Source organism: Erpetoichthys calabaricus, chromosome 4 (genome assembly GCF_900747795.2).
Source record: "Erpetoichthys calabaricus chromosome 4, fErpCal1.3, whole genome shotgun sequence".
Lineage (NCBI taxonomy): Eukaryota > Metazoa > Chordata > Cladistia > Polypteriformes > Polypteridae > Erpetoichthys > Erpetoichthys calabaricus.
This window is the reverse complement of record NC_041397.2, coordinates 224,126,873-224,198,961: the sequence shown is the minus strand read 5'-3', so window position 1 is coordinate 224,198,961 and position 72,089 is coordinate 224,126,873. Positions and strand designations below refer to the sequence as shown.

At 38.9% G+C, this 72,089-nt stretch overlaps 3 protein-coding genes across 5 annotated transcripts in view; 1 reads left to right on the top strand and 2 right to left on the bottom strand.

The window, feature by feature from the left end:
- The window catches only part of aqp11 (aquaporin 11), a 15,226-nt gene extending 14,957 nt beyond the window's left edge, over positions 1–269 (top strand). Inside the window, exon 4 of the mRNA XM_028800371.2 lies at positions 1–269. This exon is cut by the window's left edge and continues 441 nt beyond it. The gene's annotated coding sequence lies outside the window, so the exon portion shown is untranslated.
- Positions 270–12,461: 12,192 nt separating this feature from the next.
- clns1a (chloride channel, nucleotide-sensitive, 1A) lies at positions 12,462–50,197 on the bottom strand. Of its 2 annotated transcripts, XM_028800370.2 has the most exons (7): positions 49,916–50,197; positions 45,784–45,920; positions 40,007–40,129; positions 28,766–28,876; positions 22,031–22,204; positions 19,252–19,318; positions 12,462–12,794 (listed from the first exon to the last, which is right to left on the bottom strand). In XM_028800370.2, coding segments are annotated over exons 1-7 (732 nt in total). In that variant the 5' UTR covers positions 50,035–50,197; the 3' UTR covers positions 12,462–12,793. The 2 variants fall into 2 exon arrangements, with proteins under 2 accessions (XP_028656203.1, XP_051782795.1); XM_051926835.1 differs by lacking the exon at positions 12,462–12,794 and having other exon boundaries at positions 19,248–19,318.
- Positions 50,198–64,071: 13,874 nt separating this feature from the next.
- rsf1a (remodeling and spacing factor 1a) overlaps positions 64,072–72,089 on the bottom strand; it is a 106,749-nt gene continuing 98,731 nt past the window's right edge. For both annotated transcript variants that reach the window (XM_028800368.2, XM_028800367.2), the window contains exons 15-16: positions 69,171–69,353; positions 64,072–66,748 (exon numbers count right to left, since the gene is read on the bottom strand). In XM_028800368.2, coding sequence (XP_028656201.1) covers positions 66,228–66,748; positions 69,171–69,353 — 704 coding nt within the window. In that variant the 3' untranslated portion in view covers positions 64,072–66,227. The remainder of the gene's footprint in view (positions 66,749–69,170; positions 69,354–72,089) is intronic.

Genomic DNA, 72,089 nt, shown 5'->3' with positions numbered 1-72,089 from the left:
TTTCTAGGCATGTGTGTTGGAAATCTTGGACTCTGGACTTCTATGTTCTGATGTATGTTTACAAGTGTACCTTAATCCATTTTAATGTAGAAGTGCACTTCAGTTTAGAGTTCATAGTAAAAGTTTGATCCATTATAAATTGTACTTTTGTTTAAACAAGAAGGCAGATTGGATGCCATAATTAAAGCAATTGTCAAATGAGGCGACTTCAGCGTGGAGTTTGCATATTTACCCAAAGTTTGGGTGGGATTTCTCCCACAGTCCCCCCCCCCCCCCCCCCAAACAATTGCTTTGTGTACACACAATGCAGCAGACTACCATCCTAACCAGGATAGGACCCTGCTATTCCCGTACCCTTTCATACAACACCCGTCCATCCAACCTGCTATATCTTAACTACTGCTGGAGCCAATCCCAGACAGCACAGGGTGCAAGGCAGGGGCCAGCCCACCGCAGGACACACACACACACACGGGACAATTTAGGATGGCCATTGCACCTAACCTGCATGTCTTTGGGCTGTGGGAGGAAACCCACGTAGACACGAGGAGAACATGCAAACTTCACACAGGGAGGACCTGGGAAGCGAACCCGGGTCTCCTAACTGCGAGGCAGCAGCGCTACCCACTGCGCCACCCTCATACAACATGGACCAGAATAAACTACAAGAAAACGGATGGATTCCCAAACCTTTTTATCCACAAGCTTATAATAAGGGAGGTCAGAAGCGTCATCCCATTGAATGTGCGTATTATTTGTATACAACATCATCTTCCCTAAAATGGTTTATATTAATGTTTTACCTAAAATATGTTTGAGATATTGTGAGCATACAACTGGATATCTGACATTTGGATTATGTAATGTGAGATTTTTCATGGACATCCATCCATCCATTTTCCAACCCGCTGAATCCGAACACAGGGTCACAGGGGTCTGGTGGAGCCAATCCCAGCCAACACAGGGCACAAGGCAGGAACCAATCCCGGGCAGGGCGCCAACCCACCGCAGGACACACACACACACACACCAAGCACACACAAGGGACAATTTAGAATCACCAATCCACCTAACCTGCATGTCTTTGGACTGTGGGAGGAAACCCACGCAGACACGGGGAGAACATGCAAACTCCACGCAGGGAGGACCCGGGAAGCGAACCCAGGTCCTCAGGTCTCCTAACTGCGAGGCAGCAGCGCTACCCACTGCGCCACCGTGCCGCCTTTTTCATGGACATTTTGATATTATTTTATATCGGTAAAGCTTGATTGCCATTGAAGTCTGTTGTACCTTTTGTGACCTTTATACTGATGGCCGAGAAAAACTCAAATGATTGTAGAGAATAAACAATGAGGAGGGTATGAAACATGCAAAAATTATAATTTATGAGTGGAATATTTCTGTTTTCCTTAGGATTACAAAATAAAACGTCCTTGTTTTAGAATGGCTTGCCATAGAACCACAACGTGTGCCTAGCTACAGATATAAAGTAAGCATTCTTGCATTTTTATTTAAGTTTGTCATAAGTATAAGTACACACCATGAAATGTTTTTTCTTTAACATTTGTGGAAATGTTAAAATTTGATCTTCATTTAATCAGCACCTATAGATAAAGGTGATGTAACAAACATCATGCCACATTTATATTTTGTAGTCCATTGCATAATTTAAATAAACAAATGCAGATTTCACACATGGAAAAAGTAAATAAACCACTACATTGATCATAACCTCAAACACCTAAAATTAGATATCAGGAGCACATGATTAGAACGTCATTAGAGAGGATCTTGGTGAAGCTGACTTTATGTAAACCTCAGACTTGTAGTTTACTGTCTATTGTCGAAGTGCGTCTTATCACTCTGCCTAGACTGAAAATGCTCTCTTAATCCATCAAAAAGGTCATAGATGCCTGTGCGTGTGGGAAAGGATTTAAAAGATCTCAAAAGGAGAACCATTCCACTGTCCAAAAGATCAACTGCAAGTGGAGAAGATCTCAAACAACTGCCAAGTTATCCAGGTCCGGTCAAGGCCAGGCCACCTCAACAAGTTCAGCTCTACAGCAGAACACAAAGTCTGACTTGTAGCGTCAATGGACATCTTGTACACCGAACTGATTATGTGAGCATTAGAGACAAATGAATGAGTGGCGTGACTGATAGAAATGAAAGTTTTTATAATATGCAATTTGAAACAGAAGAGTCATGGACCTTACTGTGTTGGAAGATACAGGTGACAAGTGTGACTACAGAGGTTTAAAAATCTAAACCAAGAGGTTGCTAGTTAAATCAACACACCCAACTAATGCCTTAATCTAAGCAGGCGACATTTCAGCAGGAGTCTGCTCCTCCAAGTAGCCAATCATGCTGGTGAACATGGTGAAAAGGTTCGGTTATTGTTTGACCAAACATTAAAACAGGTAGACATGATCAAACAATTGTGAATTCGCAAGTACTAAAATAACTCTTCACAACAGCATCTCTGAGCACATAACATGTTAGATGCTAAAGTAGATGAACTATAGCAGCAAAAGACCATGTAGCATTCCAGCTCTGTCAGCGAAGAACAGGAAGATGAAGCCATGCTGAGCAAGTGACAACCAAAATGAAATGACTGAAAAATGGAAAAGCATGTGTAATAAATTTGCTGCCATGTGCAAAGTGGCAGGATGGGAATTTGGCCTAAAAAAAAGCTTGAATGCCGGAAACCATCCAGCCTTACAGTATATTAACAGTACAAGCTGGTGGTGTTGGCAATGTATTCTTCACACACATTCTTATTACCAATTGTGCAACATTTGGATGCCATGGTGGTACCCAAGTATTTTTGCAGGCCATGTGCATTCTTTAATGGCCACAGTTTGTTCTTTTTTTCCATTGAATGCTGAAGAATGTGCCATGTCACAAAGCATCACGTCATCTCAAGCTGGTTCCACAAACGCAAGCGTGACTTCAGTTTACAACAATGGCTGTTCAATCTGAAAATCTCTATTCAGTAGAGCATCTTGAGAATGAGCTGGAGGTAAGCATGAATGAGGAACAATGTGATGCTACCAAGTCAGTGGGTGCCACAATTCCTAAAGAATGTATTCAGCTCTTGGTTGAATCCATATGTTAAAAGAGGGTCTTGGAAGCAAAAAGGGGATCCTAGCCAGTACTAGTTAGGTGCCTAATAAGATGAAAAGCTTGCAAAAAATTTTAAATAAACAGTTTAACTACATAAATAAAATAATGTAAGAGAAAAAAATGGATTTAAACAATTTTTCATTCAAATATGATTATCAACTGTGCACAAGATGAGCAAAATTTTCCACTTTGTATAAGCTCATTGTGCATAGTGGCAGAGATGCTTTGCTTCTCTGTTTGTGTTCCTGAAGATACAGTTAGAAATAAGCACTTCACTGAAATCTTAGTGATGGAGGACTGGAATAATTAATACTGAAAATTACTCTTTTAACGATAATTTCAGGTTTACAAGAAACAAGCACTTTTTACTGTCGGCTCAGGTAGACGATTAAGCTCATCATAATGCACTTCAGCACAAAGCAGTTAAAAGTATGGAAATGAGCCACATCTGGACAGGCTTCATATCTGTATTTAAAGCATTGGAAGATCTGCCATCAACCAACAAAGAAGCCCTATGGAGTTCTTTTTAAAGCACAAATTCCCTGGAATAAAAACCATTGAAAATTACATTAAAGTAAGAATAGAATAGAATGTACATGTGTATAGTGACAATAAAAGACAATGAGATTAAAAGCAGCTCCTTCACTTCAGACCATACTGTACGTCAGCAGGCTCTCGATGGACGAGCGGTGGAAGGTCATTAGCAGGTTGGAGTCCAGCTTATGCTTTCTGAGGACCCTCAGGAAGTATAACCGCTGCTGTAATGTTGTCTGTCCAGGAGATGTCAGCAGCGGAGATAAGGACGCCGAGAAACCGGAAGGTATGGACCCTCTCCACACACTCGCTGTTGATGTAAAGGGGGGCTAAGTCGGTGCTGTGCCTCCTGAAGTCGACAATGATCTCCTTGGTTTTTCTGGTGTTCAGAGCCAGATTGTTCTTTGAACACCAGGCTGCCAACTTCAGGACCTCCTCTCTGTAAGCTGCCTCGTCTCCCTTTGAGATGAGTCCGACCACTGTGGTGTCATCAGCAAACTTGACGATGAGGTTGTTGTTGTGGGCTGGACTGCAGTCGTGGGTGTAGAGACAGTACAGAAGGGGGCTCAGAACACAGCCTTGCGGGGTACCGGTGTTTAGTGTGTGAATGGAGGAGTGGTGGGGGCCGAGTCTCATAGTCTGGAGCCGGTTGGTAAGAAAGTCTCTTATCCAGACACATGTGAGAGGGGGGAGGCCAAGAGTGACCAGTTTGGTGATGAGAATGTCAGGAATGATTGTATTAAAAGCTGAGCTGTAATCCACAAACAGCATCCGGACATAGCTCTGCTGCTGCTCCAGATGGCTCAGCACAGAGTGGAGAGCTACAGCAATGGCGTCTTCTGTGGATCTGTTCATGCAATATGCGAATTGGTAGGGATCGAAGTCTTGGGGGAAGATAGTCCTTGATGTGCTGGAGAACCAGTCTCTCGAAGCACTTCATGATTACCGGAGTGAGGGCCACAGGGCGATAATCATTTAGGCTGGTGATGGGAGACTTCTTCGGCACTGGAATGATTGTGGCTGATTTTAGGCAGGATGGAATGACTGCCTGGGCTAGGGAGAGGTTGAAGATTTTGGTAAAGATAAAGGTGAGCTGGTGGGCACACACTCTGAGCACCCTACCAGGCACCCCATCTGGGCCGGCAGCCTTCTTGGGGTTCACTGCCAGGAGCACCCGTCTGACATCGTGCCCCTTTACAGTGAGTGGAGTGGTGCAGGAACCCGGTGAGGTTGGGAGCAGGGCTGGAGCAGGTGAGTGCTGCTGTTGTGATGATTCAAAGCAAGCAAAGAAGCAGTTTAGCTCCTCTAAGCTATGCAACCAGTTGGGTGGCACGGTGGTAATGCTGCTGCCTTGGCAGTAAGGAGGCCAGGGTTCACGTCCTAGGTCCTGCCAGCGTGGAGTTTGCATGGGTTTCCTTTGGGTGCTCCGGTTTCCTCCCACACTACTAAATAATAATACTAAATTGGCCTCCGAGTGTGAGTGTGTTCACCCTGAAGTGGACTGGTGCCTTGCCCGGTCTCTCTAATAACCAATTAGCATGTAAACAGGACTAGTTAAGGGAGTTTACCATTGGGAGACCCTGAAGGAATGACTGCTGAAAATGGGGCTTTGCACTCGTGTGTATAATCAACTAAAAATCAGTCAGTGCAAGCAGCAATAGCCATTAGAAACACTAGTAGTGTCTTGGCTGTATTTGTAAGTCAATCTCATGGTATCAAGGTTTCAATTTCTTTTTTTAATTAATTTTATTGTAATCATTCTATACAAATAGATCAATTTATACAAAAAAGAATTAAAGACAAATCAAATCCCACCCTTGAGAAGGAGAGCATGACCAAAGAAGAATTGCTTAGGGCTTTTTATTAGGGCAAAAATAAACAAAAGAAAGGAAAAAATATATATAGGTAAATAAAAAATGGAGAAGGGAAAGAAATGCAAAAATAATTATTTCTTCTTATTCTAAAACATTATTGATTAGATCCTGCCAGGTTTTGAAAAAATTCTGTACAGATCCTCTAACTGAGAATTAGATTTTTTCCAATTTCAAATAATATAAAACATCGGTTTCCCACTGACTTATCAGAGGAGAGTTAGGATTCTTCCAATTTAACAAAATAAGTCTGCGTGCCAAAAGTCTAGTGAATGCAATCACCATTTGTTTGTCCTTCTCCACTTCAAGTCCATCTGGAAGAACACCGAACACAGCTGTTAGTGGGTTAGGAGGGATTGTGATACTAAGGCTGTCTGAGAGGCACTTAAAAATTTTGGTCCAAAATGATGTTAGTTTAGTGCAGGCCCAGAACATGTGACCCAGTGAGGCAGGAGCTTGGTTGCAGCGTTCGCAGGTTGGATCCTGGCCTGGAAACATTTTGGACAGTTTTAAGCGAGACAGATGAGCTCGATATATAATTTTTAGTTGAATAATTCTATCCTTTGCACATATGGAGTTCGAGTGAATTCTCTGCTTTGCTACCTTCCACTCCTTTTCTGATATATTGATTAAGAGATCTTCTTCCCAATGTCCTCTTGGATCTTTGAAAGGAAAGGACTCTAATAAGATTTTATATAATGCGGAAATGGTGTCTAATTCCTCGAAATTGAGCAGTATTTTTTCCAGCATGGTGGAGGGTACGAGGTGAGGAAAATCGGGCAGGTTCTGTTTAACAAAATTTCTAATTTGAAGATAGTGAAAGAAATGTGTAGCTTAGAGGTTGAATTTGGAACGTAATTGTTCAAAAGATGTAAATATGTTGTCTATATAAAGATCTCTGAGCAATTTAATCCCAAAACTTTTCCAGACATTAAAAACTGGATATGTTTGCGAGGGTTGAAAGAGGTGGTTCTCTTGCAGAGGTGCCGCAGATAAAAGATTTTACATCTTAAAATGCTTTCTAAGTTGGTTCCATATTCTAAGTGAGTAAAGCACAATTGGGTTATTAGTAGATTTGCGATAACTTGCATTTATTGGAGTGCAGAGCAGGGAGTATACAGAAGTACTACAGGATTTTACTTCTATTGCGAGCCAAACCTGTGTATGTTCATTTATTTGTGTCCAGGTTTTTATGGCTTGTATGTTTGCTGCCCAGTAATAAAACTGAAAATTAGGTAGAGCCATGCCACCCTCCGCCTGAGGTCTTTGTAGGGTCGCTCTTCGGATACGTGTTTTGAGTTCCAAATGAATGAGGTTATTATTGAATCTAACTGTTTAAAAAACAATTTATTGATATATAGTGGAATGTTTTGAAATAAAAAAAGAAGTTTAGGAAGGATATTCATCTTAACAACATTAATTATTCCGGCTAGAGTGAGATGAAGGGTTGACCAAGTATGCAAGTCTTGCTTAATTTTTTCCATACAGACAGCAAAATTTTGTTGATAAAGAGCTTTATGTTTACTTGTGATATTTACCCCTAGGTATTTAAACTGATCTGCTATGGTAAAAGGTAGGGTGTCTAATCTAATATTATATGCTTGTGAATTCACTGGAAAGAGTATACTTTTATTCAGATTAATTCTAAGACCAGGTATCTTTTGAAATTCTGTGAGTGCTGTTAAAACTGCAGGCACAGTGTTTTCTGGGTCTGATATATATAAAATCATATCATCTGCAAATAGAGAAATTTTCTGTTCCAGTCCTTCTCTGATAATCCCCTTTATCTGATAAGAATTTCAACAGTGGACCGCCAGTGGTTCATTGGTGATTGCAAACAGCAGTGGTGACAAGGGACATCCTTGTCTGGTACCACGTTCTAGTTTAAAGTAGTCTGAGAAAATGTTAATACAAACTGAAGCTTCTGGATTGGTATACAGTAGTTTGATCCATGCACAAATATTCGGGCCAAACCCAAATTTCTCCAATGCAGTGAAAGGTAGCTCCATTCAATCATATCAAATGCTTTTTCTGCGTCTAATGATAGTAATATCTCTGGGGTGTTTGATTTTGCTGGTGAATATAAAACATTAAACAAGCATCGGAGATTTGAAGATAGGTGTCGGCCTTTAATAAATCCAGTTTGATCTTGTGATGTTACCAAGGGCAGCACTTTCTCCATCCTTCTAGCTAGAATTCTTGAGAGTATCTTAACATCATTATTCAGGAGTGAAATTGGTCTGTCTGATGCACATTGTAACAAGTCCTTATTTTGTTTAGGAAAGACGGTGATTAATGCTTGACGAAATGTTTGAGGTAGTATTTGATTGTCTCTATCTTCTGTAAATGTTGCCAATAAGAGGGGAGCTAGCTGAGTGGAGAATTTCTTATAAAATTCTACGGGGTAACCATCAGGGCCTGCTGATTTCCCACTTTGTAGTGACTTTATAGCATCTAGTAATTCTGTTAGCCTCAGAGGTTTATCCAGTTCCTCAGCACTTAAAGCATCTATTTGTGGTGTCTGTAATGTATCCAGAAATGCATTAGATTGTATGTTGTCTTCTTTGAGCTCCGTAGAATATAAGGGATTTATAATAATCTCTAAATGTGTGCATTATATTTTTATGGTCAATGATTTCTTCTCTATTCGTGTTGGTGATTACTGGTATTGCATTGCAAACTTCTTGTTTGTGAATTTGTTTAGCTAAAAGCTTATTAGCTTTTTCTCCGTGTTCATAGTATTGATGTCTAGACTTATAAATAAGTTGTTCAGTTTCTTTAGTTGTTAAGATGTTGAGTTCTGTATGCAGGGCCTGCCTTTTCCTGTGGAGAGTTTCACTTGGACGCCTGGCTTGTTCTTCATCTATTCTAGTAATTTCGCTTCTTAGCTCTGGCAGTTTCTTGGTTTCTAATTTATTTCTGTGGGAAAGATATGAAATAATCTGTCCTCTTAAGAAGGCCTTTAGAGTTTCCCCAGAGTGTTCCTGCAGAAACCTCTGTGGGTGTGTTTGTCTCTAGGAAGAAGTTGATTTGTTTGGATATAAATTCTGTGCAGTTCTCGTCTGCCAACAGAAGAGGGTTAAGACGCCATCTACGAGGCGAGTGTGAGGGGCTTAATGATTTTAACTCCAAGACTAGAGGGGCATGGTCGGAGATAACAATTGTGTCGTATTTGCATGATTTAATCGTAGGCAGGAAATTATTATCTATAAAAAAATAATCAATTCTTGAGTAGCTATGATGCACTGGTGTGTAGAACGAATATGTTCTTGAGTTTGGGTTGGGTCTGATAAGTTGTGATCATTTAAAAACTGTGTAATTGTCTTTGCAGTATTAGATGTCATCCCCCCTGTCACAGGAGTTCTATCGAAGAGTGGATTTAAAACACAATTAAAAGTCCCCAGCCATTATAATTTTATGAGTGTTCACATTGGGAATGGATGCAAATAGATTTTGCATGAACTCCTTATCATCGACATTGGGTGCATAAACATTTATCAAAATCATTTTACTGTTATATAAGTTGCCCATCACATATCCCTTCAGGGTCCGATACTACATCTGATGCTACAAATGGAACTCTTCTGTGTATGAGAATTCCCATCCCTCTAGTTTTCTTTATAAAGCTAGTATGGAACATTTGGCCAGTCCAGTCTTTTTGTAGTCTGAACACACCACGTAAACCTTGATGAATTTGCTGCAAAGTGCATTTTTGTTCACTATGCGAAATTTTGTGGATGAAGAAATGAAGACAGATGATAGTTTTGAGTCCACCATTTTCTGCAAGTTGTGTTATTATGAAGTTATGCCTGCTTGCGGATATTCATTTATCAAATAATGCACCTAGCAAACTGGTTGCACTGTCATTATGCAAACACTATGACTGCTGGGTAAATTAAAGCAGCATGCAAGTCAAATTTTTTGGAGGAGATTTGCAGTTTTGAGAGAACATTTGACTTCTGGCATTTTAAACGTGTAATTTAAACACATAGTGCTTTAAATGTGCAGAATGTTGCGGGAAAGCTAAGTGAGCTCGAGTCCAACAGGAAATCGTGGATCGTTTCAAAAAGCCCTTAAACTCCCATGAAGTGCCAAAAGAAACACGTGTGTACCAAGAGGTGTCTAAGGGGGGGCTTGTTCATGAAAATAAAAAAAACGTCTGACACCGCAAATATCAAATATCATTTCATCCTACCAGAATATTTAGGATCATGGATTTTTAGTGGCAAATGATTATTATTTAAGTAAAATCAGAGTTCTATTCTTGCAACAAACATAACAAATCTCCTTTACTGATGAGAAATTCAAGACTAATTTTTTAAAAAAACTAGGGGGCTCTGCCCTTGGCTCGCCAACCCCCATGCGGGCGTTGTTATTTTCATGGGAATTGTTACACATGCATAATAGAGCTAACTATTTTACATTTCAGTGAGTAATTAACCATAGTAAAAAATAATAAAATGTAATAAACAAAGAAAATTATGTTTCATGTTGTCCTTACCTTCCCCTTACAACCTGTGTGGATGGGAACTTCCACTCTCCTTAGGTATCAGGATGGCAGACTCACTCAACTCCTGTGCAAGCTGTGCCTTCTCCTGCTTGTACCCAAAGCTGATTGGCTGCAAAGGAAGCTTGAGCATGTTCCAACCAAAAAGGCCTACATTGGAAAAGCAGTGGGGAAGGCTGAACCACTTCTGGTAGTAGCTGATGGCTAGGCTGTCCACCCTACTTGACTGCGGACAATGGTATTTTTACAGAGCTTCAAAGGCCACAAAACCGATTGGGATACAGATTATGATAACATCACATCCTGTACTTCCCAGGAGAATGACTGGTGTGTCTTTGTCAGTGCCTCTGCAAGTTGCTGCTTCAGTAACTTCTCTATCTAGCGGTTGGACAGGTCAGCAGTGTACATCCTACCCATGCTTTGAAGTAGTAGCTCAGCCAGTTGAGAAGTGATAGCTTCCAATGACAAAGACGGTCTACTCCTGCTGCACCCCCTTTCTTATTGAGAGACGTCAACTTCACTGGCTTGATTTTCATTCTAACCCATGTGATCAGTTTGTTCAAAAGGTTGAGGAGCCTTGTCGTACATGGAGTGCCCTGAAGGATGTTTGTAACATCATTGCTGTAACTTCTTAGTGGTAGGATCCTCTTTTCTGATCATAATTTAATCATTTTTAATCTAAACACAGCCTGGACTCAGATTTGTGATTATATTAACAACTTAATTAGAAAGAAAACATTGGAGTACTGACAACTTTTTAATTGTAGTCATGGTGTTCATAGTCATGAAAATGCAGCAAAAGGTAAATAAATGCACTTAATTAGCTCTCTTTGTACTGCTTTATGCACTGCTTGGAAACTTGAGATGCAGTCATTCACGTTCTGAGCCTATGCTGTTAAACACAGTCACAGAAAAGCATGCCTATTTTGGCAGATCTAGACACTAATGAGTTTAACCAACTTTGAACATGATAAAAGTCCATGGCAGGACACATTCATGCTAGTAAATTCTTTATTGAAACAGAAAAGCACACAACTACGTCTTAACAGGGCAGTGTCTGTTTGCAGATAATGCTCATTTCAAATCACGCCCCATCAGAGGGTTCTTTGCATATTCTTTCTTTACATTTAAGGACCAGAAAATGTTATTGTTTTCAAAACTGTTGATTATATTACTCTTTACAAAACTGTTCAAGTTTTACAATAAATGTACTTTGGGAAGAGTTAGGTGGACAAAGGAAAAAAAGTGCTTACTTGCTCAAGTTTTCATGCATCTTGAGTCAACACCTGATGGAATCTCCTTTCGTGTTTATACCATTTTGACACTTTTCTGCTGTGCTCTTTCAGTAAGTAAAGAGACGGGGTCAAACACTGCAGCTAGAGAAAAAATGCATTCTTTTCATGTCAGACTCATTTTATCTAACCTGTACAAATATCAGCATCACAACAGGTATGTCAAATTTATTGTGACAGGCTAGAATATTACTTATTGTTCCCCTGGATCTCAGTTTAGGGGTGCTATGTGGGCACATAGAGAAAAAAAACAAACTGGTCTCAAAAGCAAGTTTGGTATCATAAATGGGCTTACCAGTAGTATATCAAAACAGGGGGGATATCAATGAGGAAGAACAGGCATGGTATCTCATACTGGAGACAAATGAAGCAGAATAGTTACTGTACATTTCTGGAGTATGCTTCACATGAATTAGAGCTAAAATCTGAATGAGGGCTGCTTGTTAACATGATCAATTTGCCATTCTTCCTGTAAAGCTTATAGTTGTGAAACATAAAAGCACTGCAATGGTTAGTGCTATTGCTTTATGCTATTGTTCGATTCCATGTTAGGTCACAATCGGTCTGAATTTGGCACATTCTTCCGCATTCCTATTAATTGTGTCCCAGGTACTACAGACTTTTTACATTTGGGAAATGCTGCTACAATTCAAGAGTCAAATACAAGAAGCCCTACTGTCTGGGGATAATTATGGCGATTGCAAGCCTTTTTAGACAATGTTCTCAGGATTATAAAAATTCTGTCATTTGGTTACCATGTTTACCACTACATTTTCAACTGGTTGAGCTAATAAAACCATTTCAGACCAAAATTTATAGTTTATTTAGCTATTTTCATTGTAAACATGCTATCTGACATTTTTTCCACTGTAGTGCAATTAAATATCTAATTGCTTAACCTACATCTGAGCTTAAATTAAAAACTTTCTGAAGATATTTCAATGCTAAACTGATACAATGTCTCATGTTTTCAGTTGCAGTATGTCCATAATCCACATATACTTTTGCACAATTATCACTTTGTAAAAAGTAAATATAGCACATTACAGCAACTGTGTTAAACATCACACCAAAAAAAATTTTTTTTTATAAAAGCACTGTATCTTTCTGTCACTATAACCATTACTCTGCCTTTCATCACCCGTCCCCAGGAAGGTAGCAAGGATTGATATTCACAATATCCATCTCTGCAGGCGTTTTCTTGTTAAATACAAAAACTATTTTATTTACGAAGTCTTTCCATCAGTAAGTAGGGAATACTATTTGTTTTTTCCAAGGATCAACATAAAATACAAATAATTATAATCAACTTAAGGCTTTGACAGTTAAATACAAAAAGTGTAAAAAGTTCATAGTGGGCAAAGAGAGTGCTCTTCATATCTGACCCTCACCAATTCCAGGCTTTAAAATAACATTTCATCTTCTGCTTGCTTGAACAGTGACTCGTACAAGTGCCAAAATGATCTGTAACAGAGTAACAAATTACAAATTAACTACATCATCAATAAGGCTCAGAATTATCAAAATTTAAGTAAACATTTTGAAACAAACTTTAAATAATGACTTTTAAAAAGGTCTCAGAAAATTCAGGATTTATATATAGTGTCTGACAAGTTTGGAATTACAGTGAAAAATAATTCACGTTTTACCTTTGTAGCCCCAAGATGTCTTTGAATATGGAAGAAAGACTCCAGATAATACTCCCCCTTTCTCCTTTAGGTCTTTTAAGCTAAACTTAAAAAAAGGATGCTGCTCGGTGATAAGCCTGATTAGTGAAAGATAATTCCCACTGGACAAGTTATACACAAAACAATCCTGGGGTGGCGTTACTGTAATGCACTTAAAACATGTTCACCAGCACAAGGCATCTACATGCTAGAACTAAAAATGACAATTTCAGAAAGTTTGCCCAAACAGTCTAAAAAAAACAAGCTTTATATTAACAGCTGCTTCAGAAGAGAGAAGGGGTAGGCTGGATAGCATTAAATATCATGTGTACAATCAACTGTGAGGAAGGCACCAATCTAATTCGTTGCTTTAATGTATTATTTAATTTACATTTTGAGGTTTGTTGCCATGGTGTGACATAATTGTCAGGAATGCAGTAGTATTTGATTTTTGACATTTCCATTTTGTTCAGATATTATTTATTTTTACTTCTTGTTTTATTCTTTATTGTTCTGTTTTTTTTTTTTTTTGTTTTTTTTTAAATTGGCAACCGGCATCTTGGGACCACTTACACAGCACAATACTGACATAACTGCACTTCAAAAAGTGACTGTGTACAAAGGGAACAGTCTGAACAGTTGACCAATCAAAGGAAAGACATTGTGACAGACTAGTGTCCAAACATGGAAAAATGGTAAAAATTACGGATTGGATTTCCAGGTTTGATTTATGTTTCATTTTGTATCTTTGACTCTGGTTTCATTCTAGTAATGCAAGGAAAAAACAATAATGAATCCTATATATGGACTCTGCCAAACGACCCCAACTATTACCTTGCAGACACCATTGAAATGTCAAAAAAAAAAAAACCTTATTACCCGAGACTTCCACTTGCCCACTGTATTGTCAAAAATATTGATATTTTGGTACTGTACTTGCAAATACATTTTCAATACAATTCTGAAATTCTAACAGTGCACCAATACTCTTTCTGTAAATTCTATCTACATCAGATGAGATTTCCTGCTCACTCTCTCTTTTGACAGGAAGATGAGTCCAATTGGCTACTTTACAGACAAAGATATACACACACACACACATGCACACACACACGCACACCCCACACTGCCAGCTGTATACAAGGGACAAACATCTAAAACACTTGCAACACATATACAAGAACATCCCAATGAACGACTCAACCCATGGTCTCTGATATATGCACATACCAACACAGCTGGACACATGTTTAACTGGGATGCAGTGCAAGTAAAATTTAGGACGAACATTAAATGTGCCAGAGAGCTATCTATCAAATGAAAACCCCATTAACAGATATGTGGACACAAACTGAGCATTTGCAGGCTTAACAAGAACATCCAAATAGATTATATAAAATTATTATATATATTTTATATATATTTTTCAGACCCCCTTCAATTTTTCACTCTTTGTTATATTGCAGCCATTTGCTAAAATCATTTAAATTAATTTTTTTCCTCATTAATGTACACACAGCACCCCATATTGACAGACAAAAAAAAAGAATTTTTGAAATTGTTGCAGATTTATTAAAAAAGAAAAACTGAAATATCACATGGTCCTAAGTATTCAGACCCTTTGCTGTGACACTCATATATTTAACTCAGGTGCTTTCCATTTCTTCTGATCATCCTTGAGATCACTTTCATTTGAGTCCAGCTGTGTTTGATTATACTGATTGGACTTGATTAGGAAAGCCACACACCTGTCTATATAAGACCTTACAGCTCACAATGCATGTCAGAGCAAATGAGAATCATGAGGTCAAAGGAACTGCCGGAAGAGCTCACAGACAGAATTGTGGCAAGGCACAGATCTGGCCAAGGTTACAAAAAAATTTCTGCTGCACTTAAGGTTCCCAAGAGCACAGTGGCCTCCATAATCCTTAAATGGAAGACGTTTGGGACGACCAGAACCCTTCCTAGAGCTGGCCATCCAGCCAAGCTGAGCTACCGGGGGAGAAGAGCCTTGGTGAGAGAGGTAAAGAAGAACCCAAAGATCACTTTGGCTGAGCTCCAGAGGTGCAGTCAGGAGATGGGAGGAAGTTGTAGAAAAGTCAACCATCACTGCAGCCCTCCACCAGTCAGGGCTTTATGGCAGAGTGGCCTGTCGGAAGCCTCTCCTCAGTGCAAGACACATGACAGCCCGCATGGAGTTTGCTAAAAGACACCTGAAGGACTCTGAGATGATGAGAAATAAGATTCTCTGGTCTGATGAGACCAAGATAGAACTTTTTGGCCTTAATTCTAAGCGGTATGTGTGGAGACAACCAGGCACTGCTCATCACTTGTCCAATACAGTCCCCACAGTGAAGCATGGCGGTGGCAGCATCATGCTGTGGGGGTGTTTTTCAGCTGCAGGGACAGGACGACTGGTTGCAATCGAGGGAAAGATGAATGCGGCCAAATACAGGAATATCCTGGACAAAAACCTTCTCCAGAGTGCTAAGGACCTCAGAATGGGCCGAAGGTTTACCTTCCAACAAGACAATGACCCTAAGCACACAGCTAAAATAACGAAGGAGTGGCTTCACAACAACTCTGTGACTGTTCTTGAATGGCCCAGCCAGAGCCCTGACTTAAACCCAATTGAGCATCTCTGGAGAGACCTAAAAATGGCTGTCCACCAACGTTTACCATCCAACCTGACAGAACTGGAGAGGATCTGCAAGGAGGAATGGCAGAGGATCCTCAAATCCAGGTGTGAAAAACTTGTTGCATCTTTCCCAAGAAGACTCATGGCTGTGTTAGCTCAAAAGGGTGCTTCTACTAAATACTGAGCAAAGGGTCTGAATACTTAGGACCATGTGATATTTCAGTTTTTCTTTTTTAATAAATCTGCAACAATTTTAAAAATTCTTTTTTTTTGTCTGTCAATATGGGGTGCTGTGTGTACATTAATGAGGAAAAGAGTGAAAAATTGAAGGGGGTCTGAATACTTTCCGTACCCATTGTGTGTGTGTATGTATATATATATATATATATATATATATATATATATGAATGGAAGAGAAGGTCTGTGATACAGTTTGCATATTTGCAGCTGGAGATCCACGAAGGGAGAAAAAACGAATCACGTATCATAAAATAGTTTTTACTTTATGATCAATGCCCTCCGAACCCCATCTTACTAATCCACCCCCCTTATTTTCTATATATTGCCTTTGATTCTTGTGTGTCTAATAATTTTTCCTTTGATGATGACACCCAGTAGGTCGTCAAAAGCTCATTTTCTCCCATTGTGGACTTCTAGCTACAAATATGCAAACCATATCACAGACCTTAACTTCTTTACATACTGTATACATACATACATAAACACACATATTCATAATATATATTTCATAGGTCAAATTCCAATATAGCGTATACCGAAGTAACAACATTTTCAGATTAATACTTTTTGTAGGCCCGGAGACACATTCATATTAAACTAATTTCATTTGAATAAAATGTACATTTCGGGTTATAACATGTTTTTTCGACCAAAAATGATCACCAAAGATAATAATGAGATGCAAAAAATACTTAATGCTGAACCTACACTTTCTGTGCAGAGTCATAGGAAACCTGCAATAGGCTGTTGCAAAATTTCCAACCTCTGGCAGTCTCAGCGCAACATCATACAGGTATAGCCAAATTTAGTCAGTACTACACCTAGCCTCCGCCTGGGTAGTTGTGTCATGGGGATACCATACTGTTCCGAGTTTCATAGCGCTTCTCATAGTTTTCTTTGAGAAGAACAAAAAAGTCAGAAACAGCATCAGTTTACACTGAAAACAAAATTAACAATCCTAAAAAAAGTTGATTTCGGAATGATGAAAAATGACATGGCAAAAGCATTCGGAATCACACCTTCATCTTCATCTAATGTCTTGTTTTCATTCTGTATTTTCATACCTGTATTTCTATTAAAAAGAAGTTACATCTAACGTCTTGTTTTCAAATAAAATATATTTTGCAGTTTAAGAGGTGCTGTTTTTTTATACAGGTATTGTCAAACTTGGGTCACAGAGCTGCATGAGAGACAAGAAGGGGAGTTCAGGTTTTCAAGGAAAATACAGGTACTTAATTACTGTATAGAGAAGGCAGGTACATCCTCAAGACTTCATACAAATTAGGAGCTGCAACACGAGCAATTGTCCTGCTTTAGTTACCATCTTCAGACTAGAAAAACAACCAGTAGCTTGGAATCACCACTCTAGAAGACGTGATTTGGAGAACAGAGATCGGGAGAGTGTGAGGAAGAGCATTTAGACTGATGTTAAATGTTCTAAACATTATTCAACAAGCCTGTTATGTAATAAGCCTGATCCTATAGAGAACAATCAATTACTTTGCCCTTGGTTTACTATTTACCAGATGCAGCAGGGCAGCTATAGAGCTGTCCTTGCGCCGCTACCATTAGAGATGGTTACCCTGGTCACAATAAAATGTATTTTCCAAATTATTAATTATAACAAAATTTCTGTTAAAACATTTTTATGGTCCCATGAGTTTCGTTATAATGGGATTCCACTTGTATATTTTCCTTCCTTAATATTGCTGACCAAGTGGTGGATAAACTCAAACAAGAAGTATGACAGTTATCTGTTGATTCATTCATTGGCATTGCGCGGTTAGCAGGGAGGGACAACAAGCCTTATTTTACAAATTCTGACAAAAACTGGCATGCTTTGTTTTGCAAGAAGCTTACAAGGAAGACAAATTAGTCATATTTTTGCAGGACATTGATTTGGACTGGAAATTATACAATTAATGTGTGTACTGACGGGGCAGTAGCTATGAACTGGCGAGTACATTGGCTACAGGGCCTGTCAAAAGGGTATAAACGGACACTGGCAGATGCCTTTTTGATTCAAATAAATACATATAAATTAAGATATGCTTGTACAGATATTTTTTGTTCTATATACAACCCCAACTCATAATAAGTTGGGACAGTAAGCAAAATACAAATAAAAGCAGAACGCAGGGATTAATAAATAGTAAAGGATCTTTTATCTGAAAATAATTTAACAGCTCATTTTTTGATGTTACAACTAATGAATTTTACTGTTTGTAAAAATTAGCACTTATTTAATTTTGATACTTGTAACATATTCCCCAAAAAAACTTGGGCCAGTAAAGATTTTGCCAATTTGTAACATTGCCTTTTCTTCTCACAATAATAAATAAATGTTTAGGTGAGAGAAAATAATTTCAGGTGTAACAACCTGGTAGCAGTCTGGATGGTCCTTTTCTACTTTGTTCCAAAGGACACAACATGCATTTCTTCTAACAAAGACCTGAAACATCAATCAGTCCAGGCACAATACATGGTTCCACTGTGTGATGGTCTACCCCAGATGTCTCATAGCCCAGAGAATTCAACAGAGACCTTTAAAATATGGCTTCCTTTTGGCACAGTACGGATGTACAAAAATTTGTGCATATATCTGAACTGTGTTACGTAATAAAGGTTTGCCAAAGTACTCCTGAGATTGTATTAATTATCAATGAATGACTGTTCTTGTTGCAGTGCCTCCAAGGGATCTGAGAACACAGGCTATCTATCAGCTTAGGTTTGTACCCTTGCCCTTTACGCATCATAATTTCTACAGGTTCTTTGAACCTTTAAATTGTATTATGCTCCATTGAAGGTGAAATACCCAAATAATGTCTGAACCGTCTTTGAAAAACATTGTTTTTAAAACTACTGAATAATTTTCTCATGCATTTGTTGGGAAAATAGGAACAAAAATTTGCCAAGGATCACCAAAGGACTAGGCTTTTTCTGGAGAACAAAGTATGATTACAATCACCAGTTAAACATCATCTGTTTCTACTCACATCATCATCATTTTTTTTTTTTTTTTTTTTAAACTCATTACTGGCCCTAAATTGACCCATTCCAACTTTTTTGGAATGTGTTGTAGGCTCCCAATGGAAAGAATAGATATTTATTTACAAGAAAATAAAGTTAACCTGACTAAACATTAATATCTTGTCTTTATAAGATTAGTGATGAATTACAAGTCAAAGTGAATTTTTAAATCACTGCTTTCTGATTTTATTTTCATTTTCCATACTGTCCCAACATATTCTAAGTTAGGGTTGTAATTGAAATAAGAAAAAATCTAGACTGTGCAGTAGTTCATAATACTGATAGAAATATTTTATATAAATGACCCCATGATTGCAGTTTATTGATCACGAGGAATGTACCTTACCAGTGATCAACATCTGCATCTTCAAACTGTCCGGCCTCTGCTGTACCTGTATCCACCTCCATGCCATCTAGGTGGGGGGAAAAAGCAAAAAAGAAAAATTATTTAGAAAAAAAAAAAAATTATTCACCCAGTTTACCTAACAAGATCGTTAAAAAAAAAACAACACACAGATTGAAAACAGTGATCCCTCGCTATATCGCGCTTCGCCTTTCGCGGCTTCACTCCATTGCGGATTTTATATGTAAGCATATTTAAATATATATCGCGGATTTTTTGCTGGTTCGCGGATTTCTGCGGACAATGGGTCTTTTAATTTCTGGTACATGCTTCCTCAGTTGGTTTGCCCAGTTGATTTCATACAAGGGACGCTATTGGCAGATGGCTGAGAAGCTACCCAACTTACTTTTCTCTGTCTCTCTTGCGCTGACTTTCTCTGATCCTGATGTAGGGGGATTGAGCAGGAGGGATGTTCGCACACCTAGACGATACGGACGCTCGTCTAAAAATGCTGAAAGATTATCTTCACGTTGCTACCTTCTGTTCAGGTGCTTCCTGAAGCGACATGCTGCACGGTGCTTCACATACTTAAAAGCTCGAATGCCACGTATTGATTTTTGCTTGCTTGTTTTTCTCTCTCTCTCTCTTTCTGTGCTCTTGACGGAGGGGGTGTGAGCTGCCGCCTTCAACAGCTTTGTGCCACGGTGCTTCGCATACTTAAAAGCCAAACAGCCCTATTGATTTGTTTGCTCCTTTGAAGAGGAAGATATGTTTGCATTCTTTTAATTGTTAGACTGAACTGTCATCTCTGTCTTGTCATGGAGCACAGTTCAAACTTTTGAAAAGAGACAAATGTTTGTTTGCAGTGTTTGAATAACGTTCCTGTCTCTCTACAACCTCCTGTGTTTCTGTGCAAATCTGTGACCCAAGCATGACAATATAAAAATAACCATATAAACATATGGTTTCTACTTCGCGGATTTTCTTATTTCGCAGGTGGCTCTGGAACGCAACCCCTGCGATGGAGGAGGGATTACTGTACTGGCTCATAGGGCTGGGTAATGTATTGAAGTTTCAATGCAGATTTTAAGACAGATGCAAAAACCAATGCAGATGTTCAGCATTTGATTATTTACAACTTCTGAATGTTAAATAAAATCTGGAAAATCTCCAGCGTTTTAAATGCTTCTACGTCAACCCCACCCATGTTGCTTGTGGTGATGAATATGAGAAAAAATATTCAGCATGAATCAGAAGAGAAATATTTTAGATTTCCAAATGGTTTGGCATTAATAGGGACAGTAGTTCAAGCATTACAGCACGTAAAGATAAAGCAGATAACAGCATAAGCAGAGGCCATCCAGCACTTGCAACATACATTCCTGCCTCTCCGGCAACAGAAGTCCTCACTAAGCATGTTGCATAAGATGTTTTGATGTTCTGTTGTACACAAATTCCACACAGACAATAGTCACGTTGGAAATCAAACCCTACTGAACCATTCATTTATAGTACAAATATTTTAATGATACATCTTACTGCAGTCTAAGGTAAAGGCTGCCTCAGGTGGGGGTTCAATTCTTGTTTTGTTAGATGTTGTTTTTCTATACTAGGCATTGGAATTTGCTCCCGTTGTGCTGATTTTTTACCTTGATGCTACAAACTTTGTCTCTGTTTCCTACTACTTTTTGTACAGAAGGTGAAATTGTCTTAGGTTTGGATTTAATTACAATCATTCTTTTACACTGCATTTGTTTACACTGAAAAGTAATTTTAAAATGTAAACAACATACCAAATTGCTTAATCATGAGCAAATGTGTCTTAAGGGACACTTATACTCCTGGTGTCTGCTTCAGGGTACCTGTGCATTTAAAGGATCTAAAATTCTACTCTAGCTGGCAAGGAGGGTGCAGTGATTAGTGTTGTTGCTTCACAACTCCAGAGTGGCCTGGATGTTGTCTATATGGAATTTGTACATTCTCCCCAGGTCTGTAGTTGTGGACATTACAATTTTTGTCCTACATAAAACAGAATGTATTAGATTGATTGGGAAGTATAAATTGTACCCATATAAATAGAGTGTTGGTGGGTGCAAGAGTGTGCCTTGCAATGGGCTGTTACCCATCCGGGCCTGATTACAGCCATACACCTGCAACTTAACTGAATCAAGCAGATACAACAATGGATCTTCTGTTCCAACTATGAACAGGTTCTTGGAATGCAACAGACCAAAAACAAAGACACACATGACTTAGGAGTGTAGCAGCAAATAACAAAATGATATATGGTAGTAGGTGGACCCATAGTGTGTCACAATGCTGTTTTTGAGAGAACAGTGTCATGCATGCTTACATAAGGGATACCTGAACGGCTCAGTCAAAGTAAGTGATACCACTCCGGGATAGGAAGGGATGCTAACGCTAACAATTTCTCTCTTCTCACCCAAAGCTCTGAGACACACATGGCAGAGGAAGCAGGAAGCCACACAGACAGGCAATCTAAGCTTTGCCCCTTCCAGGAACGGAGATTTCTTAACCAGCAACCAGAAGAAGGTTGTCATTTGGACCAAACACTTCCCATGTGACAGAACTCGGGGGAAACTCATTATGCTCTGGAAGAGCAGTGCTTGGCAGCATAGACCACCTCTTTAATTTTGGCATATTTCCTTTTAATTTATTAAACATGCATGACAAAGCTGGTGCCCCACACATTATTGTGGCATCTGTTCCATCCTTGTACTACTACAATAGATTAGAGTAGAACAGCAGACAAGCATCTTACCATCAAATTCAGGTGAAGTAGTTTCTGTCCTCACACCTGCCATGTGGTATTGCTGGGCAACCGACTCTGCCAACATACCCTCCAATCTCTCCAGGGTTGCCTGACCCTCTGAGGTTAAATGTGAAAGGCCTTCCTCGTAAGTGTAGAAAGTAGGAATGTCACCATGGCTTTGTTCTAGTGATTACAAAACAAAAAAGACCCACCTGTTTAGTGCAACAACTGGCACATACACACAAAAACACTACAAATTTGATAATGAAGAATACAGAGATCAGACATGACACATAGAACATACAGACACATTCCACATGTCCTACATCCAGATAGACAGATGGGGATTAATAAAGTATCTATCTAAGGGGAAATTCACATACTCCAGCAGCAGCATACTGATCAAAACAATATTAATTAAAGAGTGATAAAAATGCAGTGCAAGGTGGAGAGTGCGAGGCAGGTATAACAGACAATAACTTTGTATAATGTTAACGTTTACCCCCCCCACATGGTGGCGCTGTATGCGTCCTTAACGTTTGCATAAAGTAGGTCAATAATCCTATTTCCCTGGATGTTACAATCAACATACTAGGAGAAGGCAGGTAATGTTTTGTCCAGCATCACATTGTTAAAATCTCCAGAGTGCGGTGCTGTGTTTGTAGTTTAGCAACATCAGAGTGGATGATGTCACATGCTATCTCCACGTCCGCGCAAGGAGGGATGTAAACAACAATGACGTGTCCAAACTATCTGGGCAAGTAATAGGGACGCAGACTTACGGCCAACAGTTCGATGTTCCTGCAGCAAGTAGAGACTTTGACGTTTGCATGTCCAGGGTTGCACCACCTTGTATTCACATAGAGAGCGAGTCCTCCTCCTTTCCGCAGGTATTTGCGTGTCTGTCCGCTCTAACTGTGCTATACCCGGGCTGGCTCCACGTTAGCACCTGGGATGCTAGTTGTTAGCCACATTTCACAAAAACACAGCATTCTCTGTAGGTCCTGACATTTTCCACTAGCGCAGCCAATTCATCGATCATATTTGGTAGTGAATTCACATTTCCCAGGATCACAGAAGGCACCGAAGGGTTGTATTGCCACTTCCTCGCTAGCCGCTTAGCCTTTAGCTTAGCGCCGGCTCTGCTGCCACGATACGATCTTCTTAACTCGTCAGGTAAATAGGGAACCACACCGGCACGAGCCTTTGTTCTCAGCGCTAGAAGTTGACTACCTGAATAGAGGAGTCTCGGCGTGTAAAAATCCATGTCCAAATAGTAAAAAGTGTCCAGGAAACGAGTCCACATAAAAGAAAGTGGTAGGAGTGATCAGAGAGATAGAGAAAAAGGTAGAAAGATAAAGAAGATAAAGTCCTATATGGAGCTGCTGGAAAGGCTGCCACTCACAGCGGCACCTAACTACTATTACTAACTCATGTATAGCCTGCAGATATAAATACACTTATTCAACTACTCATTTAATCTGCAATATAAAACAAATCATGCTGTCACTTATAACAGCGATTTGTATTCCAGTTACACATTTATCTAATAATGGGCATACATTATGAAAAAAGTTAATAAATGTTGTTTAGCAGTATTGTTGCAAGCAAGATAAATCAGTCCTGTGCTTGTTAAAATGCTATGAAACAGTTAGTACAATCAGAACAATGTGGCAAGAGTGTAGATTCCCAGTTTGCAGTAATAGTTAAAGGCAATAAAAAGTGATAGACTTCAAACATGTCAACTGCAGTTGCGCTCCTAAAAGTAAGGAGTACAATTCTTAGGCGTAAACAAACTGTCAAAAATTCATCACTGGACACACAAGGCATTCTCAATCGAAGAAGAAACAATCTATTTTTGTTACTACACATGTGCCACAAAGGTGGAATGATGGAGTTATTCGTGACAGTGATCCTACTCCATATATACGGGCTAAGGCTTTGGTTTTCGGTTCAATTTGCTGCCTCAGTGTAGCGTGTTTGTGATCTAATTGGAGGTCTCGGGGACTAGAGTTTTCCCTAGCTGCATTTAGTGAACATCCGTGGGCAATCATCCCTGGCTGTGATGCTAATCCATCACGGAAATGTGCCTTTGGACCCTCTATTTACTTAACCTGCGAGTCTCCAGGAGGTCTGGCATAACCCCCCCAGAGATAAGGGGGAACGTGACCGTTTCACTTGAGACTGAAGTTATTCGCTTCCAGCCAGTTTCTTTTTTACACAACCTGTGCAAAGTAGTTACTTATTCAACGTTAAGAGCCAGTCAAAATATTCTGCAGCATAAAATGATATTAATGTGCATCACTAAAATGGGCCCTTTATTTGAAAAAAAAAGAAAAATTAGTTTTCCACATTTTATACCTGACCGGATACAAAGGCGTTACGTCAAACTTGACCAAATTAATTTACAAAGTTTTCTCACAAGACAGGTACCTTTGTTAAATGGCAGCTCAGTTTTGCCCAGCTCAATGACTAGCATGGCACACTGTCATATCTAATGAATATTATGTACTCTGATGTTTAATAGGCACAGCAAAGCGTTAGGTGATGTTGGGCAGCCCTCATTTTCGTGGCTTTGTGACAAGACAGATGCGTTTGTTAAATCTGAGTTGGGTACATGAGTCAAATTGACAGGCAATGTTGGTACATTCTCATATCTACTGAATGCAATTAGATGTTTAATGGGCACTGCAGAGGGTTAGATGGCATTGGGCTACAGTAGTTCTGTGAAAACACAGATGCCTTTGTTAAGTTACAGTTGAGTTTTGCATAGACCAATGTGACTACCCATCTCAAACTGACTGGCAAATTTGTCACATTGCCATTTTTAATGACTAGGATTAACTCTGATGTTTAAAAGGTGCTGTAGAGGGTTGTGCAGCATTTTGCCATGCATATTTTCAAAGCTTTGTGACAAGATTCCTTTATGTTGTGAGTGAGTTCATGGGTTAAATTGGCTGGCAAACTTGCCCTGTCCAATAAATAGGTTTCACTGTGATACTCAATTGCCATTGTAGAAGGTTAAATGGCATTGGATCACCCTAATTTTAATAACTTTGTGAGAAGATGACCGCTTTTTTAAAATTTCAGTAGAGTTTTTCATGTCCCAACAAGGTTACATACTGACTGGCAAAGTTGGCACACTGTAATCTGATGAATGAGATTTCTGTTATATTTAATGGGCACAGAGAAAAATAAAGGAACTCACTGAAAAGCAGTGCCGTCACGAGGGGGCTACTTCAGTAGTTTATTGTGTAAAGTCCTTTATGTCTGTTCTGAATACATTCAAATCCTCCGGGGGGCTTGTGGTGGTGGTGCCATAATTCCATGCCTCCCACGCCAACTCCAAATCTATGACCATGAGTGCCGAAATCCAAAAGCTGGGAGCCTTCCGCAACATCTCGCTTTCCTATACACATATAACAAACATCTGGACACCCGACTAAGACGTTATGTAAAGTTTAAAATGCGCTGCCATTAATTTGTTAATTTCGTGCTGTCACTTTGTATTGTTAATTGTATATTGTCATGGTTTGATTAATTTTATTGTGTTGATTTTATTTTGTATTTTGCGTTTTGCCCTTTGGAGCCACTGTAAGGGGGCGAAGTATGGAGTACGACTGCTGCCAAAAAGAACTCCAACATTCTACATTTGTGGCATATGTGTAGTAACAAAAAACGAGTGTTTAGTTCTCAACAGAGAATGGCTTGTGTGTCCAAAGGCGTATTTTTAATAGTTTGCTCTCGCCTAAGAACTCGTAATTTTCAGAAGCATAAGTGTACTTTTTTTTTAGGAGCAAGCATGACTTTCTGAAATGCGAGCATAATTTTCAGAAGCAAAAGCATAATTGACACGTGTGAAATGTAAATTTGACATAAATTATTACTAGGTATTTTTGACAGTGACCTTACTCCACAGATTATGGCTTTATCCGCACCTTGGACAGACCCAATCCACATAAAGCGGGTCACAAGCAATACAGTAATCGTGACCCTCTGCAAGTTAAATTTACTGAAGAGATTTTGCAAGAAATTAATTTGTTTCTGACTTTGAGATTTTTTTGTATTGAAACCAGGTTGTTTTAAAACAAAGGAATTTTTTTGCATCTTTTAATACTACCTCTACAAAAAAAAAAACAAAACAAAAAAAAAAAACTCATGCACCTGGAATAGTCATAAAATAGTGTCCAATAAACAATTCTATTTGCAAATTAAAATGCATCCTTAAAAGATTCTGTACACATTATTTGCATAACTGTCTGTGCAAATAAAAATAGTAATTAAAAGGAACACTCCACCCACTTACTCACTAGAATTGATTGAGAAAAGTTTAGAGTTCTATAGTCCTGTCTTTAATTCAAAAAGGCAATCCCATGAGACTTTATGAATATGATGTGCACTGATTTTTCCATAAGTGTATACAGTACACCCCAGAAATTCTTGGGGGTTACGTTCCTAGATCACCCACGAATTGTGAAAAACCACGAATTTTGGATGTGGTTAAAAAAAATGTCTGTTTTTATAGTTTAAACCCTAAATATGCCCCCAAAACATTTTAATTTCATTTCAAACTCACCTTAATATTTTACCTAAAAAAAGAATGTAAAGGTAAACCCGTATACTGTACACTACTGCTATGTCTTCTGCAGTGCTAGAATGTAAAATACCGACGTCACCGCTATATGTACTGTAATTCATGCAAGCGTGTTTTCATTGCCAGAAGCCTTAGAAGCTGCAGGGTGTTTTGGCAGCATCTTGGAGCCTTTAACCCTTAAACTGCCACATACTTGGGGGTTAATGCATCCCTAGACGCTAAATACTTTGTTTGCTGCACTTTTTAAATAAATGTCACAATTCACAAAGAAAAAGTGAAATTTTAATGGAACACATTTTTTTTCATGCAAAGAGCATCACAATTACTGCAACACTGATCATTTTACACACTGCCAATGAACTGTAAAAACTATTAAAAAAAACTACTGGAACAATATGTACAAGGTGCAACTGATTCCAATTGATGAAATTCATAAATCACCAAGCCAACTGGGCTTGAACTGCCTGCACGCAAGCACACAGAGGTAAACGCTGATGCCTGCAGGCTAGTCTAGTGCAGTGGCTGAATCCCTGAGACAGTGAGGCTGCAGTGCTGCAGGGGCCGGCAGTGGTCATGAGCTGGCTGCTCAACGAATGTACGGCACTGACTGATCAGCTCCGGCGTGCTGGTAAATTGCACTGGAAACCGACTATAGCCGGTTGCAGCGGTTTAAGGGTTAAGAAGAACAAAACGGAAAACACGAGAACACTCAGCTGGAGATGTGTCACAGGGCAGCAGTCAATAAGCAGCAAGGAGAAATGAATAATGCTGTAGCAGTCCAGTGCCGCTAACATTCACTTTCATTTATTTATTTTTATGGTGGAGATTCCAGGGACGCACCCAGCATTGGCCCGACCCGCACGCACTCGCAAACAGAGACAAAAACAAAGCAAACTGGTAATCAAACAGCAAATAAAGAATGTAATGAAAACAACGATACCACCCCTGTTCCCCTTACGCCGATTATACATTAAATACAACAAAGCACCAACAAAACACACACAGTAAAGTCCATGAAAAACGGCAACAGATGAAATTTAATGATGAACATAGATAGTACAGAGCTCCGCACGTTGAATGGGAATGTAAAGATAGTCCTACCGGTAGTTCCTGAAATGGTGAAGACGGGTTCAGGAGTGCTCCTTTCTTCACAGGATAGCCATAAATCCACTTACAGTCCTCATGTACACGGGGAGACGGCAGACAATCCAGACCCCAACAACGAAATGATCCAGGACAAAACGAATAAGTACAGATAACCCAACAGAAGGCAGACAGACAGGAACTTGAAACACAAATTACAAAAACTTTTTTTTTTCTTTTGGTCTCTGGCCCCCTTTTTAAAAGCCACGCTGACATCCTTTGTCCCCAACAGCCCCTGCACCCTCAGCAGAAGACCAATCAGAGCCACTGCAGGGACTGCTGGGAGTTGCAGTTTCAAATTCTAGTAGAGTGCAACGCTCTCATATTGGCTACTTTCACCACCCCAAGCCACGTTTTCCTCTATGGTTGCTTCCTATTCTCTCTACAGTGCAGTATTTCAGAATTTCCCCTTGGGATTAATAAAGTATCTATCGACACGAAAAAAGCCATAAAAAAAATTGTGGAGGATATCTGTGGTTTCCGTTAACAATTATTAGTTAGGTTCTAAGGAAAAATCCACGAACGACTAAGGCTGCGAACTCTGAACTGCGACTTCACGGGGGTCTACTGTATTTAACAATTTAGCTAAAATGCATGTATTTTGCATGTTTTGAGCATACAACTGAATAATTGGCATGTGGATAATTCAGCTTAAGTAATGTGGAATTTTCTTTTGTCCACGGGTGCTTTTTACATCAATTGATATTGTACAGCATTGGTCACTACTGGCTTGTATTACATCAAACTTTTTTATCTCCTAACTCCATGAAAACAAGAGATTTTAAATTTTTCTCGTCTTTCACTACAACTACATGGGTAAGTAACATACTAAAAAAACTTTTGGGTGGAGTATTCCTTTAAATAGAAAAGCAATAAAATATCAAAAATACACAGCTACAAACAGACTAGGCTTCATGGCTCTTATCAAACAACATCAACATACCAAAGTTTTGTCAACAAAGCATCCAATACATAGGCACTATAAAACAATTTTCAAATGAGGTCACCTGCTTCTTCAACATCATACTCGTCTCCCTCAAAATCGTCATCAGAGTCTTCATCATCTGGATCAGGATGCAGAGCCTGGCAGTCACACATGGCAGAGAACAATGGTTCTACTGTATTAATAAAAAAATAAAATAAAATAAAAAAAAATTACTATATATAAATAAATACAGCTATCCAAATAAAAGTTTAGTTTAGCTTTGTTTCTTTGCCTACTTTTACAATTTAAAATATACTTTTCTCAAAATAAAACCTCTATAGTATATTATGCATTAACAACTTAGAATTTACCTTACCTATGATACAACATTGTTAGATTTATGCTGATACAGCATTTTAAGACGTTATCAAATTAAGTATTTTTTTATATAAAAAGCAAGCACATCAGCATGAGTATCAAGAAAATAAATGTTCCCCAAAGTCAAAGGTGCAAAGCTGGCCAAAATCCCTTTTTTATTGCTTGGTTTAATTAGCAGTTAAACAGGTTAAACTATGCACTTGACCTATTGGCTCCTGGATAGAGCCTAAAGCAACACCAATATTTCCCTTTCACATCCTGGCTGTACTATGTACTACTTTGGGTTTAAGTCTGTCCAGCTTTTACTCCATCAGTCTGAACCAGCTCACCACCAAAGTGGACCACATGAACAAAAGCGAACCCTGACAAATGTGCAGAGGGAATATGCATGGAGCATGAAATGAGCACAACTAGTAAAGCATTACAGGTCTATGCCTTTTATAGTGTTACAAACAAAAGTTGCAAAACAAACCATATGACAAAAATACCACATACAAAGGATAAATGATAAAGCACTATCCAGTGGCTGGGCAATTTGCAGCCTAGGTGCAGTATAAAGGAGTGCTACCATTACCTGGTGGTCTGGTATTTCTAGAAGCATGAGAGAGGAGGACCCAAGGGAGGATGACAGAAGTTGGATGAAGGAAATACACATCTTAAGGGAGTTAAGTAAGAGACTGTAGGCAGCAAAGCAATCTTGGAGGCTAGAGTCCAGAGCTCTGAGGATTAATGTACTGTACAGGGGAGAATATCCCAAACGTCTACCATGAGGTTAGCAGATCCACGACAGATTACGGCCCTCTATCATCCCAAATGCATGTGGGAAGAGGATAAGACAGTTATTATGACCTGTCCCATTTCTTTTCTGTCTTTATTTGTTGTTTTTTTGTGGCTTTCCACATGGTACTTAACACTGGGGAAGTCTCCATTGGTGTGCTAAGATTACCATATTTTTTTGCACCATAAGATGCACCTGACCATTAGACGCACCTAGGTTTAGAGGAGGAAAACAAGAAGAAAAATATTATGAACCAAATGGTGTACTAATATGTTTAATAAAATATAGCAGAATAATATTTCAACCATGTAAATTCAACAGCGGTATTAAACATCATCACTGTCATTAACAAATAAGGAGAGACTTTAAGGTTCAAGCACTCTTCTAGTTTTATGGAAACCCCAAGAACTCCTCATCGCTAGTGTCAGAATTTATGCTCACAATCACTTTGCAGGAGCACGTACCTATCATCACGCGGCATAACCTGTCCAAAGCCACCAGGGGACAAAGCACATTTGGACCAATGCTCCCTGAAGTTATATCGCCAGTCTAGTCCCATCTATATTTGTAATGCCACAAAGCCCTTCATCTCGTGTTTTGTTGTGGGTTTCCAGTTTGAAAAACGAGAATGTGGTGCAAGCACAGCCCTCGATTCAAAAAATTGCTCTGCATACCTGTTTGTCTCGTCTGACAGTAGCTGAAAGGCAGCTTCAGGAAAGAACAGCCTGAAGTAGTCCAGCAGCTGGTAATCTGTCGAGTCCAACAGCAAGCCATACTGTCTTGTGAAGTCCGGTAGCCAGTTTGGCTCTCACGGATCAATGTCTAGGTATTCCTCCCACACGAACCTTGCAATAGGTGCACGAATGCGCTCAGCTGGGGCGGCATCGGCTGGTGTCCCGATCAGCTGATGCCAGTTCCTCACTCTCTTGTTCGATCTCCTGATCACTCTCAACAAAAGTCCGACTCAGTGATAATGCGCAAAACATTTGTTTTCTGCACTCGCTTCGCTCCCTCATGAGATGTCGATGCCATCTTGCCATTGTTTACATTTCGCAACTCACGCACAAGTAAGGATTAGATGCCGAGTCAATAAGTAACATTCCTCCAAGCACAGAGGGAATGCCTGTAACGTAACAGTGAGTTTTGTCGCCCTCTACCCCTGGATGTCGACTTTTGTCAGGTAATACACATCATGGTCTGTGACGCAATATTCGCTCCATAAGACGCACAGACATTTCCAACCTTCTTTTGGGGAAAAAAAAGTGCGTCTTATGGTGCAAAAAAAATACGGTAAATGACTTACCTGTTCTGTTATGAAGAAAAAAAAAAAATACATGTTAGTCTGAGGGCTGAAAAGACTCACCATGTATGGTGCCTGCCTGCCTGTCTGGTCTTAGTGATTGTTGCAATACTTGCCCCTCAAAAGCATCCAAATCAACATATATCCAGCTTAATCGTCACTTGCAACTGTTAACACTAGAATTACCAAAGCTTTTGAAAAAACTTGTAAACCCAGCCCACCTTAAATCCGCTCGCAAAGCATTTTACTGTATTTTTATTAACTTATTACATATTCACTCTACTCATAACAAAGAAAAAACGACAGTGCATACCAAAGCAAACGTGCTTACATAAATTACAGCATATATAGAGGCAACATTGACATTTTACATTCTAGCACTGCAGGAGACATAGCAGTACAGTACTGTACAGTATACGGGTTTACCTTTACATGTTTTTTTATTTTTTTAAAGTAATTTGTTAAACTGAGTTTGAAATTAAATTAAAGTGTTTTGGGGGCATATTTAGGGTTTAAACTATAAAAATAGGCATTTATAGGCTTTTTTTTTTTTTTTTAAACCACATCCAAAATTCGTGGTTTTTCACAATTCGTGGGTGCTCTAGAAACGTAACCCCATGAATTTCAGGGGTGTACTGTATATTATTTACCTAATACAATTACAGACACCTTACTCCCAGATAATCAGACTTCAGCTCTGAGAACTTTGCATCTGACATGAATTCAGCTGCCTTAGTAGGGGATGAGTAAGCAGGCTTGTGGTAACTGACACATTTGCAAAACAATGCTGATGAGAATGTGTGGAGGAATTTAAAGTGGCCAGGCATTACATATATTTTCGTAGGCTTCAGGGATTCTGGTGTTAACGTGGGACTATAAATTGCAGAGTATGATTACTGTTTAATACGTTTATGCATGGACTCACCATTTGTGTATCATGTGTATCTTATGCTATGCATTTTATTTTGCAAGTTGTGTTCACTGCTCTATACATTGCACAGTATAATGACCCTTTAACTAGCTGCACACATTTTTTCTCCACATATTCTCAGAGCGCTCCTTTATTCCATCCTAGGACTTAGCTACTATGCACTACTTGGGGTCTTTCAAGTCTGTTCAGCTGTTACTCCATCTATCCAATTTAGTTCACCATCAAAGCTCAGCATCTCTATTTATTTGAGTGTCCAAAACATACAGCCTCAGATAAAATGACAATTACAAAGTTGATCATTGACCTTTTGACTAATACCTTGAAACCAAGTTTCAAGATTATTTATTGTCATTTCATCCGTATACAGTAGTACAGCATACAGTGAAATGAAACAATGTTCCTCCAGGACCATAGTGCTATATAAAACACAGGACAACAAATAATCCACGACACATAACATAAAAACACATAATATATAACAAAATGCATGCGAGTCAAATATGCAAACATGTGCAACACTGCAGAACAGAACACATATCAGATATCAGACCAGTCCATGAGTGTTCAGGAGCCTGACTGCTTGGGGGAAGAAATTGTTATATATTCTGGTGGTGAGGACCCGAATGCTTCGGTACGTTTTTCCCCAATGGCAGGAGTGTAAACAAAGAATGTGAAGGGTTTGGTGGATCATTCACAATGCTGGTGGCTTTGCAGATGCAGCGTGTGGTGTAAATGTCCACGATGGAGGGAACAGAGACACCAATGATCTTCTCAGCTTTCTGCACTATGTTGTAGGGCTTTGCGATCCCTGACCGTGCAATTTCCAAACCAGACAGTGATGCAGTTGCTCAGGATGCACTCTGTGGTTCCTCTGTAGAATGTTGTTAGATTAGCTGGTGGAAGATGGGCTTTCCTCAGCCTACGCAGGAAGTAGAGCCGCTGCTGGGCTTTCTTGGCTAAAGAGCTGGTGTTGTGGAACCAGGTGAGGTTCTCTGCCAAGTGGACACCCAGGAATTTGGTGCTACTGACGACCTCCACAGTTGAGCCGTCAATGTTCAGTGGCAGATGGTCACTCTTAGTCTTCCTAAAGTCAACAATCATCTCCTTTGTTTTGTCTTCATTCAGAGACAGATTATTGGCTTTACACCAGTCCATTAACTGCTACACCTCCTCTCTGTATGCCGACTCATTCTTGTTGCTGATGAGACCCACCACAGTTGTGTCATCAGCAAATTTTATGATGTGATTAGAGCTGTGTGTTGCTGCGCTGTCATGAGTCAGCAGTGTGAACAGTAATGGACTGAGCACACAGCCTTGAGGGATGAGCACACAGCCTTGAGGGACTCCAGTGCTCAGTGTGGTGGTTCTGGAGATGTTGTTTCTCATAACTTCACTGTAATTTAAATCCTGATACTCTGTATATCCAATTCATTATAATAACTATTCATGGTGGTTCTAAAATCTGTACTAACCCCTACTCTCTCTTCTGTTTCCTTTTCCGGTGTCCTTTTGGTGGTGGCACCATCTACCCAAAGCACCATGATGTTCCAACAATGATGGATGGATTAAAAGTGAGAAGTCTGTATGACCATCAGCATCAAGTGACTCCGTGAGAACCCTAACTACAAAGAGGACTATTTCATTTATGTTGGGTAGAATGCCCAGAGGGGACTGGGCGGTCTCGCGGCCTGGAACCCCTACAGATTTTATTTTTTTCTCCAGTTTTCTGGAGTTTTTTTTATATAAATAAATGTCGTTGTTGTTATTGTTGTTGCTTCCAATCGTGACTGACAGAGGTCTCTCAGTCAGGAAGTCCAGAATCCAGTTACAGAGGGAGGTGTTCAGTCCCAGCAGGCTCAGCTTTTCCGTCAGCTGCTGAGGAATGATCGTGTTGAATGCTGAGCTGAAGTCAATAAACAGCATTCGAACGTATGTGTCCTTATTATCCAGATGAGCAAGAGCCAAATGGAGAGTGGTGGCTATTGCATCATCTATTGAACAGTTCCGGCGGTAAGCAAACTGCAGGGGGTCCAGTGAGGGGGGCAGCAGGATTTTGATGTGCATCATGACAAGCTTCTCTAACCACTTCATAATAATGGGTGTGAGTGCAACAGGATGGTAGTCATTGAGGTTGGACACTTGTGACTTTTTTGGCATGGGAACTATGGTGGTGGTTTTGAAGCAGGTTGGGACGATGGCGGTGCTCAGGGAGATATTGAAGATGTCAGTAAAAACGTCTTCCAGCTGGTCTGCACATTCCCTTAGTACTCTGCCAGGAATATTGTCTGGTCCTGCAGCCTTCCATGGGTTGACTCTTCATAGAGTATTTCTCACATTGGCCATAGTCAGATTTAATGCCTGGTCGCTAGGAGGAGAGGTGTTCTTCCTCATCACCACGTTGTTCTGTGCTTCAAACCGTGCATTGAAGAAATTCAGCACATCTGGAAGGGAGCCGTCACTGTCACAGGTAGGTGGTGTTGTCCTGCAATTAGTGATGGCCTGGATGCTTTTCCACATGCTCCGTGCATCTTTGTCGTGTAGGAAAAGTCCATGGATTCTCTGGGCGTGTGCACGCTTTGCTGCTCCGATGGTGCGGGATAGTTTGGCCCTCGCTCTTCTCAGGGTGATTTCATCACCTTCCCTGAAGGCAGAGTCCTGGGTCCTCGGTAACATATGCATTTCCTCTGTATTCCACGGTTTCTGGTTGGGGCGTGCAGTGATGTCATCGATGCACTTCTTGATGTAGCTGGTCACTGGTGATGCGTACTCCTCCAAGTTGATACAGTCACTGTTGGTTGCAGCCTCTCTAAACATATCCCAGTCACTGCACTCAAAACAGTCTTGAAGAGCAGAGATGGCTTCTGCTGGCCAGGTTCTCACCTGCTTCAGAACCGGTTTGGTGCATCCGACGAGTGGTCTGTATGCTGGAATTAACATGACAGAGATGTAATCTGAGTTTCTGAAGTGGGGGCGGGGCTCCACCTGGTACGCGGCAGGGATGTTTGTATAAATAAGATCCAGCGTGTTCGTCCCTCTCGTTGCAAAGTCCACAAATTGATGGAATTTAGGGAGCACTGACTTGAGATTCGCATGATTGAACCCTCCAGCGACAATAACCAGTCTATCCGGGTGTGCGTTCTGTATTGTCTGTGATGGCACTGTACAGCTCCCATAGTGTTTCCTTAGCATTAGCGCTGGGGGGTATGAAAACTCCGATTATGTGGATGGTGGTGAATTCCCGAGGCAAATAAAAAGGTCTACATTTAACAATCAAAAGCTCCTCTAGCAGTGAGCAGTAGCTAGAAACAAGCACAGAGTTACTGCACCATTCCGTGTTGATATAAACACACAGTCCACCACCGCGAGTCTTACCACACAGAATAGCATTTCTGTCGGCTCGAAATGCGGCTAGCCCATCTAGCTGAATGGCAGCATCCGCAACTCTGTCGCTTACCCACGTCTCCATGAAAACAAAGACAATAGTCTCTAAACTCACACTGGGTAATTCGCTGGAGTCGGACGCAGTCCAATTTATTGTCCGGGGAGCAGACATTAGAAAGTAATATGGATGGGAGTGCTGGCTGGCTAGGGTTAGCTTTTAGCCTAGCACGGACTCCTGTTCGCTTTCCGCGTTTCTGCTTCCTCGTGCACCACTTCTGTGTGCCTCTCCCTCGGCCATTGGCATCAGGCGACACCGGGGGCTGAAGGTCCAGTTTTTCGGAGCAGACTGAGGTCGCAAAGTTTGTCCCGCCGATCATTCTTTACGTTTTTATATGAATATCGGTAGCAGAGAACCGTCTCACGCTGATATACACGGACACTAGTTGTTCTGATGTCCATGTACTACTGAAGAGCGGAAAAACAAAATAACAAATACTACATAAAAACACTAATTTTGTTCGGGAGAGGCCGCTGCGAGCTGTTGCCGTGCCGCCTCCAAGTCAGTCCCAAGTTACGAGTATCCTATAAGAGAGCATTGTGTTTGTAATTAACAATCCACACCAAGCACAGAAATCCAGTAATACTATTCACTGCTTGAATAAACATCAAGCAAGCCATTCCTCCTAACCATGCCCCTCAAGATACAGTATCTCCATCATATGCCACAAGAGTACTCTAGTCCTGCTAGGCAACTTCAAAGTCTAAGGATAGAACCCTTTTGAGCACTACACTTCAGCCCAGACATCCAGCATAACTGTCCATTGCCTTATGAATTTTTACGTTTGCTGGCATCTATACTGCTCAAAAATATTAAGGGAACACGTAAATCACACATTAGATCCTGATTAACAAAATATTCAAGTGGAAAATCTTTACTAGGTAATAAGTTGTATTTCCTAGAGAAATAAGTGGTGTATCAACAGTCAATGGAAACCAAAATCACCAACATCAAACCAAAAATTAAAGTAAAAAATTTAAATCACAGTCTGATCCAAATTGCATGAATTTTATCACAGCAAATTATAATGTGATAATGTGTGTATGGCTCCCATGTGCCTATACACATTTCTGACAATGTCTGGGCATGCTCCTAATGAGATGGCAGATGGTGTCCTGGGGGGGAGATAGATCACAGCATCAGTGAGCTCCAAGACAGTCTGTGGCGCTACTTGGCGGCTTTAGATGCACCAATACATAATGTACCAGAGGTTCTCAACTGGATGCAGGTCTGGGGAACATGCAGGCCAATCAATGCCATCAATGCCTTCATCATCCTGGAACAGTTTATGCACTCTGGCCACATGAGGCCGGGCATTGTCTTGCACCAAGAGGAACCCAGGGCACACTGCATCAGTGTTAGGTCTGACAATGGCTCCGACGATTTCATCCCAGTAATAAACTGTAGTCAGGGTACCATTGCCTAGCACATGGAGGTCTGTGTGACACTCCAAAGATATGACTCCCCAGGCCATCACTTACCCACCACCTAACCAGTCATGCTGGTAGATGTTGCAGGCTGCATAACATTCACCACTGCGTCTCCAGACTCTTTTACATCTGTCACATGTGCTCATTGTGAACCTGCTCTCATCTGTGAAACGAACAGGTCGCCAACGGCAGAACTTTTAATTGGGGTATTCTCTGGCGAATGCCAATTAAGCTGCACGGTGATGGGCTGTGAGTACAGGTTCTACTAGAGGATGTCAAGCCCTCATGAAATCTGTTTCTGACAGTCTGGTTAGAAACATGCATACCAGTAGCCAGCTGGAGATAACTTAGTAGGGTTTGGGCAGTGCTCCTCCTTTTCCTCTTTGCACAAAGGAGCAGATACCAGCCCTGTCCAGCTCTCCTCACCCTATGGCCCTTCTCCTGGTATCTCCTCCATGCTCTTGAGAATGTGCTGGGAGACACAGCAAACCTTCTTGCAAAATCATGTATGGATGGAGAAGTTGGACAACCTGTGTAACCTGAAACAACAGCAGGTACTGTCTCATGCTACCAGTAGTGACAAGGACACTAGCAAAACACAAAACTAGAGAAGAATCAGTCAGAAAGGATAAAGAGAGATCAATTGCCTGTGGCCACTACCTGCAAAACCATTACTTTTTTGTGGGGTGTCTTGCTCTTGCCTTTCCAACAACAACAACAACAACATTTATTTATATAGCACATTTTCATACAAAAAGTAGCTCAAAGTGCTTTACATAATGAAGAAAAGAAGAATAAAAGACAAATAAGAAATTAAAATAAGACAACATTAGTTAACATAGAAAGGAGTAAGGTCCGATGGCCAGGGTGGACAGAAAAAACAAAAAAAAACTCCAGAAGGCTGGAGAAAAAAATAAAATCTGTAGGGGTTCCAGGCCACGAGACCGCCCAGTCCCCTTTGCACCTGCTGTCACTTTCATTTGCACCAAAGCAGGTGAAGCTGACTCACAATCGCTTATGCTTCCTAACTGGACAGATTGATATTCCTGAAGCTTAAATGAGTTGATGTTAGACTGTGATGATTAAACATTCCCTTAATTTTTTGTGCAGTGTATATATGTATATTATATATGAGAACTGAATTTAACCACAACTTATATATCTACAGTGCATCCGGAAAGTATTCACAGTGCATCACTTTTTCCACATTTTGTTATGTTACAGCCTTATTCCAAAATGGATTAAATTCATTTTTTCCTCAGAATTCTACACACAACACCCCATAATGACAACGTGAAAAAAGTTTGAGGTTTTTGCAAATTTATTAAAAATAAAAAAACTGAGAAATCACATGTACGTAAGTATTCACAGCCTTTGCTCAATACTTTGTCGATGCACCTTTGGCAGCAATTACAGCCTCAAGTTTTGTTGAATATGATGCCACAAGCTTGGCACATCTATCCTTGGTCACTTTCACCCATTCCTCTTTGCAGCACCTCTCAAGCTCCATCAGGTTGGATGGGAAGCGTCGGTGCACAGCCATTTTAAGATCCCTCCAGAGATGTTCAATCAGATTCAAGTCTGGGCTCTGGCTGGGCCACTCAAGGACATTCACAGAGTTGTCCTGAAGCCATTTCTTTGATATCTTGGCTGTGTGCTTAGGCTCGTTGTCCTGCTGAAAGATGAACCGTCGCCCCAGTCTGAGGTCAAGAGCGCTCTGGAGAAGGTTTTCATCCAGGATGCCTCTGTACATTGCTGCAGTCATCTTTCCCTTTATCCTGACTTGTCTCCCAGTCCCTGCCGCTGAAAAACATCCCCACAGCATGATGCTGCCACCACCATGCTTCACTGTAGGGATGGTATTGGCCTGGTGATGAGCGGTGCCTGGTTTTCTCCAAACGTGATGCCTGGCATTCACACCAAAGAGTTCAATCTTTGTCTCATTAGAACAGAGAGTTTTCTTTCTCATGGTCTGAGAGTCCTTCAGGTGCCTTTTGGTAAACTCCAGGCGGGCTTTCATGTGCCTTCTACTAAGGAGTGGATTCCGTCTGGCCACTCTACCATACAGGCCTGATTGGTGGATTGCTGCAGAGATGGCTGTCCTTCTGGAAGGTTCTCCTCTCTCCACAGAGGACCTCTGGAGCTCTAACAGAGTGACCATCAGGTTCTTGGTTACCTCCCTGACTAAGGCCCTTCTCCCCCGATCGCTCAGTTTAGATGGCTGGCCAGCTCTAGGAAGAGTCCTGGTGGTTTCGAACTTCTTCCATTCACGGATGATGGAGGCCACTGTGCTCATTGGGACCTTCAAAGCAGCAGAAATTTTTCTGTAACCTTCCCCAGATTTGTGCCTCGAGACAATCCTGTCTCGGAGGTCTACAGACAATTCCTTTTGACTTCATGCTTGGTTTGTGCTCTGACATGAACTGTCAACTGTGGGACCTTATATAGACAGGTGTGTGCCTTTCCAAATCATGTCCAATCAACTGAATTTACCACAGGTGGACTCCAAATAAGCTGCAGAAACATCTCAAGGATGATCAGGGGAAACAGGATGCACCTGAGCTCAATTTTGAGCTTCATGGCAAAGGCTGTGAATACTTATGTACATGTGCTTTCTCAGTTTTTTTATTTTTAATAAATTTGCAAAAACCTCAAGTAAACTTTTTTCACGTTGTCATTATGGGGTGTTGTGTGTAGAATTCTGAGGAAAAAATGAATTTAATCCATTCTGGAATAAGGCTGTAACATAACAAAATGTGGAAAAAGTGATGCACTATGAATACTTTCCGGATGCACTGTACTTTCCAAATGTATTTCTTGTTAACTTTAAAAGCACAGAAAACAAATTAACCAGCTATAATGCCATATAACAGCTATTTGAAATGTCTAAGAACTCAAAAACAAAAGAAAAAGATTATTTTGGACAAAAGCTGAACAAAAACTTATTCAATAAGCCAAAAACCTAATCTTTGTGATAAAAATACCTGCTGTATGTGTCTATAGGATACACAAGTTTATATATTCTGAATGCTCCTGAACTGCTTCAATATAACGGTTAAATACTTACATGCAGTTTTATCACTTGGTACAAATCTTATTTCTGAAATAGGATCACTGTCATCCTCTTCCTCCTCTTCCTCATCATCATCATCTGTTTTCTCACTCATTGTTGATTCTTTGGGTTCTTCATCTGAAAGTACAGTAGCGTTTCAGGCATTAATGCAGCTAACTATCAGCTATTTTGTATGTTTTCACATCACATTATAGTAAACTGAAAACCCATTATTTCACACCTTGCATGCTGTAACATACAAGTCTTGCAATAAGACAATGATGCAGATATTTTCAGGTTGAATAAAAAACAGCAGCATAACAATAGCTTTATGCTACTTTTTATTATTAATTATCTTAATATCAGATTTGTTAACCTGAAAAAATACATTACTATGAACAGCAATATATGTAAATAGTGTGTTATAAGTTTACCTGAAAACTCTCAGCAGATATTTTTGAAGTCATGTTGTTGTGGACATGCACTGTAAAAAAAGATTACCATTCAGCAAGTGGCTACTTTATTATGTACACCTGCTCTTTGCACATAGATGACTGCTCACATAGTTTTAGCTGCACATACGATGCTGTTGCTATCTAAAGGAAGAAGGCAATTCTTTTATTTGTGACTTTTAAGTAAAAGCTCACTATCACAATATATGTTCTCTATCTGTCATTTGACAACTTTATTTCATAAAATTTCTTTCACAAAGGTCACATTAGGGTTAACCAATCAATCTTTTTAATTTCTGAAAAATTAGACAAAATGTTACAGAATATCCAACTGCTCTTGCTAATGTTGATCCTTACCTGTCAGTGAAGTACACAGCTGCCTTTTCACTCACCAAAACCACATCACTATTATCTTTTATTAATCAAAGTCCGGTCTCCTGTGTTATAATATCTGCATAAGCTCTTTAATACTGTGGTTCTGAACAATTTTGATCTCTGGACCACTTTTTATGTTCAGTGAGGACCCTATGTAGATAGTGATTTTAACATAAATGAGCCAGCATGCGACACTGAGGAAAAAACACTATTAACAGCAAATATAGCATCTAAATTTAAATTCATTCAACATTTATAACTTAGGTCAGGCTCAACATCAACATTCCCTTTTTCCTGGTGTTGTTGTAGAGTTGGATCTGAGCAAAGAATCCACGTGGTACTGTAAGACTATGATTACATGGCTGCTAAGTCCACAATATTAATTTGCAACAACAGCACTACAACTGGTAGAGAATAATCATACAGCAGCATAACTATTTTTGCTTGTTCCTCAGCTAGTAAAGTCATTATTTTAACACTGACTTTGAATAGATCTCTTATCTATGTATCATTTTCATGTCCCACAATAACACAGTTACATTTACTCTGCTTCTGTACTTCTTAGTTAGCAAAGCAGTGACCCAAGTAACAGATACAGATAACCAGACCATATACGTGTCAAAACATTTTACAGCAAAACATACTTTTCCATTTATATAAAGTAAATGGATTAGACATTGGTACAATTTAGATAACCAAACAAGCTTGATACACTGAATCATCTCTTATTTATTAAACCCTTACAATTTTTAAGGGTCGTGGGAATGTGGAATAAACTACAAAGCCATGTAGTTGAATCAGGAAACCGGAGATTAACAAAAAACAACCCTGGCATGTGTGATTAACCAATCAAAGTACATTTCACTGTATTCCAGTTCTTTAACTCGAACTGGAAACAACAACAGATTTGTGTACAGCATATTAATTAGGACTGCCACAACTGCATTCCAAAAAGGCTGTAGCCCAGTAATTCTCTCTCAAAACATTGCCTGCAGATGGTTTCTATGAAAGGCATCAAAGAGATCTCTGCTTTGTACAAATGCTAGATGAAAAGGATCATGTCATACCTGCATTTCTGTTTTTGATATCTACAATTAAACATCAACTATTTGTGTTTCAAATGATTCAGCTGAAATGAAGGGTTACTCTTAAAATGCAATAGTTATATTTTGAGCAACTCCCAATCTAAGAGCAAAGATCTCAAAACACAGGCTACTCACATTTTTCTACATATACTGGAAATAGGTATCCACATGTATCACATTTCACTTCAGATGTTGAATGTTCTTTGCAAACAAAGTCATTGCAAGAACAACATCTCATTGTCGTCACAGATACGCAAGTACGCACACTCTGTACCAAATGTACCATGTGAAACTTGACTGTGCTGCCACTCATAAAACCAGCTGGGGCACACTGGAAGGAAACCATTGTCACACTGTATGTTTAGTGAATCAAACCGAGGACAGATGGCGGATGGTGCTGGTAGATTCAAGTAAAAGAATGTTGGACAAAAATAACAGATTGGTGTACAAAATACACCACCGCAAGTAGTTAGGGGTTAATGTTCCAAAAGTGTATTTTCTTGCTTGCAACAAAAATCTACAGTATAATGTTCTTAAAAATGCACTTTTAAAACATTCCATGTATTTTGTCATCACTCATTGCCTTAAAAGACATACTTCATCAAATCTTTCTATAGTGTATCAAAATTGTGACACCATGGTGGCCATTGAAAACAGTAAATGTTAAAGTTACTGACAAGGGTATTTTGTTGCAGGCTTATTTACTTTCTTTTGCTTACGTTTTAGATAGAATGTTTTATAAACTCTCATTTTGTTTTAAAAGGAGTGAAACCAAGCTTGAAATATTGCTCTGTGCATCAAACTACATGTAAGCAGAAAAAGCAACCCAGCTGCAAGCCAATCCATCAATTGTTATAACTATTAGAGCAGCAAGAGCTCACTTACAACAGCTGTTATATTCAATTATAAATACTGCTTATTGACAATATTGTATCCTGCATTCAAGAATGTTCTGAAACTTTTTAGTGTACCCATACTACACATTTTATTATCTCAGCCTACAGATTTTTAAAGCTTGCTGACCATAAACTAACTGTTGCTTACATGCCTGTGTTACAAAGGTGCCAGTGCAGAAACACTATTTAGAATCTCCTATCGTGCACATCAAACACAGCAAGCAAAATGACGACCACTGATTAGAAGGAATCCTGCAATCTGTTTTGCGTAGTCTGTCACAGACCACTTTCCTATTAATAATGCTTGATTCAGTTGGGCAATTTTGATTTACAGTATTACTATGCAATTTTATAAGGAAACTATACAGTATTATTTGTGAGAGCAGCTAGGGCTGAGGTTCTAACAGTTTTATAATTTCCTAAATGGTTTTCATCTTTACACTAGCTAAACGTTTAAATGTCTTTTATTCACATCCCTACAGAGAGTCTTTTACCAAGAACATTCTTTGAGATCAACTCTCTGTAATGAGGTATGGGAGACATATGGGCAATGTTTAATCCAGAGTGCTAGAAAACAAGGCAGCGGTTGGTAACTGTGTATACACTGTAAGATTGTCAAATTACAGAAAAATCAAGGTTGGAATGTTCATATTAAAACTAAGTAAATATTCAAATAAAAATGAACCAATATTAAAGTTCTAAGTGGTGCACTTTACGTGAATGTTGAAACATGGAACGGGACACTTCACATGCACTTGTAAAGCATATATGAAACTCAGACAAAAATCATTCTTGATTACTTGAAACAACAAATTCTTTCAAAGTGTTTCTGTTTTCACCCCTATGCAGCTTTTTGTCCTTGGGTGCAGACAATGTAAAGTCACTGACAAATTTGGTTTAACTTTGATTCCATTCATATTTAACAAATGAAATAACAAAATATACTAAGTTATGTATTGTAATGATCTTTAAGATAGATAGATACTTTATTAATTCCAAGGGGAAATTCATAAGTGATCAATAAATAAAAATAGAAAAATAAAAGTAGAAAAGTACACATACACATACTGTCATACACGGAGCTGCTGAAAAGGCTGCCACTCTCGGCGGCATCGGAACTAACTAACTCTAAGTTAAGAATCCCATCCTCATTTTTTATTTAGCAGATTAATTTACTAACAATAACTTAAAAATTCTGCTATTATGTTTAACTGTAAATAGCAAACTTTTAAACAAATTACAAACAGAATAGGCTATAATTTAAAAAAAATGCAGCTGGGGTAAGGAGGAAAGGGCATGTGGACCTGACATGACAAGTTTGTAGTGCAGGATACAGTCAAGTGCTACAGGTGAGAGATAGTAGTCAAGGACTAACAGGATTAAACTAAACAGGGTCCTTTTTTCCACTTTACAGATGCAGCAAATATATAATCCTCTTTAATAAAATCCCTGTGTGCGTCCATGTGTCCGTGTGTGTGTGTCTTCTGGTGAAGTGCGCATGCGTGGGGTATGGTGCGATGCTTCAAAGGCCGCCTGACGTGTCACACAAGACAGAGAGGGTGGGACCTATAAAATATCGTGCGGCCGATCCAATCAGATTTCGGTAAATGAGGTAAGACCTAAAACATAACGCACTTTAAATCCAATCAGGTACTGAGATGCGGAGACCAGCTTCCTCAAAGAGGTAGGATTAGTGTTTGTTGTTCACTCTGAGGATGTCAGATTTGCGATTAACAAACTTGGCCCGGTAAAATGTAAAGTGTTTTCCTAAATATACGAATGTTCATGATATTACAATAGGATGACTTTTAAAAGTAGATTTATTTTCGTGCACATAAAATCCGTTGCTGGGGAGACACCATACATACAATAATCATCTGCACGCCAGCACAGATTAAAATACTTGCTGGAGAGACGTATTACTGTGAGAGAAAATTAAAGGCACACAATACAGTGACGCATATTGCAGCCACATACAAGCCAGTATTACTGTAACAGAAAATAGACGGTCCTTTGCCATTTAATATAGACTGTTCCTAATAATGTTCTGCACTACTGTTCTAGCGCCCATTATTGTAACAGGCTTAATGTCTAGTGCAATATAATTTTGTTACGGACAAACAGGTAAAATCAGATTTACTTAAAAATAAGTAATAGTTTTACACAGCCATATACCCTAAAATGTGCAGAAGCATTTCCTATAGCAGATTAGTCTAAAAATTAAAACTGAATAAAGATGTTTCAGGTACAGTAGCTATAATGCAATGGTGGACAATGAAGCAGAGTGACACTGCAAGGCAACCGTTATTGAGTTCTGAGCAAGACGCTTTGGTTGTGTTTGTTGTATTTTGCCATAATGAAAGGGAGACTGATCAATAACTTGATTCTGGTACACATTTGCTGTTTATACACTGGACAACAAGGTACCTTAATAAACATTCTGAAGAAGAGACTGAGAATATATTTTGCTGTGCCAACATCTAAACCAAGGCCCTCAACAATACAGTTCAACAGATAGCTTTATAAATAACAAAGAATGCATACAGTTGAAGTCAGATGTTTATATATACTTACGGTGAATTCTTTAAACTCACTTTATAACCCCTCCAAAGATTTAATACTAACAAACTATAAATCTGGCATAGTGTTCAAGACATCTACTTTGTCCAGGGCAAAAGTATATATTTTTTTTTTTTTTACCAACAATGTTCACAGACAGAGAAATTTGCTTTTTATTGACCTATATAACAATTTCAGTGGGTCACAAATGTATAGTTAGTATAAAATATTTGAATGGGTTATAAAGTGAGTTTTAAAAGAATTCACCTCAAGTGTATGCAAACTTCTGACTTCATCTGTAACTATCCCAAAAATAAAATGGCCAACACTTCTTTACTTCAGGTTTTAACTGTTCAAAGGTTAATATTTACATGAAACCATGAACACAGGATTTAATTAATGATAAAAGGTTATACTATAATTACCGTTCAGCTTGCAATTGACCATGACATACAAGTGCTCCTCTGGGTATGCGCTAAGGTCCCGAGATATTGCATGCAGACTGATTGATGGATATTCCAAAGAAAACCCATTGCCAGAGCCATCAAACCAGGATAAACGTCTAAGTGGGGGAAAAAGAAAACATTACTTAACACAAAACCTAAAACCTATGCCTAAACACAATTGATTTTCTATTTGGAAATGTGATTTTTTTTAATAAAAGCAGCAAAACATTTGAATACATTTGTTTTCAGCTTTTCCTTAAATAGATATGTTGTAATATATTTTATACTGTACCCAGAGTAATGCAAAGTTTGTATTAACCTATTTAAAACTGGTTTGCACTTGTAACCTCTAAAATGAGAAAACTCAATGAAACCCAATAATGATAATTATTTAGCAAACAAGTTGACGTGCCATATTGCAGACCTATTTTGTGTGAAAAAGTTATATAGAATTGATGAGGAATTAATAAAATGTATGCTAATGATGAAAATCTGTACTTGCACCGAGGGGAATCAATGTATAGACAGTATTATACAGTAATCCCTCGCTATATTGCACTTCGACTTTCGCGGCTTCACTCTATCACGGATTTTATATGTAAGCATATCTAAATATATAACACGGATTTTTCGCTGCTTCGCGGGTTTCTGCGGACAATGGGTCTTTTAACTTCTGGTACATGCTTCCTCAGTTGGTTTGCCCAGTTGATTTCATACAAGGGACGCTATTGGCGGATGACTCAGAAGCTACCTAATCAGAGCACACAGTTAAAGTTCCTGTGTGCTGATTGGCTCAGCGACGGAGTGCTGCATTAACCAGGAAGTCTCATCTCACTCATTCAGCATTAACGTGCTCCTGCTACTGCTTCAGGGGCCGTGTCCAAGTGCCAACAGAAGATGCAAATGATTGCAGAAAAGGTAAAAGTTTTGGATATGTTGAAGGAAGGGAACAGCTACACCACTGCAGGACACCATTACGGCATCAATGAGTCCACGATTCTTTTTATTTAAAAAGGAGGAAAAGCATATAAGATCTACGGCCGCAGTGTCCTTTAACCAGGGCGCAAAACGAGTTGCAAGTGGACGTGATAAGGCAGTAGTCTGGATGGAATCTGCTTTAGGGATTTGGATTGAAGAGTGTTGGAAGGAGAACAACGGCGGTGCTACATAGTCGCCTGAAGAGGCTCCTTTAGAAGAGCTGTAACACTCTCCTTTGTTGTGCAGTAAAATTAAACTCATCGTTATCGGACAAGTCGTCGTGTCATTGTTGGTGAGTAACCATAATTAATTATCTACGTACAGTACTTATTACATGTACATAGTTTAGTGTCACTGTACACACATTTTACTGTATACAATTTTTCTTGCATTGTACGTATTTATTGCTGGCGGCCTGTCTGTCGTAATGGCTGTAACATGTGAGATATCGGAGACGCTCGATATCTTTAAAATAATATTTAGGTTTTACTGTATATAAACTGTGTTTACATACATAATTTCAACGAATCTTACCTAATATCTAAGAGAATACAAAGGGTTTATGCTGTATAATTGTGCGGGAAATGTTTATAATAGTGTGGGAGAGTTTATAAGGGCTTAAAATATATAAAAAGAACCATATGAACATATGGTTTCTACTTCGCGGATTTTCACCTTTCGCGGGGGGTTCTGGAACGCAACCCCCGCGATGGAGGAGGGATTACTGTATATTGATATGTTGTATTTTGTTCTCACCATTCCTAAGAGGAGAAAAGTAGAAAAGACAGATCAATTTCAAAATTAGCTCGAACAATTATCCATTCATTCACTGAAAACACTTCATTCAGCTCCAAGATTACATAAATCTGAATGATAGTCTGGTATCTCTGATGAATGAACCCATGATTGGTCTCCAGTTGAATCCGTTATTAAGAATATATAGAAATTTAGACTTAAAAATGTACATGTATCCTGCACATTTGGAAGCAGCTGTCAAACTATGCTAATTATGAACAAGGATGATTATCTAAATGCAGTAAATTATGAAAGATGCTAGGAAAGATAAGGGACAAATGCAACTTCAAAGAGTGCAAATCTGTGTAAAACATACAAGAATAGAACACCAGGCTCTGAAACACATTTTACCCCAAAAGGCATATGTCTCAAATAAAAATGTGCTCTCAAGTTTCTGTTGTACAACTGTAGCTACTGAATGCTAAACTCTTGTACAAATGTGTATGCTTTCTGTACCATATTTTATATCTTCATTTCTGTTGCTCACCTTCAATTTATTGTTGATGTGTAATAAAAAGTAAAGGTACTTAACAAGTTGGTTATCACTTAACAGAAAATGCCATATGCCTAGCTCTTCATACTATCCTGGCTCAAGTAGGTAATGCCAGAGTACTACTTGGCATTTACAGTTGTTCTACTATCAACATCAACAACCGTCTAGAATTGGGACTTGAAACCACCCACTGCCTTTGGATTTTGGACTTCCTAACTAACAGACAACAGCATCACTACTTCCAAGCTGATTCCCAACATCTGTGGATACTGTACCTCTTCCACTAGTAGCAGATCAGAAATCCACTGTATTATGTACACTTGATAATAATGTACATGTGAACTTGAACTAATCAGATCTACATTACTGTTCACTAGAAAGTGCATCTGTAACTCCAAGACCAAGTGGAATTTGATTCTGCTACATATTACTATGAGAACACCATTTCCATCATGAAGGAGAGTGGCAGCAGCAAGTTCTGGATTACTACCCAATGTCAGATTTATAAGTCAAAAATAGAAACAGTAAAGAGCAAAAATCCTAAAAGAAATATACTTGAGACCTATAACAGACATGTTGGGCAATTTCGTAAAAGAAAAAAAGGACATAAACTGCAGTAGGTAAATGCTTATAAAACTACTTTGTGTACACTTATGTATAACAAATGCAGTAAGACTAGCAATTTCATTTTTAAGTTATAGGCATCGAGTCCATCAATGACTGAGATCAGGATTGAAGATATTAAGATTAGTTGTTCTAACTAAACTCTGCAAAGGTAAATTCAAAGAATGTGCACCGATTATGTTTTATACGTGCAAGAAGAGTTCGATCAAAACAGAACAGTCGCAAATGTGCATTTAGGCTGAAGACCAGAAGGTATTTGTAAGTTAATATTGTACTCTTGCTCAAATGTGATCGAAATATCATGCTGCCGATTTGACAACCAAAACAAATTCTGCACTAAAAAAAAAAAAAAAAAGAAAAAGATTTATAACAAAGTCTTAAGTTCAACAATGTAAACTACAGCGGATGAAAGTATGTGCCAAGACTGGCAAATGATCTTTTGAATACATTTTACACTTGGTCAGGCAAATCTCTAGAAACCTAACACTTGAATGATATAAGCGACCAACGACATTTAACCCACTTAAATACTTTTTGCCGGGCCGTACTGTATTAGGGGAGTGTGGCAAATTTACCAAAGGATTTATGGAGTATAACTCCTTAGGCCAGGGAGATGTCACTTCGAATGACATATACAATTAAAATATATCTAATTCAAACAACTGAATTTGTTTAATTACTCAAATCAATAACCACATTTAAATGCATTTACCATCCTGTGGTCCCCATAGAGTTGTTTAAATAAACTGTCGAGTCTGATTTTAATCGCAGCCTGTACACGTCGCCTTTTATAAATTGCTAACGTCACAATGTCTTTGTAGCTAAGCGAATTTTGCCTTTAGGTTAAGAAAGTTTTCTTCATGGTAATCGCTATACTTTTTAAAGTTACGTTCATTCTAATTTGCTAGTACTATATCTCCACTTAAGAGTTGCGGCATCTCCCGTTGTTACCATCTACAACAATGAAACACATCGATTTGGCAAAAAAGGGAAGACGTTTGCTGTTCATCCAGCATCAAAAACACAAACAAACAGCCGCTTCGGCGCCAAACGATGAACTAACACATGTCCTGAATAATGTAAAGAGACCTTCATCTTCTTCTCACGTGGCAGAACGAGGGATGCGTTGGAGAAGTTGTTTAGCAGCAGCAGTTTCCCCCCAAAGGCTTCGGTTGCTATACTCATCTATATGTTTTCCTTAGCTTATACGTATATACTCACGCTTCTGCAACATAGAGGGTTCCCGAACCAAGTCCCTTCCCGTCCAATACCGCCGTAGTTTCTGCTTGCTGGTAACGTATACCTTCGCTGGGTGGACTGACATTCTTCAGCAAAACCATATCTAACCAAAAAATACGCTTGACCAAAATATACAACAATAAAATATTAATAAATAAACAAATCAAACACTACAAACAATCGGGAAGAGCCTCTCAGGGCGCGCGCGTGTTGTAAAGGCTACAACGCTATAAAACCAAAGAGCATGCGCAAGAAGAGTCGACGGCAAAAGCCCGGCCGTATCCTGCGCGCGTTCGATGACGTACATGCACGAGATCGCGCACGCACGACAGCAGCGTCACATAGTTAAGGTCAACTGTAAGTTCGATTGTGTTTGATAATACATTCTGTGCAAATATATGTACATTTATATCATTAACACTTCATATTCAGTTTTTTTCAAAACGGAAGGTCACTTATGGCTCCTGTTTCACAAATTAGTGACCGTGACCAACTTGAATTTTATTTTTCAACGCAAGCTTTCACAGCTATTTATTCGTTTACTATCCTCGGTTTACGAGGTACCGTACAATGTTGACCGTAGCAAATTTTAGAGTGGATCCGAAACTCTAGAACTGATATAGAGAAAACACAATCAAATTAATAAAAGCACTTTAAATGCATGGGAAATTATTTACTTGATCTCCTATTATCACCTGTCCGGTTTCTTTTCTTATTATTAATAATATTAATATCTTGTGCAATTATTTTTGAGTTGCAGACTTATTAATTCAATTTTTAGTTTTTTTTTTGTAAATATATGTTTAGCTACATAAAGTTTTATTTAAAATACACTATCAACAATATTTTGAACCCGGTGTCGTGGCGTAATCTCGATAGCGCCTGTAAAAGAAGGAGCCAATCTGAGTCTTGACACCAATCTGTCGCCGGCATTATCGGTAGTTTTAAAATGAAATTCCTAATGCAAAGCAAGTGAAACAATTATAAACAGTTTGCATTCAACCAAAACGGTTATACTTATTGATGCCTGTTTATTTTTTAGGATTATTGTGCAAGGTCTTATTAATCAGTGCCTTTAACATTAAAGTACGACTGACATGTTTTCATCATGTGGATGCGAATCCATTAGAGAGATACATTTTGCATAAGGAATAATGATAGTGATTGCAATACCAACAACAAACTAAAAAATAATGAATATAAAATATACTGGATGCAACATATCTGTATGAGCAGGTACCAATATGTCACTATGGGTAGTCATATACTGATATGGCAGCATGGGCTGTTGTTGAGTAGTGATAACCTGTGGATAAAAAGTGAGCCAGGATCTCCTTCTGTGAGTGCTAAGTGGTGAATCATTTGCTAGAATGAAGGAGGGGGAAAATGGCTGTGCTGTTGGTCTTTCTAAAGTAGCTTGTGTTACTCATGTACTGGACACAAGGGAGCTGTGTGCCAGTAACATCACACACTGAGCTCAACTCCCTCTGGAGTCCCTTGTGGTCTTAACCAGGTGCTATACCAGGATGTTATGTAGCTTATCAAGACGGACTCTAAAGTGTTCTGTGAACAGATACTCCTAAAATAGTAAAGGCACTAGTGAGATGCTTCATGGCCACTTTCAGGTCATCAATGATGATATCTTCCAGAAATATTCAATATAGATAGATAGATAGATAGATAGATAGATAGATACTTTATTAATCCCGATGGGAAATTCACATTCTTCAGCAGCAGCATACTGATACAATAAATAATATTAAATTAAAGAATGATAATAATACAGGTGAAAAAAACAGACAATAACTATGTATAATGTTAAATATTAACGTTTAACCCCCCTGGTGGAATTAAAGAGTCGCATAGTTTGGGGGAGGAACGATCTCCTCAATCTGTCTGTGGAGCAGGACAGTGACAGCAGTCTGTCGCTGAAGCTGCTCTTCTGTCTGGAGATGACATTATTTAGTGGATGCAGTGGATTCTCCATCATTGATAGGAGCCTGCTGAGCGCCCTTCGCTCTGCCACAGATGTTAAACTGTCCAGCTCCATGCCAACAATAGAGCCTGCCTTCCTCACCAGTTTGTCCAGGCGTGAGGCGTCTTTCCTCTTAATGCTGCCTCCCCAGCACACCACTGCGTAGAAGAGGGCGCTCGCCACAACTGTTTGATAGAACATCTGCAGCATCTTATTGCAGATGTTGAAGGAAGCCAGCCTTCTAAGGAAGTATAACCGGCTTTGTCCTTTCTTGCACAGCGCATCAGTATTGGCAGTCCAGTCTAATTTATCATCCAGCTGCACTCCCAGATATTTATAGGTCTGCACCATCTGCACACAGTCACCTTTGATGATCACTGGGTCTATGAGGGGTCTGGGCCTCCTAAAATCCACCACCAGCTCCTTGGTTTTGCTGGTGTTCAGGTGTAGGTGGTTTGAGTCGGACCATTTAACAAAGTCATTGATTAGGTCCCTATACTCCTCCTCCAGCCCATTCCTGATACAGCCCACGATAGCAGTGTCATCAGCGAACTTTTGCACATGGCAGGACTCCGAGTTGTATTGGAAGTCCGATGTATATAGGCTGAACAGGACCGGAGAAAGTACAGTCCCTTGTGGCGCTCCTGTGTTGCTGACCACAATGTCAGACGTGCAGTTCCCAAGACGCACATACTGAGGTCTGTCTTTAAGATAGTCCACGATCCATGCCACTAGGTATGAATCTAATCCCATCTCTGTCAGCTTGTCCCTAAGGAGCAGAGGTTGGATTGTGTTGAAGGCGCTAGAGAAGTCTAGAAACATAATTCTTACAGCACCACTGCCTCTGTCCAAGTGAGATATATATGCAATATGGTTTAAGGGAAAACCCCAGTCCTGTTCCCATTTTAGCACTCTTTTAATAAAAAGTCCTTTAGACAATAGCAATACACAAATATAAGAAATTTATTTAACCAAGACGTAGTTGAAGCACAACTTAGACTTTTTCCATGATCAGGGTTGTGGTAACAATCTTTTGATAGACAAAGCCTTTATAGTATGAACAAGGGGGCTTCGCTCGCCAACCCCTGGTCTTGGGTAACCCGAAATAGATTTGAAAGAGATTATTTATCTCCGTCAGTTGTGGTCTTTCGTTTTGAACCCGTGCCTGCTTTGCTTCCGCAGTTTCAGACGCTCGTTGTAGGCGCCTGCGTTCATTGATCTTATCCAGGTGGGCTCGTGTTTGTATCGTTGAGCTGTATTGTGTGTGAATTTGGTGTAAAGCGTTCAGCAGTTTGCACAATCCCAAGCAGCACATTATTCCTAACTTCACTCCGCAGTAGTGCCACTCACAATATGGCGGTGACGCCTGCGCCTTCACTCCGCAGTAGTGCCACTCACAATATGGTGGTGACGCCTGCACCTTCCGTAGTATCTTTGTGGACCTGTGGGGCCTCCGTAGCCTCTCACGTTTGACTCTGGGGTGCAGCGCAGAATCCTCTTTTTTGTGTGGTTGTGTCGTTAGTGGTAGCTATGGGCGCGTTGTTGCTTCATTTCTCATTCACGTTAGTTGAGCTCTTTCGTTCTTGGGCTGTGACTCCTTCGTTCGCGGTGGATACGACTTCGCTTGCTGTTTATGAGACGCGCGCCTGCGCAGTACGTCTCATGGTCCCATCGCCGTGTCCCTGCATCCATATCTGGTTTATTCTCGGTTATTAATATGGATAATATAGCGTGAAATACATATAGCTGATAACATGTTAATCCAACATAAATAGGCCCATATATAGGCCATGATATCATCCTGTATTAGATGTGGCAGGCGGCCAGGGATCTTGCCCCACCGGGATGCCTGGAACCCGCAAGGTCTGGGAGAGGGGCAATAATAATAATAATTCATTACATTTATATAGCGCTTTTCTCAGTACTTAAAGCGCTATCCACACAGGGAGAAACCGGGAAGCGAACCCACCATCTTCGACAGTCTCCTTATTGCAAAGCAGCAGCACTACCACTGCGCCACCTGCAATGTATTTCTCTGGATGCAAGAGGGCAGCCTCCCTGGATTCCATCAGGGCCACCGATACAGAGCTGGGAAGCTCATCCTGAGCCATGGATTGCAGCACTTCTGCCACACCAGGAAGTGCTGCCGAAACAGGAACCAGATATGCCCGGAGTGCTTCCTTGTGCAAGGGCAGCACTTCCGCCACACCAGGAAGTGCCACCAGAAGATCATCAGGGAGCATCTGGAGCACATCCGGGTGGGCCATAAAAGGGGCCGCCTCACTCCATTCGAGGAGCTGAAGTCAGGTGGAAGAGGACGGAGCTTGCAAGGAGTGGAGTGGAGTATATACTGAGGAGAAAAGGACTGTGAGCTGTGTTTAGGCTATAATTTGTGTACTGTGTTTGTGCTGTGTAGTGTTGTGTAAATAAACGTGTACTTTTGGACATCTGGCTCTCTTAGTGTCTGTCTGTGTCCGGGCATCTTTCACATAGATTACATAGAATGAAGAATCAGGTATCTCTCTATGTGTGGGGAAACCTTGAGGGACTGCATACGAGAAGGAACTCATCCTACTTAGAGCAGTTACACCAAAGGCAATATAACTGAGAAACTTAATAGCCTAAACAAAGTTACATAAAGGTTTTCCACTACAATGACTCTTGACTTAGTGGACCAAATGTGTTAATCATAAATATCCAAAGAGAATTTTGTTACTATGCCTCTATTAGGAGAGATCAAGTATACAACATAAAGAGTTACTTATTAGATTTTGTTACTTAGTAGATATTTATAAGAAAATAGTCAACTTTTTTCAGTTACTTTAGTAAAATTAAACACCTTATCCATTTACAGAAACTGCTTATAAAATATCGGACCACAAAGCCTGCTTTGGGCAGCATTATATGCAGGCAGGGACCAACCCTAGACAGGACACCACTTTATTACAGGGAACAAACGTGCACCCATTCACACCCATTTATACCAAAGCAACAATTAACCTAACACACGTTTTGGGGATAATGGAGGAGAATGGGCAAACTGAGCACATACACAGGCTGGGTGCACTGACTGGACACTGTAGCATCAGGCTGCCATGTACAGACAATTTATGAAAGGACAGTAATAGTATTACAATACGTTCTTACAAATGAAATGTTACATTTTTAATATAGCAGGTGAATACTTTCCTGACATATCAGGAATGATTTGTAACAAGTACATTGTTTCTACCAGAACCAGTAAATAAATCCCATTTAAACTGCAGCCCTTCTTTTATGGGGGTCAGAGGAGAAATCTCTAGCAAAGACACACTTCAACACATATTACATAGTGGTAATTAAGAAGCAAGAATCCCAATTCTGAACCTCCCTAAAATTACAAAACACTTTGCATAACAGTAAATCAGGATGCTGACAAATCAATTACACTAAAAATGTACAGTTAGGTCCATGACTATTTGGACAGAGACAACTTTTTTCTAATTTTGGTTCTGTACATTACCACAATGAATTTTAAATGAAACAACTCAGATGCAGTTGAAGTGCAGACTTTCAGCTTTATTTCAGTGGGGTGAACAAAACGATTGCATAAAAATGTGAGGCAACTAAAGCATTTTTTAACACAATCCCTTCATTTCAGGGGCTCAAAAGTAATTGGACAATTGAGTCAAAGGCTATTTCATGGGCAGGTGTGGGCAAGTCCGTCGTTATGTCATTATCAATTAAGCAGATAAAAGGCCTGGAGTTGATTTGAGGTGTGGTGCTTGCATGTGGAAGATTTTGCTGTGAACAGACAACATGCGGTCAAAGGAGCTCTCCATGCAGGTGAAAGAAGCCATCCTTAAGCTGCGAAAACAGAGAAAACCCATCCGAGAAATTGCTTCAATATTACGAGTGGCAAAATCTACAGTTTGGTACATCCTGAGAAAGAAAGCAAGCACTGGTGAACTCAGCAACACAAAAAGACCTGAACGTCCACGGAAGACAACAGTGGTGGATGATTGCAGAATCATTTCCATGGTGAAGAGAAACCCCTTCACAACAGCCAACCAAGTGAACAACACTCTCCAGGGGGTCGGCGTATCGATATCTAAGTCTACCATAAAGAGAAGACTACATGAAAGTAAATACAGAGGGTGCACTGCAAGATGCAAGCCACTCATAAGCCTCAAGAATAGAAAGGCTACATTGGACTTTGCTAAAGAACATCTAAAAAAAGCCAGCACAGTTCTGGAAAAACATTCTTTGGACAGATGAAACCAAGATCAACCTCTACCAGAATGATGGCAAGAAAAGAGTATGGAGAAGGCGTGGAACAGTTCATTATCCAAAGCATACCACATCATCTGTAAAACACGGTGGAGGCAGTGTGATGGCTTGAGTGTGCATGGCTGCCAGTGGCACTGGGACACTAGTGTTTATTGATGACGTGACACAGGACAGAAGCAGCCGAATGAATTCTGAGGTGTTCAGAGACATACTGTCTGCTCAAATCCAGCTAAATGAAGTCAAATTGATTGGGCGGCGTTTCATGATACAGATGGACAATGACCCAAAACATACAGCCAAAGCAACCCAGGGGTTTATTAAAGCAAAGAAGTGGAAAATTCTTGAATGGCCAAGTCAGTCACCTGATCTTAACCCAATTGAGCATGCATTTCACTTGTTGAAGACTAAACTTCGGACAGAAAGGTCCACGAACAAACAGCAACTGAAAGCCGCTGCAGTAAAGGCCTGGCAGAGCATTAAAAAGGAGGAAACCCAGCATCTGGTGATGTCCATGAGTTCAAGACTTCAGGCTGTCATTGCCAGCAAAGGGTTTTCAACCAAGTATTAGAAATGAACATTTTATTTCCAGTTATTTAATTTGTCCAATTACTTTTGAGCCCCTGAAATGAAGGGATTGTGTTAAAAAAATGCTTTAGTTGCCTCACATTTTTATGCAATCGTTTTGTTCACCCCACTGAATTAAAGCTGAAAGTCTGCACTTCAACTGCATCTGAGTTGTTTCATTTAAATTTCATTGTGGTAATGCACAGAACCAAAACTAGAAAAAAGTTGGCTCTGTCCAAATATTTATGGACCTAACTGTATGTAGTACTAGGGTGTTGTACCGCGTTAGCCATTATGAATGTAGTGAAAAGTCAAGCAAAATGACACCTTTTATTGGCTAACTAAAAAGATTACAATATGCAAGCTTTCAAAGGCAACTCAGGCCCCTTCATCAGGCAAGAGGGCCTGAGTTGCCTCGAAAGCTTGCATATTGTAATCTTTTTAGTTAGCCAATAAAAGGTGTCATTTTGCTTGGCTTTTCTCTACTAACAATGTATTGTATTTAAAGATCATCATTCATTTATTATTTTAAGTCCAATACTTTTTACAAATATTCACTGGAGTGAAAATAAACATAACACTCCCAAACCATGTCTGGTCACTGTGTGTCTTCAGAAGCATCTGTAGCATTCGTTTCTGGTTTACTGATTTGTTCAAAAGTAGACATTTTTACTTTTAGTAACTTTCTACGCACATTTTTCTTTCAGCCTCACTAAAAAAAAACTTCAGGAAGTGTAAACACTTGGCACTATGAGCTGTCATGCCACTAGGTGTAACAAGCAGGTGCTAGTGGCTTCCGAAATGGCAGCACCACAAGGCAACCAGTCCTACAACTTATTGACTATATGTTTTTTTACACTATATTAACATCCAGATTCTGTTGATCCCAGCACTGGAAAAATGTCAGTAAATTTAACAGTAAAAATACTGTAAATGGTGAAAGTAAAAAACCTTTTCTGAAAAAAGGGAAAGTTACCTTATGTTCTACTGAAAATTACCTGTATATTTTAAACAATACATTTCATTATTTTTTTTACAGCCAAGTTTTGTAAAATCAATCTTTTTCTACCTTCAAAATATACTACATAAACTGATACATATACAGTTGCACTGAAAAAAAAATTGCTGTTAATTTTACAGTGTAAAACTGTTAAATAGCAAAGGTAAACAACTGTAAAATATAAAATGGTAAAGCACCATTTCAATAACACCTAAGTTACGATATTTGCAGAAGGAAAGGCCCCCTTTAATCATATTGTTCCTGGTGAACCACATACCACTGAACATCCATCCATTATCCAACCTGCTATATCCTAACTACAGGGTCACGGGGGTCTGCTGGAGGCAATCCCAGCCAACACAGGGCGCAAAGCAGGGAACAAACCCCGGGCAGGGCGCCAGCCCACCGCAGGACACACACACACACACACACACACACACTAAGGACAATTTAGAATCGCCAATACACCTAACCTGCATGTCTTTGGACTGTGGGAGGAAACCGGAGTACCTGGAGGAAACCCACGCAGGGAAGACCCGGGAAGTGAACCCGGGTCTCCTAACTGCAAGGCAGCAGCGCTACACACTGTGCCACCATGCCACCCACCACTGAACATTAGGGAAAAAAAACTTAGCAGACTTATTTTTCCCTTTGTGCTGAAGGTTTTTTGAGGAAATGAAAGCTGATTTATGGTGGGTTGTATTCGATAAGCTGGCACACATGTAGGACACCATACACCACAAAAGCAAACCTTACTTCTCCACCAGACAAGGTGCCATAACTTCCTTAAATACTGAATTCTTTTCAATGTATGTAATTAAATGATAGTGTTTGTTCACTTATTCCCAAACAGGTCTAGACAGACATTATTAAAAATTGGAGACCATTAACACTACTGTGCCAGGATTATAAAATTTTAACAAGAGTTTTGGCAAAGGAAGAGCAAGCATGCATGGTGCCTGGTAGAAGTGCCGCAGATAACCTGTGTGTGCTAAGGGATTGTGTACAGTTAATGAAAGAACAATGTTGGGTTAATTAATCTAGATTTAGAGAAGGCCTTTGATAAAGTCACCCACAAATATATATGTGGAGGATTCTCCAAAGAATTGGAGTGCCAGAGGAGTTGTGAGGATGGATACAAACAGTTTATAATTAAGGTAAAGAACAAATTATCAGAGGGAAATAAAGGTAGAAAAGGGCGTAAAGAAAGGGCGTCCTGTCGGCAGTTTTATTCATTTTGAGTATTAAGCCGTTGAGAAATAAAATTAGAAATGACAAAAACATATGGGGAGTGGAAGTGGAGGGCAAAAAATGAAAGTGTTTGCTTACATGGATGACGTGAGCATAATAATAAGAGACGTTAGTAGTACAAATCAAGTAATTCAACACATAGAAATGTTTTGCGTGGCCTCGGTATCAACACTGAACCTAAACAAATGTGACAGTGTTCTGTGGGGGAAATGGACGGAAAAAACCAGAAGGAAAGATAAGGTTTTCCAATACTGTTAAAATATTGGGAGTAACACTTGGAGACAGTGATATAGAAAGGAGGGAATGAAAAGATATGCATAAAAAGATAAATAAGAAAACACGGCTTTGGAGATAACGAAATCTGACAATGGAAGGGAAAATAATGCTTGTGAAAGCGATAATACTAAAATTATTGTACTTAGCTATTGTCTTCTTCCCACCAAAGAAAATACTGAAAACAAATAAATAAGAACTTGTTTTGTTTTCCTAAGGGGATCAACATGCAAGATAGTATCTAGGAAAATATTAATGAAGAGTAAGGAAAATAGAGGAAAACGTTTCCCAAATATAGAACAGGAGTTGGTATTGAAACATACTGCAACAGTAGTAAACATGGCTTTGAACAAGAGAGGAAAAATGGCGGACACGGTAAGATATTTACTGGGTACAGAGCTGAGAAAAGCAAACCTGTTAAAAATCACAAATAACAGACCTGTTGCTTTTAATATGCCCAAACACTATAATAATTAAATGTTTAAGAAGATACACATGGGAGGAAGGAGAGTCCACAATATGGGGAAGGAAAAGAGCCCTAAGAAAATAGAGAACCATTGGCAGAACAGCAAGCAAAAAAAGTGTGGCAACAAAACGCAGATATGGAGCTAACAAATAGACAAAAGGACCTGGGCTGGTTAACAGTGCATGAAGTTTTACCAACACAAGCAGCTATGTACAAAACACGAGTAGCTAAAACTCCAACATGTCCAAGAGAGAACTGTTCAGAGCTGGAAACAGCAGCTCATGTTTTCTGGCATTATAAAAAATCTATTTTTTGGGGGAAAAAAAAAACTTCACATGTGATGGAATGGTGATAGGTTGCAGTGAATTAACATATGGGCCAAGTGAAAGTGGACAAGCAAAACAGTGTTTGTTCACAGTAATGGATTTTAGATAAGAAAAAAATAAAAAAGATACATGTTTGCTATTGGTTGTGTGTACTGGTGTTTGATCCTGACAATATTTTCTAATGGTTTATTGATTGGCATATTTATTACAGTGCATGGAGTTTAGGTTAAGGTTAAATGTTCACTTCTATTGGAATGTGTTGTAAAGAAAAAAGTTATTTACTACAAAGTTATACCGTAGACCTAAAAAGAAAGCGGTATAAGCAGCATCAGTTGCAAACATAACAATAGTATACTCAACTATATTACTAGGTTGATTTAAATTTATTTGTTTCAAATTCAAAGACCAATGGTGCGTTTCTGAAATTGGGAAGTAAATACTTTCAAAGTTTGGGTGCCTTATTAACAAAGGCTGTGTCCCCTAAGCTATGAATTAAAGAGTTTTAGAGAAGAAACAGGCAACAAATCAAGAGGAAAGCAGAGTCCACTATTGGGTCCTCCAGGACAGGTACAGTTCTCACAAGCTTGCTGGTACATTTAACTAACACAGGCTGAAGAGGCAGCTTGGGAGTGTATGTGGTGAAGAGAGAGGCACACTGAAAGCACAAGACTTAAGAAGATGTATAGGTAGAAACTCCAGGGAGCAGGCAGGAGATCTTGAACAAGAAGGATGGTTAATGATATCAGAAATATGTTGAGATAAGTTTGTAACAGTGTACTTTATAAAAACCCAAGGGGTGGTAAATTGCCTGAAAGACTAATCTGTAGTTTTGCACTGGCTTAGAAAAAGTTAGGACTACCTCACATCAGAGCAACTCTATTCCAGATTTCCTGGTGTCTATCAAAAAACAAGATGGTGGATATGTAATGCAGCATCGTTTTGGTGTTTAATGTCAGTGCTCCCTATCAAATATAGGCACATGTATGTAACTGTTTACTCATTTCACAGATACCAATGCATGCACAGTCCTGATCACGCCAACCCATCCAAACATGCCGTGTTTTCTTATAAAGTTACTGGGAGTTGAAGCCCTTCTACAGGCATCACTGTCGGACATACTTTCACACTGGGCCAACGTATGTTAAAATGAAGACTAACTGCAAGGTCTTTGAAATGTGGAGTGAAATCAGAATACCCTGAGGAAAAACCCACATTTTACACTGAATTAGAAATCAAACCCATATGCCCAGATCTGTAAGACAGGAGCGCTAACCTCTACACCAAAATGTGTATACTGAAACCAACTCTTCAAAACAGAAATTAAATTTCTTAATCTGAAAATAAAAAAAAAACCCTTTAAATCTAAGGGTAAATAGCACCACAGTAGTATATGAAAATATAATTTTATTTGCACACAGTGCCCTTCATTATGTTTTGAATGGGAGTGTGTGCCACAAAAAATTGTTTTACTGTAAAATGTTAAAAGCATATACAAAGTAAAAGGTTACTCTGGACACCTTTGCATCATTCATTTCAGGACTGTCCATGTATCTTTATAAGGCAGTATACAGAAAAAACAATGGTAATCAAAGTCAGGTCTAGCATTTTACAAGTAGAATAAAATGGAATGAAAACTAGAAAACCCCTTCAACCTTAAAACAGTCAATAGTCACTTTATCTATTCAAGTGCTATTTAAAAGAGTATCATGGATGCACCTATGTGTCTATTATGAGGAATTCTGATGTCCGAATACTTCTTACATAACTGTCTCATACTTAGCCAAATTCAGTGCAGAGGCCCACAGCTTACCCTGGCAATATCAGGCACAAGGCAGGAACCAGCCCTGGACAGGTCCCACTAATACACACACCCAGTTCAGAATGCCATGTAACATAACCAGTACATCTATAGGGATGCTGGAGGAAAAGCTAATCAAGTATGGTGATTACACGCAAATACCTGATTCGGAAAGTCGGCAGCAATAACCAATATGCTATTAGCCTTCCCTTGGTCTGCATGCATGTATAGCCTGCACATCGTACCAAGACACTAAGCACACTCTAAACAACAATACACACCATCTGCACCATCAATCAAACCTGCAATACCTACATCAACTACAACGCAAATTATGCAGTCATTTATTAATGGTAGGTCACACAGCTCAGGACACCACTAAAACAAAACCTTTACTGTCATTTTGGAATGTATTTAAAAGGGAAATGTTCCAACTCTTAAATACCAATAGTAATAAAAACTCCACAAAATAGTTTTAAACTTTTATTATGACAAATGTACATGTTTTATTTATATGAAAGAAATTACAGTAGGTTTAACAAAACATTCTGAAAGAAAAATAAAACAAAATAAGAGTATTACATACTGACACTAAGGCCTACTGCTAAAATGCATGGTTTGGTGGCCTAATGTACACACAAGAAATCTGACCAGGCTGAAGTGAGACAACAACATTAAACACGAATTTAATAAAAATTAAAAAAAAAAAAAAATATTGGCACCAACCTTAGCTTTGTATTTTTCTCAACTTACGGAACCACCAATTTGGGGTATTTGAAAACCATTATCGAAATGTGTATAAACCCTCTGAGCTTATAAGGAGAAAGAAACTGAATTTTTTGTGCAGTGTCGAAGAGCTTTACCAAGTGCCTTACTTGACGTGTGTGTTCTGTTTGGGAGTAAATAATCAAATTGCTTCGAATAAAGGGTTCACAGATCCTCTCATATTCTGAAAGGGGAACAAAAACACAACATTTGTAAAAGACAATGGAGAGGAAATTCTGACTACCTGGGTTAATTTAAAAAAGCTATTAAAACATATGTTATTTAATTATATGATACCATTCGTGTGAATAAGAGAATTTATTTATAACTAGACGGACACAAATTTTCTTTTTTGTTCTGGACAGGCAGTCTTAATCAGTGCAAGACAGACTTGAAATCTTGCTACAATTTACACTTCCTTCCTACAATTCCTGCCCCCCCCCCCCCCCCCCCGAAAAAAATTTCATAATTTAAATAATGGATGGAATCTTTTTAAGAGGTTGTTAAAGTCTTTATAGGAATTAGGACAATGTGCCACTGGAAGTAAAAATGTGCACCTTTCCCACTGCTATATCATGCACATTGTCAAGGCTGTACTAATAGTGAAACATTTCAGGCTTAACTTTAAACATTTACAGGATGATTTTCTTTTTAAAGAGTAAAATGTGGTGATCAGCTGAAGTGCACATTTTTAACTTGATAACTTAAAGGCTTAAAAAGAAAGGGGAGATTTTAATTGTACAAAAAGAGAGCATGTATCATAAATGAGTAGTGGTCAATATAGGGAATAACTCATTTTAAAATCTATGAATTTACACTTAAAGATAATGATGGGGAACAATACCTCCATGTCTAAAAGTGATCCTTTTTCATTTCCATCACTTAAGCACCTGGCATTTAATTAGTGTCTTTTTATTCATTTTAAAATTATCCTGATGGTACCATTGTTCAGTCCAGTCTAATGCACAGCTGCACAAACCAAATGAGGTGCGTGAATGGAAGCTTCTAGTGGACAAAAATGACTTTGCTTGCAAACTAGAAGAAACTAACTTAATACTCCCTTATTCAGGGTGGAATACACACTCAACAGGAAAACGTGGCTGACAGGAGATACAGGGAGTGGAAAACAACCGTCAAGAAGATTTAATCTTCATCTTGCTTGTGCGCTTCATTTTATGTACGACTTCATTAGGGTTTGTACAACACAATGTCCTCCAGGCTGCAGTGCACAGCAGAACGAGTATTTGTACATTTAGGCATTTATACTGGAGCGGCAGGGAGCATACATTTCCACTTTTTTAAAGAAACAGACTATGCTGGACTGCAGGATGACACCAGACATATTTTATACATTACAAGAGTTGTGCAAATAAATCACAACTTGATACGGACAAAACTATAAATATTACCAACTTCAATTGTTCTTAATCTGTGCTAGGTTTAAAAAAAAAAAAAAAATCAACATATATATGTTACCTCATAAGCAATACATATACATAACATTTACAGAAATTACTTTCAGCCCAAACCAGTAGCTTATGCTCTGTGCAGGTGCATTAAAATGCTCAAATCGCTAAGTTAAACTGTCTCCAAGAACAATTCTTAAGGTAAATTCAGAGGATATCTTAAACAAATTCCTTTTTAGGAAAATAGTTTTAAAAAGAGATGGAAACAACTACAATTTGAATGGGTCAGCATCATCAAGTCCCTTATGTGATTTGTTTTAGCATTTTTTCGGTTGCTCCCAACACTGCCAAACCCACTCAATAAATTTTAAATAAACTAAACAAAAACAAATAATTCAATGACCTCTTCCAGTTTCAGATTAGCAAATACAACCATTTTCAAGGAATTTATAACTCTAGCTAAGAAAAGGGGTGTCTATATTATATGTCTAAAAGTTGATTTTACTTTTAAGTGAAAGAGTTTCCATTTATTAAAGGGAAAATAGAAATATAAACATTTTATTTTAAAAGACATACGAATATGTTCAAATATAAATATTCCAAAAAAGAAGCAGCAGTCTTATTCCTGTAATGAAATGATTAATTTTACTGGCACTGAATAAAAATAAGAACACACATTCACTCTCACACAGAAAATCCACACAAAATAAACAAAACAACAAAACAAAGGATACAGGCCATTAAGAGCTTACTACTACAGTTTCTGTATAAACCTAGCGCTCATAATACTACATTTTCAAGGTACCACTTTATACAAGAAATTGTCCGGCTGTTCTATCCGAATACTGAAGCTCCCACAACGCTATGCTGTGATAAGCAATAATGAGGTTCTAGGTTAAAATGGAATTTGTGGTCATTTGATTGTATTTTATTTGCCTAAAAGGGTTTGTCTTCAAATTTGATGCTTACTTTGCACCAAAAAATGCATACAGTATAATTAATTTTATTTTTTAACTGCTAATGCTTCAAGTGAGTCTAATAGTTTTTAAGTCAAATTTCTAGTGTTAAAATAAATAATGTGTAATACATGTAAAATTAAATCTTTAAAAAGGAGATGAGGGATTTAGGAATAATAAAATTATATAAAATGATATTGACAAGCAGCTTTGTAGCTCTTCACCTGTATAACTATTGTTGTCTTGTGACCTGGTCAAAGAGACTCAGAAAATTTCACGCCTGAGTGGAACGAAAATTGCAGTTGGATGCCTGGAAAGTGATTACTGTGGAACAGATCAGAAATATTTATTCACTATGACCAAAGATTTGTTGTACTTTTTGAATTATGTACAAATAAGTGCAATTCTGCGTCCACATTTTAGTGGAACATTTAACTACCAACAGCATACATACACAATCGATCTGGTATCTGGGGGGGATTTGATAGTATAAGTGGTGGTGCTCTGAAAGATATGCGAACCACACAAGCTTCAAATGAGGAAACTTAAAGGGATTCAAGAAAATACCCGCAATGGGATCTGGGATAAATTGTGTAATGTAGATCTATGTAGACCTTTTAACAAAACTGTCAAAGTACCCACTGCTTAATAGGGTAAAAATTATTAAGAATATTTAACATGTTATAAAAGTCTGGAAATGAAAAGTCAAACAAATACCTATCAAATAAAAACACACAGTGTCCTGTTCATCACGTTCATAAAATTCCAAAAGTCCCAAGGAGTCTGGAATGATTTGCGCTAATTTTTTTCCTTAACACACACATTTAGTGCCAAATATATATTTTATCTTAGAAAATATACAAATCTTCTGACTGTGAAAAAGACCCTTTAAAGAAGATACGACAGAGAGAAAGGAAGAGAAAGAATATACAACAATGGGAATCTATAGTATCTTTGTTCCAAGGGGGGTGGGGGTGGGGGGGAATACAGCAACCAAAAAAAACAAATTAGTCTTTTCTATGAGGAGAGAGGGCAAGGGTGACGAATGTGAAGAATCTATTCAATGAAAGAGTTGGGTATTTTTTATGTAGAGAGAAGTGGAAAAAACCCACCTACCCTCCCTAACCCTTAAGCCCAAAATCCACCCTACTACTCCAATCCTTTCCAAGGAGCAATTACTATGGAATAAATTAGCTCCTAAATTTGGAAGTACATAAGAGGAAGAGGAGGGGAAAAGCCAATATCTCACAGCTGTTCACTATTACAAACATAGTCTACAAGATCTGTCACTCCAAAAAGGTCGTCATCATCTTCATCCTGTGGAGGAGCTTCCTGTCCGGCAGTGCCATTTGGTGCTAGATTTGAAGCTGTGCTGCAAGCCAAGGTACTGTTTTTAGATGCACCACTAGTTGAGACACCACCTAAAGTGGTTCCAGGCCTGGGGAGCAAGCTTTCTAGACTTTTTCCTGGGCTTTGTCCATTGGTTGATGGTAGCTCTACTAAGGTATAGTCTAAAGGTAACTCCCCTCGATCTACAAGGTCCTCTTCCACCTTGATGATTGCTGTTATTGGTGATTTTTTTCTCTTGGAAGCTTCTTTCTCTCCATCCTCCTCATCCTCATCAGTCTCTATTCGGTTCAACCTTTTGCGGACAGGTCTGTCCTCCTCTTCCTCCTCATCAGTTTTCCTCCTTTTTTGTTTTAGTAGCGGTCTATATTGTCTTGAGTCAATATTCTCTTCTTCTGAATCTTTGGTTCGGAAGCTCCCTGCAAAATATGAAACAAGCATCAGTAAATGTCACATATATATTTTTTTATAACATGGAATTCTTAGTGAAACCAGCCAGTTCTTCTGTATGACTGACAGTTCAAAAGCAATTCAGTGAAGAAAAGATTTTTACCTTTTCAACGATATATTTTTATGGTGTGAGGACATGGTGGTACAGTGGCTAGCATTGCTGTGCTACACTTTCTGGGACTAAGATTTGATACTAATCAGTTTACTGCCTACACTCTATATGGCATGTGCATGTCTTCCAGTCGTATCCCATATCCAAAAGACATGTGTTGTGTGACTTGTTCAGTAAGAGTATGTTATTCTGTGTATGTGAATATGTTCTACAATGTCCTGGTATGTCTATCTGTGGTAAGTTTTCTTTATGCTTATTGATATTAGGACAAGTTACAACTCCTTTTGGATGAAAAGTTTGGGGGGAAAAAAGATGAATGGATGGACGGTTATATGCAATTTAACAAATACAGCATCATTAGCGGTCAAACTAAATCTGCACACACAATAAAGCAGTAAATATTGGTTGATTTATTGACCGATTTGGCTCCTTCAATTGTTTTTTTTAAGATATATTTGATTAATGTTTCCTTTTCTAAAATAGGAATATAAAAACTTTGGTAATGTTGCCATTTTATTACCTCTTTCTTTATAACATACAGTTCTCTGAGTAAGTACTGGAGCAAAGTCAAAATTTCTAGTGACTGTCTGTCTGTATTTAAGTGTTTCAGATATTGAGAGAGCGCAATGCAGCTTTGCTTCTGGGTAATTCTGTATACATATGCTTTAATACTTTACATTGCAGTCACTTTTTTATGCTCTATCTGTACAGTAGATTTCAATCAAACATACATTCTGGATGCAAAGTGTTTCTTATTAGGCAAGGATTTTCTCTTGCACTGATATTGCCAGGTCAAACCAACATGAAAAATCTGATTTGTCAGGAAAAGTAAAACAAAGTTTAGATAGTGAAGAAAACTTAAATCAGACTAACAGAAAAGAAAATGGTCATAGAAAAAATAAAATTGGAAACTTGTAAAAACAAAAAAAACCATGAGCAAATCAACAATAACCAAGCCAATTTCAGCTGATAATGGCAAATTTTAAACTGTGAAGAAAACCTCTAAAATGACTTGAGTGTTAATAAATCCTCCTCCTGAGTTACTTTACACTGTTGGGTATGAACACTGTGACACTTACAAAGAAGGATTTTTAACACAGCTTGAATGTTTTTCTTCTCTTAAATCTATCCAGAGACATGGAACGGCAGCATCATGAGGTAGAGTACTCGCAGTCAGAGATATGCTACATGTGTTCACTGAGTGTTAGGCATTAAGTCTAATTATGTATGTTGCCAGCTTGCTGGGTCGATGTAAATAGCTACTGTAACTGAATTATTTGGAGCTTTCTTAGGTTATAACTAGGATAACCAAATACCAGTTTATTAAAACGGGCTTAAAGGACAATGCAAAGTCCATCTGTTTCGACTGGGTAGTGCAATTACGAACATTTGTTCACTGGATATACCTTACATCCCTCTTCCTTTGTACTTTTTGTTGCCTTTTTTCCCCCAATCAGACTTTCTAGCCTTTGCATCTCTTTCTTTGTGGGACTTGTTGCCTTTCTTTGTCAGCCAATCCGGCCCTTTTGTGGACGACATGACACCTAGATGCACTTACGTGCACCACATGGTTTACTGTCTTATGCCGGCCAACTGCCTTTGTTCATCAGACATTCCCGCCCTCTTAACATTACATCCAGGCATGGGCACGGATGCCAGACTCTTTCTTAGTCACAACTTTTATGTCTGGTCTTATACAAATACAGTGCTCTTTCTAAACTCTTGAAGCATATGGGCAATAGAAATGAGATGAAATGCAGTACATTGAATATTTTTTACATAATGGACTTTGGAATATTTATAACCAAATCTGACCTATAGATCGGATGCTATTGTTTTACTTTATATTGTACAGTTAATGTTTTTGAAATTATTTTTCCTCCTTTCAAAGTACATGACTTTTGTAGTGACTACACAATATCAGTTACTTTTACCTGTAATCCCCCAGCCCCCAAATATAATTTATTTCAATGAGTATAAAAATATTTTGAAATGCAGTTTTTGGACATCATGCCAATAGATTTTTTAATGTAATTTTACTTATGATTTAACATTTTGTTGATTTCTGCTTTTTGCTACAGGGCCGTTAATAATAATGTTAGCACACATAAGAGAAGAAACATTGTCTGATGTGAAGATAATTCAGCAATTCAGTATTTGATGAGCAAAAAAAAAAAAAAACATGCACAATTTATAATCTTTTCATGTTAATTTATGTTAATGTAACTTTAGACTTCATTTTATTTTGGGAGAGCAAGGTATTTTTGATTCAAACAAACCTTCACTGTCAGAGCTGGAAATAAATCGGCGATGCATTCGTGCCTTGTCCCTTCGGCTACCAAAGCTCTTCTGGGACCCTTCAGTTTCTGATGTCTCACAGTAGTTTACTTCTTTTTTCTGGCTTCTACAAGACCGCCGCCTGCGGAGGTCCAGATCATGATCACTGTACTCACTTGATCTCTCTGTTTCAAAAATAAAGTTAAGATTTAACATTAGTCACAAATCAGAACACATCCATTTGATTTTTATCATATTCAGACCATATGATGTTATTTTCTGATGCCCCAAAATATTGCTTAACTTTACATTTTAATTTTCCAATGTTCAAACTACCTAAGAAGAGTGGGAAATCACTAGAGTGCAACCTTGTTTTTTCCCCCCCACACTACATGTCTAAATCACCTCAAAATGATTCCCCTCCACCAGAGATACTAGGGTCTCGGGTATTGTAGTCCTCTGCAGGCTATCACTGAAAGTGTGTCAAGCAAAACTGTGCAGAAAGGTCATTTAAGACATGTGTAGAATAATGAATTCAATTTCTGAAATCAAGTAAACATTTGTTGATTAAATTTGTTGTGAGAAGAACAAAAGCCCATTTCAAGTGAACAGGACCAAAAATAAAAATATATGTATTTTTCTTTCTGATGGTCACTGGGTATTCAGTTCTAGGTTAAAATCCTCTAACATATAAGTGCATTAGAGAAAGTTATTGGTATAATAGGAGGTTTAGTCAATCACATTTTAATTTATAGAGGTTATCTTTTTTGTAATTTTATTTCCCTAACCTTTTCAAAAATTGCTAAAATCACCACATTGATGTTTGCTCTGAGGGTACTGATGGTGACATATAGAGGAGTACAGTAGCTGCACTGTTTCATTGTGGACTTAGAAAAAGCATATAACAGAGTGCCTAGAGAGGAGGTGTGGTATTATATGAGGAAGTCAGGAGTGGCAGAGAAGTATGTACGAGTTGTACAGGATATGTAAGAGGAAAGTGTGACAGTGGTGTGGTTTGCGGTAGGAGTGATGGATGCATTCAGGGTAGAGGTGGGATTAAATCAGGGATCAGCTCTGAGCCCTTTCTTATTTACAATGGTGATGTACAGGTTGACAGAGGAGATTAGATAGGAGTCCCCATGGACTATGATATTTGCAGATGGCATTGTGATCTGTAGCAAGAGCAGGAAGCAGGTCGAGGAGACCCTGGAGTGGTGGAGATATGCTCTAGAGAGGAGAAGAATGAAGGTCAGTACGAAGAAGACAGAATATATATGTGTGAATGACAGGGAGGTCAGAAGAATGGTAATGATGCAGGGAGTAAAGTTGGCAAAGGTAGAGGAGTTTAAATATTTGGGATCAACAGTAAAGAATAATGTGTATTGTGGAAGACAGGTGAAGAAGGAGAGTGCAAGCAGGGTTAAATGGGTGAAGAAGAGGGGTCAGGAGTGATTTGTGGCAGACGGGTATCAGCAAGAGTGAAAGGGAAGGTCTACAAGATTGTAGCGAGACCAGCTATGTTATGTGGGTTGGAGACAGTGGCACTGACCAAAAAATAGGGTCTGAGCTGGAGGTGGCAGAGTTAAAGATGTTAAGATTTGCATTGGGTGTGATGAGGAAAGACATGATTAGAAAGGAGTACATTAGAGGGTCAGCTCAGGTTGAACGGTTAAGAGTCAAAGTCAGAGAGGAGACATTGCGTTGTTTTGGACATGTGTAGAGGAGAGATGCTGGGTATATTGGGAGAAGAATGTTAAGGATGGAGCTGCCAGGTAAGAGGAAAAGAGGAAGCCTAAGAGGAGGTTTATGGATGCAGTTAGAGAGGACATGCAGATGGTAGGTGTAATAGAGCAAGATGCAGATGACAGGAAGATATGGAAAAAGATGATCCACTGTGGCGACTCCAAATGGGAGCAGCCGAAAGAAGATGCAGCTTACACTGTGCAAATGATATGTTAATATGGTAACTTGTAAAATGTATGCCAGCCAATGCTAAGTATATAACGCATAACATGATTAAATCTGTCAAATTTTGGGAAATTTAGGGAGTATGTCAATGCATATCTCATAAAATAATTATTTTCCCCCACATGTAGTTGTAGTGGAAAAAATCACCCATTTCTAAATTCAAGATCATGTCCTTGATATATCAGCACATATACATGAACATAATATATATATATATATATATATATATATATATATATATATATATATATATATATATATATATATATATATATATATATATATATATATATATATATATATATATATATATATATTAGTATAGCAGAGTGCTGTGGCTTCCTCACAAGAAGGTGAATCTGGTTAAACAAAGTTAAGCACTGCTGTTATAGACTATAAATATACAGTCAAGACTGAAGTATCTGAATAATCCTTATTTGATGTTGTAACTGATATACTGTATATGTTCACGTATAAGTCGGGTCTTGAAACCCGAAAAATCGATCATAAATATCAGACCCAACTTATACACCTGTTCAAAAATGCGACACTTAATTTTTTTTTTTTTTTTACATCTTCCTGCCTCCTCCAATCTCGCATCAGTTTCTCAGACGCATCAAATTTTGTTGCAGCAGCACAGTTACCAATTTCTTTCACTACTTCAACGACATTTAATTTAAAACCAGCTTCATATATCTTCTGATCGAACACTCTATAATAGATAAGGGATGCTCTTACGATAAATGTGTATGAGATACAAAAAACACAAATCAGTGGGGGTTAGGAGCATGCACTGATACAGCACATTGCCACACCCACATACAAAAAAAAAAAGGCAGTGTGCTCCATGGTTAGTCTCTCAGGTGGGTGTTAGCATATCATAATCCCTTTTATCAATAGCATGAGTTTTCCGCAATTGACTTGTATGACTGACATTATAAAATATCAGAAAT

Excerpts from the sequence above, each read along its gene's own strand:
- clns1a (XM_051926835.1), bottom strand. The coding sequence starts at position 50,034 with ATGGTTTTGCTGAAGAATGTCAGTCCACCCAGCGAAGGTATACGTTAC. Across the intron at positions 45,921-49,915 it reads ACCCTCTATGTTGCAGAAGC|ACGTTTATCCTGGTTTGATG; the intron begins GTGAGTATATAC and ends TCCCCCACTTAG. Across the intron at positions 28,877-40,006 it reads ACCAAGTGATAAAACTGCAT|TAGAACCATTGTTCTCTGCC; the intron begins GTAAGTATTTAA and ends TTATTAATACAG.